The sequence below is a fragment of the Malania oleifera genome, chromosome 12 (genome assembly GCF_029873635.1).
Source record: "Malania oleifera isolate guangnan ecotype guangnan chromosome 12, ASM2987363v1, whole genome shotgun sequence".
Classification (NCBI taxonomy): domain Eukaryota; kingdom Viridiplantae; phylum Streptophyta; class Magnoliopsida; order Santalales; family Ximeniaceae; genus Malania; species Malania oleifera.
The window spans coordinates 17,953,843-18,025,931 of NC_080428.1; the positions used below are offsets into that span (position 1 = coordinate 17,953,843).

Below are 72,089 nucleotides of genomic sequence, written 5' to 3' on the forward strand. Positions count from 1 at the left end.
TTCGGTCGACCGAGCTATAAATGAACTAACTGGTTCAGTCAACTGGACTGAAGTCAAATTGTTGACGCAGGCCGAATTCGGTCAATTGGGGCAAAATAAATTACCTTGTCCGATCGACTGAAAGTGCACAATATGTGCATATCGGTCCTTTTCAATTGTGCAATCACCCTATTCAAATGACCAAATATATATATATATATGCATGTGTGAGTGTCCTAGGGTCATTTCTAGGCCTTTTTCAACACACCAAAAATCTCTGGTGTTGGTCGACCGGTGTTCCCTAAGGTTCATCTATAGTCTTGAGCTTATCGATCCTACCATGCAGGTAAGGCATTAATTATTACACACCATATTCTCCTAATTACTATTATAGACCCAAATAATGATTAAATTACAATACAACATAAACAGGGTCTTTAGGTCTTCACTTCATGTGTCGTGTGCGTGCACCATATGATACATTCGATCGGTCCTGCACACAAACTCATCAAACAATTAAATACCGTATTTGTCATAATCAAAACAGGGTATGACCCATAGGGTCAACAAATGCCAAATGCCACAGGTCCAACAATGGTACTTAGTACACTGATTCAAAGTTTATATGTTTTGTGAGCAGCATAGGATTAAGAGACACTTCATAGTACGGAAGACACCACAACAAAATGATGTAGTGAAAAGGATAAACATAACAATATCTGAAATAACTTGGTGCCTCAGGTTGAATACAATTCTTGCAAAGAACTTATGGGCAGAAGCAGTGAATATGGCATATTTCTTTATTAAAAAGTCACCTAGTGTAGCACTAGATGAGAAAGTAGCAGAGGAGGTATGGACAGGCAGTGTGGTAAACTACTCTGGTTTGAGAGTGTTTGGATGTCCAACCTACGTGCGTGTTTCTAGTAAGGAGAGATTAAAGCTTGATGCAAAGTCTAGACAGTGTATTTTTCTAGGGTATTAAAAAGGGTTGAAAGGCTTCAAGCTCTGGGATCCAAAGGCAAAAACGGTGGTGATTAGTAGATATGTGATTTTTGATAAAAAAAAAAATCATGTTGCAACGTACTCAGGAAGAAGAAAAACAGGTTCCAATTACAGCAGCAATAAGCATGTGGTGCAGGTGGAGCTAGAGACCCATGGTAGAGAAGACAATGTTCAGAATGTAGGAAGTTCTAGCTCAGGAGATCAGCAACATCACAGTATATCTATAGACAGGCCCAGATGCACTTTAAGGCCACCCACTAGGTATGGTTTTGAAGATTTGGTTTCTTATGCACTCATTACTAGTAGCAGGGATCCTACTACTTTTCAAGAGGCAATTCACAACCAAGAGAAGAGTATATGGATGGGTGTTATGGTAGAGGAGATGGAGTCTTTGTATAAGAACCAGTTATGGGAGTTGTTGGCACTTCTAGAGGGGAAGAGAGCGATAAGATGAAAATGGGTGTATAAGAAGAAAGAAACAATATAAGAAAAAAGGGAGAAAAGTTCAAGGCTTGTCTTGCAGCAAAGAGTTACTCACAAAGGAAAGGGGTTGACTATGATGAGATCTTCTCCCCTATGGTTAGACACACTTCTATCAGAGCAATGTTGGGTTTGGTAGCATAATTTGATATGCAGTTGGAGCATATGGATGTAAAGATAACTTTTCTTCATGGTGATTTGGAGGAGCTGATTTACATGGTACACCCAAAAGGGTTCAGTCAGCCTAGACAAGAACACTTGGTTTGTAAATTGAGGAAATCACTTTATGGGCTGAAGTGGTCTCTGTGGCAATGGTACAAGCGAATTGACTCTTATATGATCCGGATTGGCTACATAAGATGTGAATATAATTGTTGTGTTTATGTGAAGAGCCTTGATGATGATTCATTTATGTTTTTTGTTACTCTATATGGATGATATGTTGATTGTTGCGAAGAGTATGAGTGAGGTGAACAAGTTGAAGACGTTGCTGAGCAAAGAATTTGACATAAAGGATTTGGATGCGGCTAAGAAGATTCTTGGGATAGAGATTTGCAAGGACATAGCTTCCAGAAGATTATGGTTATCTCAACATAGCTATGTTGAGAGGGTGTTGGAGAGATTCAGCATGGAAAATGCAAAACCAATGAGTACACCTTTGGCGAATCATTTTAGATTGTCTACCACTCAGTGCCCGAAGATAGATGGTGAAGTTCAAGACATGTCAAGAGTTCCGTATGTCAATGCATTGGGATGCTTGATGTATGCTATGGTTTTTACAAAACCAGATTTGGCATAAGTTGTTAGTGTGGTAAGTTTCTATCAAATCTGGAATGACAACATTGAGATGCAGTCAAGTGGATTTTTGGATACTTGAGGGCTACAGACTATGGCATCATGTTTGTCAAACAATAGGGTGATCCTTTAGTTGTGAGATATGTGGATATACACTATGCAAGGGACTTGGATGACAGAAGGTCTACCACAAGTTATGTATTCACTCTTGTGATTGGGGGGGGTTATTTGTTGGAAGTTCATGGTTCAGTTTCTAGTTGCAATATCTACTACTGAATCAAAGTATATAGCAGTGGTTGAGGCCGCCAAAGAAGCTTTGTGGCTTACAAGGTTGGTCAAGTAGTTGGGTATTCAACAAGGTAGAGTTAAGTTGCATTGTGATAGTCAGAGTACCATTTATTTAGCAAAGAACTAGGTGTATCATGCAAGGACCAAGCACAAAGATGTGAGGTTTCATAGGATCAGGTAATTGGTTTCTTCTAGTGAACTATTGCTTGAAAAAGTTCATACTTTTGAGAATGCGGCAGACATGTTGACAAAGCTTGTTACCACAGATAAGTTCAAGCACCGCTTGGACTTGATTAACGTCTCCATATGCTAGATGGGAGGCATCCCAACCTATTATCCCAGTTGGAGTATCAGGTTATGTTTTCTTTTTTCTCCTAATGGGTGAATATTTGTCAAGGTAGAGATTATTGTAATATGTGACTCATATTGAGTGGAACATGAAGCAGGTTTGATGTTGTTGTTCCACTTCGCTCCACTTCCGACATAAACCTTTTGGACCTGTAATTTATTGTTTTGTTGGCTGGGACGATTAATGGGTTGGGAACGATATGATACAAGGGTATTGAAGAAATTTTTCTAATACCCTCTATGTGGCTAGGCTCAATATAAATACATATGATATAACTCTTCTTTCTATATAATGAAATTCAACCACCAGTTGCTCCTGTGGATATAGGCGTACTATCAAACCGCGTTAAATCCGCATATTTTTGTTATTTTATCCATCTTTTTATTTTTCATATTATTCATCATAATTGCCGCACATTTCACAACAGTTATACACCCTAACAAGATACCTTTACGAGGAGATGGTAATGGCCCCATGATATAGTATTAGAACCAACCTGATTCAATTTAACTCACGCCAAGCACCCAAGTGGGTAGGCAAGGTGGCATTGGCAATGAGAGTGTCGCTAGAGTGGGTAGGGGAGAATGTCACGCCAAGCACCTAAGAGGGTAGGCAAGGTGACACGCCAAGCACCCAAGAGGGATAGGTAAAGTGTCTCGCCGAACGCCAAAAGGTAGGCAGGGTGCTTCTAACCTATATCGAAAACGGTTGGAAAATCTTAAGAACTTACAAACATGAGCGCAACACACATTAACAAGGTACCCTTTTGAGGGAGAAGGTAATGGCCGTGATAGAGACTAAATCAAACTCAACTCCATGCACTAATTTTATGACTTACAAAATGAAAAGACATCATGGTATTCAACAATCTGCAACTGCATGCATAACCTACTCATTGGGAACGAACTTTCCCAGTAAAACAGGAAAGTAAGCATGTCTAGCAAAATCCATAGCAACACATTAAGGTAAGCTAAATGCCATATAGATATTTAACATTGGTTAGGTTAGTGAATTAATATACGGATTTAAAAACTTCCAAAAGAAAAATGTGTTTTAAATTAGAAAGCAAATGGTAGCACCAAAAATTATATTCATCCATAATATAATTTAAATCCAAAAAAGAATATATATTTTTTTCAAAATTCACCATAATAGTGATTGGGTACTTGGGGTTTGAATTTTTATAAATTTTTTTAAACTTGAAAAATAAAATAGGAAGACAATGATGAATTCAATTCAAGTTGTGAAGGCGACATTATAATATGCTAAAGATACTTTTAAAAAAAAAAAAAAAACAATAAATTTTAAATTTTAATTTTAATTTAATATGCGTTTGAACAATAGTTTTTTCTCCCCATTCTCTAATTCCACTCTTCTCAAAAGAGGATGACAGCATGACGGAATACACGGACTGTGGGACTGCAAAAAACCACACCTTCCCCTAAAAACAAATCTCAACCAACTCGGTTGCTAATAGTTTGATACAAGGACTTGAGCTGTGTGTTCCATTTCTCCACGGCGGCATACTTTTTCATTCCCTTTGACCTGCATATGGATATCCCAAGATCAGAATAATAGTAACGGCAAAATAATACAGTGACCCTCCAAGAAAAAGAGAAAGAAAGAGATTACGAAAATGAGGTCATGTTTTTGGTTGAAGGCATGGGGCAAAAATGTCTACAGAGAGAAAAATCATAAATGAGATCATGTTTTTTTGGGTGAAGGCATAGGAGCAAAAAGTCAAATAATAATGTTTATGAAACACTATTCACTGGTTAGGTCAGTGGCATTCTTTTAATGTTCAGGGGAGGACTGCCTTTTTGGCAAAACTCGAGAAGGCTAGTGTATTTGGCCCTGATAATAAAATATGTGCTAAATAAAAAGGACCATGATTCAATAACAATAGAAGGTTCAAAAAATGGAAAGTCACCTGTCACCACGCTCTAACAGCCGGTTCACCTGGTCAATGTGCCCTTGTATTCGATTATCCAATATTAATGACACCAACAGCTTCTCAACATCTTCCTCCGGCACATTCAGCTCCTACATCCCATAAATATCAAAACATGGTGGATCTAAATCATTCCACAATTTTCATAATATGAATAAAGTATTCATTGATAAAAGAAAAAATTTCAATAAAGTGCACCAAGGGGATGGGACTCAAGTAAAAACAAGGAAAGAGATGAAAAAATAAATAAATAACACACACAAACAGAAGTGTATCAATTGTCAGACAAAATATCCAAAAAACCAAAAACAGCATGTAAATCTAAAGCATAGCAGCCATGAACAGCTAGTTAGAGAACTAAATCATCTATCTTCAAGAATTGTGAAAGATGTATTTGTTTCTTCAAAAACTCTTCAATTCCTCTTCTTCCGCGATACAAAAAAATAATAATAAAAAAGGCAAGGGATTAATGATGAAGTTGTTTTCCTGTTAGTTCCTGACCAAATGCCTTTCCAAGCCCAAATCTCCATCTCAATAGTCACTGCAATATACCATGATTTATCCAACCAGCAGCACCTAGCCAAGTCCCAAAGGTTTTAGTCCACCGGCATTGCAGCAAAATGTGATCCACAGATTCAGCATCTTCTGCACATAGAAAACATCTGTTTACCAGAATTTTTCCTCCTCTTCTGCAAATTATCCACTACCAAAATTTGGCAGAGAGTTGCTGGTTAGACAAAGAAAGGCAACTTTAGTCAGGGCCACAGTTTTCCAGATAGCCTTCCAGGGGAATTAAACCTGCATTATCAGTGTTTAAATAGTCCAACTCACTAGAGGAGGAACACCTTCCCATAGCCATTCTTGCAGCACGTCCACTTGGGCTTATCATTGTTAAATGGAGCTGCAACATTTCTGTACAGCAACCAAAAAAGGCCTCACTTACCATCTCAATGTATATACTAATAAGAAGCCTTGATGCAGATAAGTAAGCCTGCACAAATCAGAAGAGAAAGCTTTTGCTCTTTCCATTTTTGAAGTGGATTTAAGCAGAAAAAGTCTCCCGCCCTGTCCTAATCCATTTCCATAGACCAACTCCAAAGTGCTCTCTAGCCTCAAAAATCCACCGTCTGCGCTTCAACAATCATTTTCCTCCAAAAGCGCTCCCTTCCCAACACCCAGAGCCATTTCCAAGGAGAGCTTTGTTTTTTGACATTTTGGGCAGAAAAGAAACTTTATTAAGAGAGGAAAGAATATGTAAGGTGGATAAAAAATCCTCAAAAACAAGACAGGAAAACAAAAGAAAGGATAAAACAAATATAAACAAGAAAAAGCAAACAACGTGAGGGGCTTAAGATTCAGGTCTCAAGGCTCCTGAATTGGCTATTTACAAAGCCCCTAAACTAAATGATACTTAAAGTCCTTGTACTTCCCACAAAGGAGTATCTTTTGTAGATCTTCCAACCTTTTGGCCACAGAGCATGGGTTGGGAAGGACATATAGTACAACAGAGTGCTTGAGAGTAGACTCTTAACAAAGGAGAGTAAGATATTTACATTTTCAACCAGCTAACTCTGTTTTTTTTTTTTTTTTTTTTTTTCAAACCTTTCAACAATGGGCTCCCAAAAACTTGAGCTTTGAAGTTGGCCCCAAAAAAGAGCCCTAGGTAGCTCATTGGAAAGATCCCCAATTGCAAGACAATATGTCAGCCAAGTCAAGCTGTTGCTACTAAGGTCGGATGAAGACACCTTTGGAGTTATTCATGCAAGGAAAGAGTCTCTTAAGAGAGATCTAAAAGATCTTGATCACATGGAGGTGATTGAGGGGATCTCTTACGAGGATAAAAAAAGGATGGAACTCAGAAAAGAGTTGCCCAGAACTATTCATATGGACGAAATTGCTTGGAGGCAAGAATCAAGAGCACTTTGGCTCAAGGATGGAACTGTGAGAGATTTACTATGAAATCATTGAGATTGATGTAAAACCATGGAGGTTTTTAAAGGGAAGGAGATACCAAGGAAGGCTTTTGCAAATTCTACAAGAACCTTTATCAGGAACAGAATACTTGGACACCACAGGTTGAGGTATTACCTTGAACCAGATTGATAGCACTTCATCCAGGTGGATTCAAAATCCCTATGACGAAAACTGAAACTTTGGCTGCTTTGAAGGACTGCAATGGTGATAAAACTCCAGGCCCAAAGGGCTTCACTCTGGATTTCTTCCAAGCTAACTGGAGGTTTTAAATAGTTACTTGTCTCTTAAATGAGAGAAAAAATAGCAATTCAAGAGAAATGTTATAAAGGAATTCATTCCAAACTCCAAAGCGTTTGAATGGCCACCTAAAAATAAACAACCAAAATAAGTCTCACTAGCTGAGGTTGGCTACACGAATCTTTTACCTTCATTCAGCAGCATCTAGGACAATATCCTCTGACAAATGGATGGATGCCAAATCTTTAATATCTCATTTCAAGTTCTTTTAGTTCTACCCCTTCCCACTCTAATGCCACTAACATTAACTCACTCACTCCTCACTGGATTATTTGGCTGACCATCTCAACTGCCACTCCCTTATCTTCTATAAGTGTTATTCCTAACTTACCAAGAATGCGATCATTCCTAAATTTTTCTCTTAAGACTTACATCACTCAAACACCTTGGCATTCTCACTTGAGCAACTTTTACTTTTTGGATACGTTGTTTTTCAGATGTCCAACATTCTGATCTCTTATAGTCATCCAACAGAACTTCACTTTCAATTTCAACCTATTTTAACTGTGTATACATCTTCAATATCTCCTTCACCTTGCATAAAAAATCCAAGGCATCAAAATCTATAGTATTAAATTCTAGATCATCAAATTTAATCTTTTATCCAACATTCCTCCCATCATGACTAAAAACACATTTCGTACACTACCTTATCTCTAGTTATATTAAGACCTCCATATTTTCAAAAGCTTCTCTCCATAATTCTAACTTCAATTCTACTTCACCTCTAGTTTCATCAATCAAGACAACATCATCTACAAACATACACCATAGAATCTCACTTTCGATACTCCTAGAACACACCACAATTTTTCCCTATGTACACTAGCATAGGCTTTCTCTAGGTAAATAAAACCAAGTGCAAATACCCCTTCTTCTTCCACCTAAAAAATAAAAGGAGCAAATTAAATTGAGCAAGCAGCAAGAATATTACAGGTGTATTAGCATAAACTAGATTGCCAACAAATGCAATTCATACAATACCAGAGCATGAAACGATCACAAGCGTTTTTATCATTCAGTAATAACTTCAACCAGAGTTGTGTGTTTGAGGGGTGGGAAGGAGTGAGTAAGAAAAAGGACTAAAAGGGAGCATCTAAGAAGGAGATATCTCAGTTGCAAAGGTTAAAAACATGGGAGCACCCAAAAAGGCATTGTTTCTCTCTATGTATAGGCAAGAAAACATAGTTTCTCCACATTTGGTGAAAACATGCATCACTTTTTCATCTTTTAAAAGGTAGCATAGACAATTGAACCACTAGGAGACTAGAATGCTTAAACAGAAGTAATCAGGTCAGGAAGGAATATAAAAAACATCAATCAGTAATTACGTACCTTTGATATGAACGGAATCCTGATCCTCGTATATGGCTTGATAAGCTTGAGCAACACTTGTGTTCTTATGTTCTTTAATAGATCTTCAATATAATTTCTGATGAATGGATCATCCATAATTGTTCTTCTATTACTCTATCCAAAACCATTTACCAACATATACGCAAAATGAGAAAACACTATAAAAATAAAAAAGCATAACAAAAAAATCAGAGTAAACACAAACCCTCACCTTAAGAATTTTCTCAAACTCCAGTATCTCATTTCGCTGATATGCTGCTATCAAATTCGTCATCGCCAATATTTCAGGGTCATTCTTGTATCTGCAGAACAGCAATTATAATAGCCACAAGGAAAAGCAAACACACCAACTTCCCTTCCTCTACAACCTGTCGCTCTCCCCAACCCCTTCTTTTCCTAATTCATATATATAGAAAAGGGGGCACACATAAATCAAAAAAAAACAGAAGAATCAAAACAGTCAAACTGGATATACAAATCACATAGCTGACGTACGGCTTTGCTTCCTGCCCATCAAATGGATTAACTTCAGACTCCATTAGCATGTTGGCAAGAACCAAGTATCTGTCATGTGCGCAACAAGAAAGAGAGTGTCAATAAAGCGAGGCAGAAATGGAGCAAATGTTTTTAAAAAATAAAAAATAAATAGAAGAAAAGAAAAAAACTTAAGGTCAAAAATAACTGGAATATTATTACTATACTTGCAAAAACATATTCATATAAGTCATGTATTTGATTTCAAAAAATGACAGAGAGATGCACATTGCATGTTTTCATATTCTCATACATAGAGATTTACTATTTGACATCAATAATTTTAAAAAAAAATGCTTCCAACATACTTCAAGCATTGAATACGCCGTTGATTTCCTGCTTCATCATAGTTCTTAAAAGCTTCAAAAAAGTCTGTAGCTGCTTCAGCCCATTGACGCTCAGCCATATGCATTTTCCCCCCACATTCATGAATTATACCCATGATCCGTGGATGTGGTATAGCCGATTTGATTGTAAGTGCTTTTTGGTATAGTTGCTGAATTTATCCATGAAAAAATATTTCAGTCTATTAAGCACGCAAACAAGCAGGAATAATATATATACAATTGTATTTACTCAAGAAAGATTTAGCTAAACTCAGAAGAACATCCCAAACACAATTGGCAAGCAACCAATCAGTCAGATAAACCATGATATGCCCAAAGTCTCATCAAGCATGTAACTACTCATACAAGCACTGCAACAACTGAAATGTTGTCCTGCTTGAGATCTAGTAGCAGTTTCTTAGCATTGATAAATTGCTGATTTTATTCATTCAGATTTTCTTCAATGCAAATGTTATTCATATTTAGCAGGGATGAGCTATAAATTTTTCTCGCAAATTTTTGGGCTTAGGTTACAGGGGCTTTACATGAGATTTTCAATAGGATTATATCTTTTGCAACAAGTAATAACTTCTATTTTATTAAGTATAGAGCATACTTCTATTTGAGTCATCTCAAGGTCTGTAAACATCTATCTATTATTTAGATTCACTAGAGTGTAAGCTCAAAGAAATTTCCAACAATCTTGCAGGATTGTGTGATAAGTCAAAACTCAGTCTTCAACTGACACATCATCCCAGTCTTTACCTGCGTCACCATTACCATCTTTTCCTTTTTCTCTTTTCAGAAGGGCCACCCTCTCTACCAAACCAAATATCCTCAATCAAAAAGCTCCTACCTCCACTTTTAGGTACTTTGTCCATGCAATCTTCTGAAAAAGAATTTCAAAACTAAATCCCATATGGAATCGCCCTGCCACAACCCCTTCCCGGATTCAATAACCTTTGTTTGCCTGACAAATTTCTTGGCAGAAACAGATGTTCACCCACTAACCTTCACCAGCCATTCACTGCCCCCCACCCCACGCTTCACAATCCTCCTCAACTAGCTCATGTCCCTATTGTTGGGTAAACAGAGTAGCTCTTGAGCGCTCCTCAGAATTCACCCACTTGCAGCCTTCTTGTTTTCATCATGCAACCAATTTCTTTAATCTGTTGGACCAGAGCTAAAGCTAAAATTTGGTTGTCCCAGCATACTACTTTTGCCAACCAACTCTCATTCTTGACTTGCCAAATGCACATCCTTATTGCTTGGTCCATGTCTTGTTTCTTAACCCATCCCTTGTTCTTGATTCTTGGACACAGAATGAGACTTTAAATCTTGAATAGATGATGAACATTGGGCCTTTCAATTTCCAGAACAGGCTGGCTGCGCTGGAGAGGACTTAAAACAAGCCTGATTTAATTTGGCCACACCTAAGCCCACACTAGATAAGAGATGACCACAAATATGAAACAAAATTAATAATTCCCAACCTAATCCATTCCAAGCCCACAAATATGAAACAAAATTAATAATTCCCATCTTAATCCATTCCAAGCCCACAACATCAGGTCCATGCCTCAATACACATCAACATCCTTCAGTTCACAAACCCTAGCAAACCTGACTCATCATTGTTCCAGACACCCTCCCTTGACCAAAAACCACCATCAAATATCCATAATTACTGTATCACCAACCTGTCTATATTAGCTTCTAGCTTTGTCGCCCCACTCATCCTGCCTTCCAATTGTGCAGATCTTGTTGTCACCTTAAAACCAACCCAGATCATTGATCAGCCCACTGGCTTACCGGTCGGACCAGTGAGTCAAAAGATGGTCAAACCAATGATATTATAGTAGTATATATATGTGTACGCTTTCATGTTTTTGTGTGTGTAAACAATGATAATTATTGGAAGTCAAACAAATATTAAATAGGGATTTCGCTCAATTAAAATTCTGTAGAGGTAAATGCTTAAGATTTGATTAATTCATAAATATTGAATTAAGAGTAAGAGAGATTAAAAATTGATTAACTCTATATATACATGCATTCAATGCATGTGTGTAAATATGTGTATATAGGGATGTGAAACAAATTGATTATATCTACTATTTTTTGTTGATCAAATAATCAAGTTACGTCTGGCACATTAGAAAAGCACCTCTCCCCCCAGAAAGTCCAGGGTTCAACACCAACTGCCAGAAGAAATGCAAGCTTTTCATATTAATGAGAGCCCATCTCGAGCCCATTTGGCTCACCCAATCCAGCTTGTGGATTACAGATTTCCTGACATCACTCAGATGAAACAAAGACTGGTTCCGGTCCAAATTGGTTAAAACCATGCCTTCAAGCCCCCAATCAATTTTTTAACATATAAAAAAAAAATAATAATAATAATAATAATAATAATAAAAATAATAAATAAAAAACCTTACCATCTCTCCACGTTCAAACTCGAACCAATGTTTAAAAAATTTATCTCTTCAATTAAATTTGATAGCTTTGCGCCAAGTTTCCAAAAATCAATAGATCTTCTCTACAGTAAAATGGGAGACAAGCATTCACACGCCTATCTTGCAGTTGACAAATACTAATCCACTGATTAAAATTTGGCCCTTCTCCAGCAGATGAACAAATCCCGCTTCATTCACCAATCTTCTCCATGTGCCAAATGAAAAATCTTGCTTTCAACCTATGAAGACCTGAGATTTTCATTTGCCATCCTCCACAATCTCTAAAAACTAAATTCATCAAGAAGAGCCACAAAGACCACATTCCCTCTCTCCCCACAGCAAACCCTTTTACCAGGCCCCTATCCACCGCCCTATCCATCATTCTACTCAACACATTAGCCACAAAGACAAACAAAAAGGGAAAAGTGGGTACTAAAGTGAGGACTCTAATACTCCTCGAGGTACTAAACCAAGACTTAGGTTCGTCATTCACTATGACTAAAAAAACACATTAGACATACAACCTCTCATCCACCAATCCCATCTCTGACCAAGCCCCTTCCTCACAAAGATTTTATCCAGTAAGCTCCAGCCAACTCTGACGTAAGCTTTCTCAAAAACCAATTTAAAAGTGAAACCCTTCTTTCTCCTCCAAATATCCTCTCACCACCTCATTAACCACCAAAATGGCATCCACTCTTTTACTACCCTCATAGTAGTCAAAGGTGCGCCTAGGCGCGAGGCGCACTGAGAAGATGAGGCTTTTGCCTCACAGGAGTTGAGTTGAGGTGAGGCAACCTTTAAGAGGCGCACCAAGGTGCAAGGTGCACCTCACAGATGTTCAGTTTATACTTTGCTCTTTTCTTCTCTTTTAATCTCAACCATCTGTATTTTTTTTCCTTTATTTTTTGTGTTTTTTATGGAATTGCTGCCACTTTTTCCTGACCTATATGCTCAGCTGCTCTCAGACATTTTTCTTCTTTTCTTCTTCTTCCGACCTGCTATGCTGCTCTCAGTCAGAGCAGTGAACCTCCAATTTTTAATTTTTTTTCTTTTGCTGTCCTTTGTCTTTTTTTTTTTTGAAATTTCTGATTCTTTTCCTGAAATTTCTGCTCTACTGCTCCTCAGTTTTCTTCTTCTTCACCTTCTTCTTCTTCTTCTTCTTCTTCACTGTTCTGCTGCTCTGTGCACCTCATTAATGTTCCTTTTTTCCCCCTTCTCTTCACAGTTTTTTCCCCTGGAAGCATTTTCTTTTCTCAGCATTTATACTTCTGTGATCTGGAATTTCCAGCATTTCAGTCAGTACAGCACTGCTGCTGCTTTTGCTGTTCTATTTTTTATTTTATTTTTTTTTACTTTCCCTGCCCCTTGATGCTGCTTCTATTTTGTGGAATGTATGGCATGAACATCGAATATTATTGAAAGTTTGTGTCATGGTATTCATATTTATGGTTTAGTATTGAATATTTTGATATTTTAAAATTCAAATATTATTCATGATGTGTTTGCAATCAAGAATCCTTTATGTAGGGTATTTTACAGGCAATTTTAATAAATATGAGCCTCACCTCCATGAGGCGCCCACCTTCACCTCATGCCTCGCACCTAGGTTCCAAGCACCCTTTACGCCTTTGACTACTATGACGACCCCCCACAAACGCACTTTGAGCACTAGAAATGGTCTTATCAAGCAAAACACTCATCCTATTAGCAAATACTTTTGTGATAACCTTATACACACTAGAAACTAGACAACTAGATTTGAAATCTGCAATCTTGCTAAGCATACTCTTCTTTAGCACCAAAGTAATGAATATGGAGTCATATCTCTTGCTCAAAATCTCATTCCTGTAGAATTCATTGAAGACTTTAAACAAACAGCCCCTTATAACACCCCAACTATCTTGAAAAAAGGACATATTAAAGCCATCTGGCCTCAGATCCTTATCCATCTCCATCACAAATAACAACACCCCTCACTTCTCCTCAAAAGGTCCTCCAACCAATACATATGATCTCAAAAATGGGATTCCACTCTAATCCTCAATCATCAGTCTACTGACATCCTCATCAAAATACAAGTTACAATAGAACCTGGTGACCATAAAACCAATCCAACTAGGATCAAATCCTTCCCACATCCAATTCCTTAATTAAGTTCTTTCTCATTTTCCCACACACCAACCTATGGAAGAAGCTAGAATTACAATCACCTTCTTTAACCCATTCAAACTTAGTCCTTTGTTTCCAGCTTCTCAGTTCCTTAAATATCACCTCTTCCAACTCATTCTTCAAAGAGACCCTTTTCGGCCCCTCATTCTCCGAGAGATTAACATCCTCAACCTTTATATCCAACAGATCAAACTCACGTAAAATGCTGGATTTTCTAATCCTAACATCCCCAAACACCTCCCAATTCCATTCTTTCAACTTCTCCTTCAGTCACTTCAAATTCCTCATAAACCTAAAGCCTTCCCACCTCCTCTCCACTTCCTTTTCCCAAGAGCTCCTCACCAACAGCTGAAAAGTATCATATGATCCAACCACATAGTTTCAAACCTAAAAGGAGTAGGGCCCCAGGAAGCCTTACTTGATTCCATCATAATAGAAAAGTGATCATAAGTAAGCCTACGGCAAATATGTATGAGAGAGATTAGAAAATTCATCCTCCCACTAACTATAGAACAAAAATCTATCAAGCTTACTAGTGACCACCCTAGCCCCTCCCACAAACCAAGTAAAGGTAGCACCTCCCAATAGGAGATCTCTCCAACCACACTCCCTAATAAGAGAGTCAGTGCTGCATACTAGCTATTACCCTCCCACCCCCTTTTTCTCCCCCAAAAACCTAACTGAATTAAAGTCACCAACATGGATATCAAAATTGAGATTTAGATTGTAGGATCATATGTGTATAGACTCAGGATCAAGTAGAATCGCAAGTAGAATCATAGAATAGTTATCCTATTTGGGACGCCATCAATTCTACATAGCAAATTGCACAACCCTTTTTCATTCCTAGGATTTAAATGTGGGGCCCAAATGCATTTTCCTTGGCTTGATAGTTTAGTGTTGTAGCTTTGTTGGCCCATTTGGTCCAAATCCTTTACAATGAGGGCAAAACATAGCACTTGGATTTTTGTTCACTTTAATCTGTATACATCCCAAAGACGGCAGCTTGCAGAGAATTCTCATCTCTCTTAACCAAGGTCTTAAATTTTGATTTTGACTCAAAGTTCGAAGCTCCAAAAGTACATAAATTTTGACAAAAATTTCTATTTCGATGTCAATTTTGATTTCAATTTGAAAAAAATAATAATAATAATAATGGAAATCAATAGTAAAGCATGGAATTCTTTTATGAAACTTAAGAGATGGTTAATAGACATAATAATATAAGTTCTAAGACTAATATATTACAAGTTAAATACATCTATGTTGTGTATGAGGAAAAGTTGTAATACAATATGTGTATCAAACATATTTGTAAGATAATGTGCATTAAACATATTCAGTTAATATAAATGAAATTCATAAATCATTTAAATATTATTTATTATACAAATAATGATAATTTAGACATGAATGGTTGGATAAAATGTTGTTGTAAGTTTATTTTTTCATATAACTTCAAAAGCCCTCATAATAATCTTTTTGCTTGAATAAAAAAATTAAAATAACTTAAGCGAGAAATTTCACTTCGCTCCTAAATCTCTCATTTGCATTCTCTAAGGAAATGTCATCCTATAGTTAAAAGTTCGACAAGTTCCGCTAAAATTTCAAGATTTGGATAAATTTCAGATGATTCGTGAAACTTCGACAAAAATTATGTAAGATGGAAATGAACCACCATTTCAATTTCAAGGGTTATAGAAACTGTAAATTTTGACAATTTTGTGGAAATTTAATACCATGCTCTCAACAGCACAAAAGGAAAAATGTCCATCTCGCAATAACTCTCAACAACAGCAGTAATTTTATGTTTTAGTTTTTGTTTGATTAGCTATTATTCTTGTTCAATCAGCGCTGGTCTTCTTGGGTCCATTTCTTACAGAGTTCTTGTTCAATCAACTTGGAGTCCTTGGGTTCTTCTTGTTTCTGATCAGTTCTGCTCTTCTGGAGTTCAATCAGCTTGTGAAGTTCTAGTTCCTTGATGCAATCTTGCAAATGCAGACAGCCCTGGTGTCGGACCTTTGACAACCGAAGAGCTAGCACGAGTCTAATTCTCTCCTAATTTCGACAAACAACAGTTCTGACTTCTAGCTTACTGATTCTCTGATTCTTTTCTAGTCTTTCCTTCTTCTTATTCTTCTTATGGTCAGAGACTCATAATTCTGATTTTTTATACTTCGGTGAGTGACAACTCTCGTAGTCTAATTACAGTAGCAGTCTGGTAGAAAAGCAAAAGAGGCTTTTTAGTAGCTTACATTCTTAAAATGTGATTTAAACTTCTAATACTTACAAACCAAGTTTTTAGTCTTAAGAATTGTCATAGGGATTCCATTTATATAATTTTTTTAATATTCATTTTATATTGCAAGTAGAATCTTACAATCCTTAATCCGTTCCTACAATTCAATCATGCAGACCCCTCCAACAATCCTATGTAGGATCCTGATTCTGACAACGTTGGTCACCACCCACAATCCACATTGGTGAACAACAGCCAAAAACATAATAAAGTTCATCCCAAAAAAAACTTCTAAGAGTTGGCCTACAAAGAACATGCCCAAAAGAGATCCACCACTAACCTCTCCCCCTCACTTCAACCAAAACAAAAATGGTAAAAAAAACCCCAACAAACTATCCACTTTGGAGATGGAACAAGTGTACCATATAACAAGAATACCACCTGACACATGGCATGGAGTGAATCTGCCCTTGGAGTTCTTGATCTGCTCTGCCATGGGGAGAAATTCAACCTCCAAGGCTGGAAATGCTATTTCAGCATCTCAATTGAATAAGGAAAGGTTTGCTGCCCTTGATTTCATCGCAAATAATGGTGGTAACCGTTCCTTTAGGCAGGAAAAAATATTCAACAGAATCGTAAGGAGGTTGGGAGACTCTCCGCAATCGCCAACCAATTTTCACCTTTGAAGGAGAAGGAAACTTCCTCCGATGATTCAGAAGATGAAGAAAGAGTCACTGAGATTGTAAAACCAGTTTGCATTTCTCAAATCATCTCAAATGCTAAGGAAATTTCAGATCTGAAATTGCAGAAGGAAAATTCAGATATGAATTTGCAGAAGGCTACGGGAGTGGGTAATACTGCTTCCTGTAGCAAATCGAAGATGGAGGAGGTAGATTCCGAGTCTCACAGTGAAGAAGCTAATTCTGAATATGAAACTGAAAATGAATCTGATGGAGATTGTGAACAGATCCCAGGGGATTCGTCCTCTGATGATCTGGATGGAAATGATGAAGAACAAATAGAAGAATCTGAAGGGGATCAACCTGATGGGAAGGAAAATTCCTTAGGTGTCGTTGCTGTTTCAGTTGGGTCTGGTGCGTGTGCTTCAGGTGTGCATGCACCAGGTGTTCGACAAAATGTCACTAAGGAACTGGGATTCAAAGTTCACTCTAGTAAAAAGGTTTGGGCTCCAGTCATTCATCCAAATGCTGCAAAGGGTGTAGCAAGTTCAGAAATTCAGAAGCAAGCTTCTGCTACGCAGGGTACAGAAGTCTCTTCCGATGGCTCAGATTGTGATGATGAAGCTCAGGCTTGCCAAAATCTTGAAAAACAGAATGCTATGGGCTTGAAAGAAAACCGCAATGATGCTTATCGAGATAGTGTGGTGGGTAAAGGCATTGCCAGTAAGGCGTTGGTTGGTAACAGTGGTGAGGCTGCTGCTGTTAGCACTATCAACACTAACAGAGTCACCTGTGACACCAAATGCTCGACAGAATGACACAATGGGTGTTACAATTGGCACAAATGGTGCTAATGCGCCAAGTGTTTGTCAGAATGCCACAAAAGGAGGGGAGAAAGAGTTCTTCATGAAAGGGGACAAGAAGGTGTCGTGGGCTGAGTTGTTTGCTAAGAACAGACACCAAGAAAATTGTGGTGCTCTCCCAGTCTTTGATTTGGGTGGTGAAGAGGCACTTATAGAAGATAAGGACTTGGCTGATCCTGAAGTGAAGTGGAAGTTTTGTTTAGCAGGTTACTTTGCAGACAAATTTCTAGGTAAAGTTGCTCTCAATGTGATTTTTGAATCTTGGTATGTTAAGGCTGAGATTTTTCATCATAAGAGTGGTTGGATTATTTTCAAGTTTTGCAAAGAGGAGGACAAGTTTCATGTGTGCAAGGTGGTCCTTATCTTGCATTTGGACGACCTTTGTTTCTTAAAAGGTTGCCTAACATGTTTCAATTTAATAATGAGCAATTGAGCATTATGCCTGTTTGGATTCAATTGAAAAATCTTACCCTAGAATTCTGGACATTGAATGCTCTTGGGAAGATTTGTTCTGTTTTGGGACAACCAGTGCATGCAGATAAACTGACCACCAACAGGGAAAGTATTTCCTTTGCCAGGGCGCTGGTAGAGATTGATGTTGCTAAAGAACTAAAGAGTAGTGTGAGAGTCCATCTGCCTCATGGTCGGTCTTTTAGTCAGGAGGTGTCTTATGAGAATGTGCCTAAATTCTGTAAGTTCTGTGACATGCTTGGTCATGCAGAGGTGAACTGCAAAAATAAAAAGGAACAAGATCAGAAGAAAGGTAAAAAGAAGAAAGGTCCTGCCACCAATGAGGGGTCATTGAATGTTTGCTTGGACTCTTGTAAGACCATGACATCCATGTGAAGATGGTGGAAGATGGTGGTAAGATTAAAAGCTCTTGTGGTAGTTCAAACACTACAGGGTTCAAAGAAACAGTAAAGACTAATGCTACCTCTGCCATACAAGGGGTGAGTGAATTTGGAAAGAATAAGGATAAAGATAAAGTCTCTCTTGCTGATACGGAAAATCATGGAGTTAGAGATCTTAGCAAATTTCCCCTCTCTTTGCATGGTAAGGATGTAGCTGAAAAGAGTAAGGATAAAGGAAAAGCTCCCCTTGTGACTACGGTTAGTGGCAAAAATCAAGGGGATGATATGGTACAAGGATGGTGTGTTCATCCTGTGAAAAGTAAGAATAGGAATATGGGGTCTAGGCCTCCTTGATGTCTGTTGGTCCTGTGTTCCCTTTGTTCTCTGGGTATGCCCAGATTTGATTGTACTTGTTACTAGGTTTTTCCTAGTTTTGATGCTGCTTGCTTAAGCCTTTGTGCCCTGGGTATGCCCAGGTTTTGATTGTACTTGTTCTAGGTTTTTTCCTAGTTTTGATGATTTTCGTCTTGATTGGAGCTTTGGCCTCCTTGCTTGGGGTATCCCCGGAGTTACTCTGTACATATCCCTTTGATCAATATAATTTACCATTTAAAAAAAAGAATACCCCGTGACGAACCCTAAGAAGGTAAGAAAGCCCAATCCCTATAACAGTCATCACAAATGCTCCTAACAAACCCCGATCTGCAAGTTGCAACGTTGCTTTGTCAAAACCTCCCTAATCAAACTCCTCTTCCTAATATACCCTAAACCTCTCATGTTCCAGCTAATAATCTTCATAACTTAACACATTTACGACCCTTACCAACACCCTTACCACCCCCATAATTAATAGAAGAGGCTCGGTTTTTTTATTATTTCTGAACTTTCTTATTTTTCTCCAAACTTTCTTCTTTTTCTCTCATACATTCTAGGGCTCAAACCCACTCTCACCTCATTAACTTTGAAATCTACTAATTTTAAAATCAGGTCATCTAGGAGTTTTCACAGGTCTTTATAGTCTCTCTCACCTCCTCCCAAGTTAAACCCAAAGGCGTCTCACCTAGAATAACCCTCTCTTTGGCATAGAATATCAAAAGAACGAACAGACTGAACAGGAAAGCGAAGAATATCTTTTCTAGATCTAAAGGAACATGGATCCTCCATTTGATTATTTGTCTCATCATTATTATCCCTCCCAACAAAATATGGAATGGCCAAGATGTCCACCATGTTGTCAATATGCTCAGGGTCATAGGACAAAAGCCCCTCACCAATTAAAGCTATCGTCCGGCCAGAGCTGTGATTGAGATCATCTTTACCTACTTGTGCAGTTTCAGAGCTCAAATGTGCATTCTTTAAGGGAAAAACATTCTGCCCCAATTCCTCATCTTCAGTTTCAGAATCCCCGCCATAAGGCTGCAGCAAGCCACCCTCTCCTTCAAAGTCAAACTTAGCTCTCAATTGGTCAACCAATAGGCCCCTCTCAAAATTACATAGGCTACTCAAATCATCTTCCAATTCAGAGAATGAACCAGCCTCTGATACTCCCTCTGCCATAGCCCTCTGTTTCTCCCTAAAATCAGAACATTAAAAAGAGAAAGGGTTACTAATGGGAAAGTTATTTTCATCTACTCTGTTGCAAAGAAGCTCTGTGGTGTAATTTCGTTCTTCCTTCCGCTTGAGCAGAACTGCTTCCTGCTCATCAGCTACCTCTACATTCTGCACAGAAAACCCATTAGTCCCCACCTTACCTTGTCATCAACACAGCCAACCCATCTTGATTGAAAAGGCCCATCACTAATTTCTGAGGCGTCACATCCAGGCCATGTATTTTTTTTTCCAGCAGGGCCTAGTGTATTCTCCCAGAATGGGCTTGATTTCTAATCTTTTGATACCAATTTATGGAGTATCCTTCTTAACCCATTCTGAGAAAGCCTCTTTCTATCTGGCCCATTATCAAGTTTAAATTTTGAAACCTCCTTGCCTATATACAAGGAATCCGCACCCAGAAAAGGAAGCTAATCTCTGTAATATCAATCTCTTCCAAACCTTGTCCCTTTTCACCTTGGACCAATAGATTAGGAAGCTCCACACTCTGCACCCTGCAGATTTGGGTTTTTTATTTCAACACTAACTTTTCATGCTCAATCGATAGTCCCAACATCACTGTGAGGAGACATCTCCAACCCGCTCTCTGGTTGCCTTCAAGAATTCATAAATATTTCTTGTGTTTACCTCCAAAACCCTTCTATATACACAGGTATCTGCCCCTCTCATTCGAGCGCAAGCTCATGCTGACCCTTCTAAACACAGATCCCCCTTGCCCAACTTGTCAAGCTATCGTCTTCTGTCACTGAGCACTCCCAACAACCTCAAAACCCACGAGTTCCTCATCTTCAGTAAGGTAAAAGAAACAAATCTCCCTATGAATTCCGAAAAGGAATATGTAGAGGAGTCAATAGGATACACATTGAAGACCTTGCGATCAACCCTAACTGTGGAGTGCATCCCCATCTTGTTTTCATAGCAAAGGTTTTGGATTGACGGAAGCTGATAACAGAACCTTGTTTGACAATCTCTGATGACATGCTCATGGTCACAACGAAGAGACTGAAGAGAGGAGCAGTTGTAGAAGACCATCAAAGGAGCAACTGATACTTTTTTGGTGTCAGAACACTGTTTGAGCAGTGTTGGTGCAGCTTCGCAGTCGGAGCAGTGTCGCCTCTAATCATCGCCGCAGCCATTCCACTAACATGGAATAACTTGATCCTTAAAAAAGTACAATTCTTCTTCCATAGAACCCAAAGGAAAAGAAACCAAACACATTATTGATAAACTGTGTGGTTAACAGAAGACCACTCATAATAATCATTCAAACTAAGAATTTCAAATGAAGTATTACTAAACTAGTGAGAGGGATGCAGAAAATTAGGAGTTTGGAATTGCAATCAGTAAGCGCCCAAAAATTTTGGAGCATGTGAGCCTACATACTGAGCTTGAAATGCATATTCAACCAAATTTACAGAGAACAAGAAAGCAAGAATGTCTTGAATTTGGGACTCACTATGAAAGTTGCTTCCAACCACACTCAACAAGACCATTAATTCAGTGCACATAAGGCCACAACAAAGTGAAACCATCAGTCCGTATTCTGCAGCATTACACTTGAAAGTGCAGTTATCTCATGGCAACAAATCCAAGCCCTACTTGTCACATGCATGGAGGTTACATTTCTAGGTCATTTTTATTTTATTTATAGGGTTTCATTTTTAAAAATCTTATTACCCAATGTCATTTTTGATGATGGAATTTTCCTCATGAATGAATTTGTACCTTCAAAAATAATAAATCATTTATAATTTATAATTCTACAGGATGTCCAACAGACTCTTCATCAGACTATGAGAATGGAACAGTCAAAATGGATTGCTGCTAACTAATCAACTATATTAACAGCGGAATTAAGGAGCAAGTATTCCCCCACCCCCCGACCTTGAGTTTTTTGTTGTTCTTGGTTTCAGTGTACATCTGAATCTCTATGGCGTAAACCTCCAACAGCTGGGTTCCTTTCTTCTGATCATCTGTGCCGTCTTCCCTTCGGCAGGATTTGTGGAGTTCCTTCAAAATCTATAATTGTTCAAACAATCATTATACTACCTTATGACGTCATAAAACAGTCATCATCTTCCCAAAAAATACCTTACTCATCCGCCCATATTCACCCATGTCAAACCAAATCTTGCAGAGCTTTAGATTTGTTTTAAACCACAATCTCTGCATAACAAGAAAGGAACATGATATAAAATTAATATCCAGGGCAAAGAATAGTAAGAAAAGGTTAATCCAGCATAACATCGAACCTCATTTTTTGCTTCCTCAAGGGCCTTAAGAGTGGTCTGATAGAACTCTTGCAGAAGCCCAAAATTCTGGCTAGCCGACCCAGAAACAAAATCCATGATGTTATTTATACATTTTTCACTATAATTTCGTGTCACCGCTGATTTGATATATGTCAACATCACCCTGTAGGCTTCCATCATCTCTCTATAACGTCCTAACCGATAATAAAGCTTAACAGTTTGTTTCAGAGCTTTAAATCCCCTGATGAAACAATTACAAAAAACTCTGGTGAACCAATATGCAATGATTTATAATCTTAACAAATTCTAGTTTCTCACGTAAACCTGATTATGCCTGTAACAAACAAATAAACAACCCAGACCACAAGGCTTCCCGCTTTGCAAGTGTAGAGGGAGGGTCGCCACAGTGTACACGGCCTTACCCTTGCTTTTATGCAAAGAGACTGTTTGCCTTGACTCGAAACCATGACCAATTGGTCACAAAAGAGTAACCTTACCGTTGATTCCAAGGCCCCCCCTCCAAACAAATAAACAAGTGGACCGAAAACAAAGGCACTTTTCAATTAAAATTAACACAACAAAGCTCATAATCATATCAGATTATAACTTGAAATTCTAAAATGCAAATACAACAAAAAATGGCAGCAAAACAACAAATATAAGTGCACACTGTAACTTCAAGGAAACAATTTCACCAGTGCACAGCATGCAGGAGGCACTCAAACCATACATACAGAGAACTAGTGGGCTGTGATCCCAGAATGACTCGACGATTTAATGAGTCCAAGAAATCCTTTTCCCCTTAGATTTCTAACTTAATTACTTTTGTTACTTTCATTAAACGACTTCTATTTTCATCTCACAGGCAACAAATGGAAAGGACTTAACAAAATCGTAGGTGCCCAATTGCAAGCCACTATAAAAAGGGCATTAGAATCAACAAGACACCAAACTTCGTAGCTGAAGGTTTTTGTAATAAGATGTATATGGAACTTCATCGGTGAAAGTTAATTCAGAAGTTTACATAATTCCAACTTTTAGGTTCCCTTTCCCACGACTTCTGCTGCTGCTTTTCATTAGCATGTCATGGGTATAAAAATTATCTGGTCATTTCTCCCTTCAATTAGCAAAACTAGTTTTTACTGTTAAAAGTAAACAAAACTTTAAAAATCAAAACATTAATTCAAAAAATATAAAGGTCACTTGTCATGGCATTTTATTAAAATTCAGTAGATCTGGATGTACAATTCTATTTTAAACTTCAGTAGATCTAGAATAGAATAAACTCATCAGAATTCAGTGGAATTCAGCACATCTACAACCAAAATCCAAAAATTAACTGAAGGGTAAACAAATTCAATATTTTAGAGAAAAATAAGGCCAATCAAATCTGTTAAAGACACATTTACAATGCCTTTCAGAAGGGAAGAAATCCTAATGCTTGTTAAAAAGATGTCATGAATGCCACAAAAAACCAGCACTGGTCCCATAAAATATCAGAAGACCACTGAAACTGCAGAAAAGATAACATGAGAAAGCCGAACACAAAACCTTTTGAAGTTCTTATAAGTCTAAATCATTTTCATGTCCTAATTTCACAGAAAATTTCACAATAGAAGATGCTTACCACTCTGCCTTCTCGGGTTCCATGCGAACAACCTCAGCAAAACCCTCAAGTGCACCTTCTGGATCGGTTTCAACCATACCTACAGTAAAAGAAACCAATATTATGAATAAATAATGAGTTTATTAGCCCTTTGAGGACGAACATTTTTGCTCCCAACCAGATTCTCTTCAATTCCACACAAACAGGTGCCACATATGTTACACAGCATATATTGAAGTAATCTTAACTTTCCAAAATAACTTGATCCCACAAAATCCACAATAATTTGAAAGTTATGAATTAGGATGAAAGGTAATGATTAATAAAGCTCGGTGGCATGATCAAACATAACTGAAACTAAAAGTACAACAATTTATTGCATGAACTGAAAAAAAATTCCTGAGAGATGGGTGACATTTCAATAAGACAAAGCAGTTTACTATGAACCAAACAGGCACAAAGACAACCCAAAGACAGGTGATTTTCAACAAGGTTCAATAAAGGCACAAAGGTTTTATCCAGACATCAGACATCATCAACACTCTTCAGAACATCAAAAGGAATACCTGTGTTTAAAAGCCACATCACAAGACAAATCGTTTTAACCCTCAGAATGCAAGGCCTTTGTGAATTAGGCCTTGCTTATGCTCACCTTCCAAGAAGAGTACTACAAACACATTTCAAAACTATGCAATATAGAAACTAAGGCAAAAGGATTAGCATTATCAGTTTGCATCAAAGCGTCGACTGCACAAGCAAGTGAACAAATAATCCAACAAATATATATACATGCCCATCTAATCTAAATAAACATCATAACAAAAGCAATTCATTAATGAGAAAAGGACAAAAGTACAATATTTAGAGAACAAGACATCCTACAATAAAAAACTGAAGACTATTACAAATGGGCAGCCCTCAAATCCCTTTACAAATCAGACAAAGAAGCCCCCCGAAATACCAAACACCAAAATGAAGCTAGGAAAACACTATATTCCATGAAAAATAGTAATATGTTATCTTATCATTAAAAATTATCACATTTCTCCCAATACAAAATGTCCAAAAATAGCATGTAAAACACATACCCACAAAATTGGACTTTCTTGCATCTTCCGAAACCACAAAACTTCGTCAACACAAAAACATCGACTCCTTGTGGGATCAACTACACCTCACCAAACAAGGTAAAAAAGTGTTATTTGCAGCTGTCTAGCCACCCAACAACATAGAAAGGTCTTTATTTGTCTTGTTAGTCTTAACAGATCATTCAAGTTTCTGAGCTAATAGTCTTATAGGCTCTCCCAATCTACCATAAGTCAATCATATTAATCCTTTTTGAAACTCAAAGTCCAAGTAAATGCCCTTGATCTTAAAAGGAACTGTAGCCTTCCAAATAACATCATTGAAATTGAAGATTTCAATAATCAGAGAAAAAGAAATCTAGAAGGGGAGAACCATAATTATTCCCTGACCAAATATGTGAATGAAACCTCAATTAAGGTACAAATCAATATAATGATAAGAAGAAAAATATTAACGCAATCTGCCTCCAAGAGACAAAGTAGGTAGAGGAGAAAATTAGAAAATTTGGAAAATCAGGATTTAAAAAACTAGGGGATAGGATCATAAAAATCAACATAGTTACAGGCCAAGAGATAATGAATGCCATTAGTGCATATGCTCCCCAACTAGGCTTAACAGAAAACCATAAAAGACAATTTTTGGAAGCTATGGATGATATTATACAAGGGATACCAGAGCCTGAAACACATTCACAGTAGCTGATTTGAATGGCCATATAGGAAAGCACAATAAAGAATATGAGAGGATACATAGAGACCATGGGTATGGAGATAAAAAAATAAGTCTGAGGATATAATTTTAGATTTTTCCATCTCATACAATATTGTTATAATGAATACCTGCTTTAAGAAAATATAAGAACACTTAATAACCTTCAAGAGTGGACAAAATAAAAATCAAACATATTTTTTTCTTAACTAGGAAGGGAAATCGTTTATCTTGTAAGGATTGTAAAGTTATCCTAGGCAAAAGCTCGCATACACAACATACGGCGCCAGTATTAGATGTTTGCACAAAAAAAATGAAAGAGAAAGAACAGCATAAGTCAATGCAAAAAGATTAAGTGGTGTAGTTGGAAGAGAAAATATAGTAAAAATTTGAAGATTAAATTATCAAAAAGAGGGTAAGTGGACTAGAGGGGATATGTTAGATGTGAAGTTCGTGAACACTATGCAGAATAGAATGGCTAGCAGTGTTAAAAAGATAACAAAAGAGATTTTAGGTGAATTAAAATGATGATCCTCAGGCAGCAAAGAAATCTGGCTGTGGGATCAAGATGTCCAAAAAGCCGTAAAGACAAAGAATTTGTTATAAACATGGAAAATTTGTAGAAATACGGAAAATTTCAAAAGAGTATAAAGACGCAGAAAAGGCCATTAGTGAAGCTAAACATAGAGCTTATGATAATTTATACGTTTGATTAGATACAAAAGAAGGAGAAAGAGACATATAAATTGTTTAGAGCTAGGGAAAGAAAGTGCAAGGGTCTGGGTAATGTAAAATGTATAAAATATGAGAATAATGTCTTGATTAAATAGGAAAACATAAAAGAGACGTAGTGAAAATACTTAATAATTAATTTAATGAAATTCAAGTTGAAATTTTAAACCAAGAAGTGACAAATGAAGAAAAAAACTAAAAATCCAAAATTTATATGCAAAATTAGAGTCACTTAATTTAAGATGCCTTTTAAAAAGTTAGTAGGATATAGGACCAACTAACATCCCAATTGATGCTTGGAAATATCTAGAAATATAGGAAGTATATGGTTAACTAATCTATTCAACTACATTATAAAAACCAAGAAAATGTCAGAGGAATGGAGGAATGGAGGAAAAGCACATTAATACCTATATATAAAAACAAAGATGATATTCAACATTGTAATAATTGTTAGCCTTAGTGGCTACATAATCATATTTGATGTATTTTGATGATATTTAACCTAATTGTAGTTCCAAGTTTAACCTATCTTTGCAGATCAAGTTAGTACAGGTGCAAGTGACAAATACATGAAGGTACTTGATCAAAAGCAAAGATCGGATCGAGTGGACATTCGAGTAGAAAAGATCAAAGCAGATAATCACTCGGATGAACTCAAGCACATCCAACAAAGTCATAAAGTAATAGGGAGTGTTTGAGGTAGGAACTACCATAACTCTTGCGGTATTGTTTCACGCAAGATCATTGAGCAAAAGTTGAGCAAATGCATTTCATATTAGGTTATAAAGTATACAGGATATCACCAAACTCTTAGAACAAAACTTAATGAGTTTTCAAAGAACAAAACAAAGAGTTTTACATAAATATTCTATACTTACTACGTTTTCATAAGGGACAAGTTAAATCATCCTAGTGTTGTAAATCTTTTATATACTTGATCCCGGTTGGGTTAAAACCATTTTTATGCACCTAAGTAAACAAGAAAATCAAGTTTATAAAGAAACAGGGCAAACCGTCCACGATTTGGCCCAAGTGCATCGACGATTTCAGGCAGAGAGCTAGAATAGATTTTTGCCTAAGAAAACCGTCGATGGTTTGGGAAAAACCATTGACAGTTTGTTTGCATCGAGATTCTACACCCAATGGCTATAAATGACTAGTTTTCAAAGTAAACAATTAATTTATTAGCCCAACGGCCATAAAACGGCTAGTAGCTCATTTTGCCTATAAATACAAGTCCAAAGGCTTGTTTAAAGATTGATCTTAGTAATCATATATTAATGTCAAGCACACTTCAATTAGTTCGTCATCTTTGTGCTCAACTTCTCTCTTACTCTTCAATCTTAATGTGATACATTACCTTGATAGAGTTGTGTGAGGATTTTGATTGTATCAATTATCAGCTCATTCAAGGAGCATTTGTTTTGTAAATCATTTTCATCATCTTGTTATATTAAGGTTCTTGGTGAACCTTGCTGGAAGGCTCTGTGTGAGCGTGAAGGGATTTGTTCTCGTCGTGTAAAGGCTTCTCCGCCGGTGAAGGAGATTGTTTAGGAGATTGTGGAAACCTTGAGTGTGACTCAAGGCGTGGACGTAGGCAAGGGACCGAACCACATTAACATCAGTGTTAAGCTTTTCCTCCCTTCTCTTTAATTTATATCTTGTGCATGATTTACTTTGTATTTATTGTGATATAATCATTTGCGTCTTACCAAGATTTTATATTTTGTAGAGAAAAGCAAAAATACGCGAAAGAGTCTATTCACCCCCCCCCCCCCCCTTTAGACTCGACTCTAGGGTCAACAATAACTATCGTGGAATTAAGCATGAGTCATACAATGAAAGTGTGGAAAGGTGTAATTGAACAAAAAACAAGGAAAGAAACAAGGGTCTCGGAGAATCAATTTAGTTTTATGCCTAGGAGATCAACAATATAGGCAATTTATTTCTAAGAAGGTTATCGGAAATTTTGGGGAAAAGAAGAAAGACTTGCATATGGTTTTTATTGACTTTGAGAAGGCATATGATAAAATACCTAGGGAAGTGCTTCAGTGTGTTTTAGAAAAGAAGGGAATATGCAGTACTCTAGTAGATACATTGATGTCATCAAGGATATGTATGATACAATGGCAACTAGTATTAGGACAACATATGGAGAGTCTAGAGAATTTCCAATCACAAGAGATGTACATCAAGGTTCTACTTTGAGCCCTTATCCATTTGCTTTAGTGATTGAAGAACTCACTAGGAATATCAAAACCGAGGACCCATGGTGTATGTTGCTCGCAAATGATATTGTTCTAATTGATGAAAGTAAGAGCGGGGTAGAATCTTAATTGCAACTTTGGAGAACAACTTCAGAATCTAGAGTTTTTAGCACAAGTAGAAACATTATTGAATATATAAAATGTAATTCCAGCCATATTAAGGAGGAATATTGGAGATAAGATTAAACTTGATAATCAAAAAATCAACAACACTAATAGATTTCGATATCTTTGATCAATTACCCAAGCGTAAGGAGAAATTAATGACTATGTAATAAATAGAGTTAAAGCAAGTTGGGTAGAATAGAAGACTACTTTAGGCGTTGCTATGCTATCATAGGATACAACTAAAACTAAAAGGAAAGTTCTATAGGACAATGAAAAGACCAGCCATGGTATATGGATCAAATGCTAGGCAACAAAGAACCAACATATTCAAAAAGTTAAAGTTGTTGCGTGAATGCTAAGGTGGATGAGTGGTAAAACATTAAGAATAAATTAAGAAATGAACATATTCACAAGAAGTTAGAAATAGCACCAGTAGAAGATAAGGGAGCGGCAGCTTAGATGATTTGGGCATTTGAAACAAAGGTCAAATAGTGTGCCAATGAGGAGGAGCGCGCTAGTTATTGTTAATGGTACTAGTAGAGGTAGAGGTAGAGGTAGACCTAAACTAATTAGGAATGAGTTTGTGAAGAAAGATCTAGCAACTCTTTAATTCAGTTGAGCAAAATGCCCTTAACGGCATGAATTTACGGAAAAGGACTTAGATAGCCGACCCCGCTTAGTGGGACTTAAGGCTTCTTCTTATCATTGTTGTTGTTGAATCCAAAACTTTCAACAAATTAGCAAGCTCATCAACTTGTCTTTCATTTAGATTTTGAAAAACTAAAATCCCAGAAAGAGGAGATCCTGCAAAGAATAAAAGTAATCAGATCTTTATAAATGGAAGAAAGTGAATAAAAGCAAGGCACCAAGGCTTCCAAAAAACATCACCCACCTATAGAACTTCCCAAAACCAAATATTATTATCACCAACTTTAAGACAAGCATGACAAAAAGTGCAACATGAGAAACAAACTTTTAATGATTATAATTAGAAGACAATTTTGTTCAGAATATCATTGGGGTTTTTGGTGCAGGTGAAGGGCCTTCTAGACATCTTTTGTCAAAAGAGCTTGTGAAAATTAAAGAAAAACTACATAATTCGTGGGCTATTGGTGGTGACTTCAACATGATCCTTTATCCTCATGCAAGGACTAGGAGATCTTTTGAATCTATTTGCATACAGGAGAGTTTTATGATTTTGTCAATGCTTATGCTCTTGTTGACCTCCCCCTTTTATTGGCAGTCCTATCACATGGTCAAACTCAAGAGAGATTCCCTCACACTCAAGGACTGATGGATTCCTAATCTCTCTAATTGGGAGGAACACCTCATGAGGCTTTCCCTTTGCTTCATCGCCCTATCTCAGATCACTTTCCAATTCTTATTGACAAAGGGGGAATCAAGTGGGGGCCAACCCCCTTCTGCTTTGTGAACATGTAGTTTAAACACAAAGGATTTGATGAACAGGTCAAGAACTAGTGGCCCGAGCTATAAATAGAAGGAGAGGCCAGTTTTATGGTTGTCTCAAAGCTGAAATTGCAAAAAGAAAAATCGAAGTGGTGGAACAAAAATGTTTTTGCAATATCACTCTAAGGAAAAAGGAGTTTCATGACAACATTAAGGAGTTGGATGCCTAGATGAAAAGGAAAAACGGGAGGGACTAAATGTGGAGAATGGGTCTACAAGCTTGATCTAGAGAAAAATCTAGCCCAAGTCATCGCCTTAAGAGGAAATTGCTTGAAGGCAAAAATCTAGCGCTCTTTGATTGAAGAAGGGGAATAGAAATACTAGTTTCTTCCATCGAGCAACAAATGTGCACTGCAAATCCAATATGATAACTAGAGTATAAGTAGCGAGTGAGATGTTGGTGGATCAAAGGGAAATCAAAAGAGGCATTTGCAATTACTTCAAAGCCTTGTATACCGAACTAGAGTCACCCAAACCAACAATTGATGGCATTAAGTTAAGAAGCCTAAGATGTTCCACAACTAAATGGCTTGAGAAGCCTTTTGAGGAAGAGGAAATTGTATGAGAAAGCTTCTAGTCCTAATGGCTTTAACATGGCTTTCTTATGAAGGAACTGGGACCTTCTCAAGCAAGATATTGTTGGGGTTTTGGAAGATTTTCATAGAAACAGCAATTTTGTGTCTAGTATCAACTCAATCTTAATCTCCTTGATTCCTAAGAAACCGGAGGCTTGTAGCATCAAAGACTTTTTTTCGCCCAATCATCTTGGTTGGCAATTTACACAAAATCCTTTCCAAGGTCCTTGCAGCTAGGCTCAAACATGCAATTTCAAAAAGTTGTTGGAAAGCATCACGATGCCTTCATTCAAGTAGGTAAATCATGGATGTTGCATTGAATACCAATGAAGTTGCGGATGCCTACATTAAGGTTGGGGAAAGATGAGAGGTATGCAAGTTGGATATGGAGAAGTCTTTTGACCATGTAAACTGGAATTTTCTATTGTACACTCTTGGAAGAATCGGTTTTGGAGAATCTTGGTGCAGATGGATCTATCAAGGTATCACTACCCCATCTTTCTTGGCACTGGTAAATGGCTACCCTATTGATTTCTTCAGTTCATCTCACGGTCTGAGACAAGGTGAACCCTTTCTCCCTTCTGTTTATCATGGTCATGGAAACTTTGGGTCTTATGATAACTAATGCAAGTGAAAGCAGTCTTCTCAAGGGACTTAGCACCGAAGGGAACAATGACTCTATGGAAACCACCCATCCTCTTTTTGCAAATGACACTAATCATTTTTTGCAAGGGTGAGCCTAAGCGAATTCTTTTTTCTTTTTTTTTTCTTTTTTTTACTAGGCCAGCTTGAGTAAATTCTTAATCTTAGATGCATTCTCCTTGGTTTTGAAGTGGTTTCAAAGCTTAAAAGTAAATTCAAACAAAAGTAAAATCATTTCGATGGGGACTTGCAATTGTGGACCTTTGCTTGCAAGTCTCCTTGGTTATAAGTTTGGCGCATTTTCTATTACCTATCTTGGCCTCATGTTAGGAGCCAAGTTTAAGAATAAGGATGTTTGGGACTCACTGTTGGCAGGTTTGAAAAGGAACTTGCTAGATGGAAAAGGAACATTTTATCTAAAGGCAATGGACTCACTCTCATTAAAAAGTACTTTGTTCAATCTCCTAGTTTACTTCATGCATTTTTTCCCTATCCCCAGTATAGTTGCCAAGAGGTTGAAGGGTATCCAAAGAGGAATCCTTTGTGGGGAACATGGCCAAAATTTTCAAATATTATTATCAAAAGGGCTGCCTAGGCCTCAAATCCCTTATTATCTTTAATAAGAACCTTCTACAAAAATGGATTTGGAGATTCATGAAAAAGAGAAGTCATTTCTAGAGGGATGTCATTGCTATCAAGTATGGTCTCCATCATAATGGTTGGACCTCAAAAAAACCGAAGGAAGCTCATGGTTCAAATGTTTGGAAATATATCAAAGGATGGGAGAAATTCTTCTCTCTTATTTACTTTCATAAAGGGAATGGAGTGGATGTGGTGTTCTCACATGAGATTTAGTGTGGTAAATCCCAGCGCAGCTCCTCTTTCCCCACCATCTTCAAGCTAGCTTGTGACGAAGATGCCTCATTAGCCTACACATGAAGTTCGCTAATGAGGGGATAGTTTGGATATTCCCTTGAATAAGAATTCTTTCAATTGGGAGCTTGATACTCTTGCAGATTTTTTCAGCAGTCTCCATAAGAATCAAATTCAGGCCACTTCCGCTGAGCCCAAATGGGTTTTGAGCAAGGATGGAAACTTCACAGTCAGCTCATTCTACAAACACCTTAGCTCCCTGATTGAGAGCATCACCTACTTCTCTTGAAAACTTATTCTGAAGACAAAAATCCCTACTAAGGTTGCTTTTTCACATGGAGAGCAACTCTTGGGAGGATCCTTACCATGGACTATCTTTAGAAATAAAATAAAATACGGGATTTTCTCTTGTCAATAAATGCTTTTTATGCCTGTAAATGATAGATCATGTTTTCCTGCATTGTTCATGACCCAAGAAATTGTGGAGCTCCCCATGGTCAAAAAGAAGTGGATCACTGCAGCTATGATGGAAGGTGACCTATTGGATTGGAAAGCAATCAAATCAAATAAGGAAGAAATCTCTCTCTCTCATTCCCCTTTCTATTTTTTGGCCATATGGAGAGAGGAACAAAAGAGCCTTTCAAAGGAACTATTTCTCCCATTTAGGCTATCGTGGACCATTGGATTGCTATGATCTATGGCTAGCATTCTGGACTGGTTGGGAGGGACACCTTTGTAATCCTTGATTTTCTTGATAAAGGGATGTCTATCTCTTATTTGTTTCCTTTGTAGATGGGTGGCATTCCCTTGATGCCTCTTTAATAAAACTTCCTCTTTGGAGAGAAGAAGAAGAAGAAGAAGGAAAAAAAAACCACTTCCTCTACTATACTTTTTATAACCACGTACAATAGGAAGATAACATCTAAGGGGATCCTCAATAATCATTCCCCCACTAGAGAGATGTTTTTAGACACCAATGTCCAAATCCCAATCACCTTCAAAGTTGGGTGTCCTTATCACTTCTAAACTAACAGCCTAACAATATGAACCCTCTTAGTATCACACATAAAATACCACAAAAAAATGTCAAATAGTAATCTCCCAAGACAAAAATAAATAAATAAATGGAGATATTGGAAAGATTAGTACTAAAATTTCATTTTTCGCTTTCCCAATCCCTAAATTTTCAATTTGAACAATCTAACTTTAACTTTGTACTTTGAGTACCAATAGTTTAGAGACAAAATTTACAAACTAATTCACCCTCAAAAAATTGTTATTGCCCAATAGAAGAATATTGGCATGGTAGCAACACCATACCACTCCATGTTTATACTTATATACATTTGTTTCATAAATTTATCAAATAAGCTTCCCCATAAATTAGAATTAACCAAAGCCCAATAGCAAGCTTGGGTGAATAAGTATATTCAAGCTAGGTTTAAGCTTGGCTTGACCTCCATAGGTTTATTACAAATTTAACCATTAAGCTTGAGCACAATAAAACTCGGCCCACATGGGTCAAACTTAATTGAAACTTTAATTTAAAAGCTTGAACAAGTAGGTTCAACTTAAGCTCAGCTCAAGCTCAGTTAAAAATTTAATGAACAAGCGTGAACATGACAGAGTGGAATATATAACCGTAAAATTGTGTTTGGAAGGATGAATTTGAGGCCTTGAATTTGGATTTTTGTGGAAATGGAAGGCATACCTTGATGGAGAACCACCAACAGGGAATTTTAGATGTTTATAATGTAGCTAGAATTTTTATTTTAGTTTGGGAAATTTCTGGTTTTTTAGAATTTATTTTACGGTTATTTTGTATATTTTAAGTACTTTAGGCTATTTTCTAATTTTTTTAATAGGGGCTTTTTTATAATTATTTGTGTTAGTTGTAGCATCGAGTGTATAAGTAGTGTGATTGTGTATTGTATGGAACAGTTAGCAGTCACCAGATTTGAATCAGATTTCCCAAATGATCCCCCCCCCCCCTCCTTTCTTCTTCTCTTCACTTTCTGTTCTGTTTTTCTCTATTCTCTCTGCAGTCCAGCAGCCTACTTTTTGCTTCTCTTCTTCTCCTTTTCTGCTTCTCTTCTTCTATCCAATTCACTCCCATGATTCTCTCTTTCTTTGTGTCTTACATCAACTTGGTATCAGAGCAAATTTGATTCAACCACAACTTCTTCTGTCCTTCATCCATAACTGCTATCATCTCCTTCAAATAATCATCCAAAATTCAAGCCTCTACCACCAAAATAACTGCAATTAACTTCCAATTTCTGCCCATATTGCTTCAAACAATAGAATTTTTCAACAATTTAAGCACAGAAATCAAGAATATTTGGAGGCTTGCAGCACTGTTCATTATGTGCAACTTTCCAAAAAAATTACTGTCGTGCCCCTCAATTTTGAATTCCCTTTTACAGGCATCATCACAACATGTCCTTCACCATCAGTAAAGAACCTTCCGAAAGGCCTTCCCATGCAGTTTCACTTTCATCCAACCAGGGATGTAGCCCCATGCACTACCAGGACTTCTACAAGCCGACTGCCCTTCAAAACTCCACATTTCCTGGAATTATTTTGACATACCACCACTACCAATAGGATCGCTACCCCTTGATCTGTTGTAATCCAGAAGACCCTCGCTGGAGGAACCTCAATGGCAGTACATGCACCCCATGCACCAACAACGCACATGGGAGAAACTGCCAGTCTCTTCTGCGTTTTCCAGAATTGCAATAAATTGAATTTAGCCCCAATATTCTGGATTTTTTAATGATACTTTGACTTCTCTCCAAGATATATAAGATCTTAAACACTGTCAATGCAAATTTCTGAGTTTCTAAGCCCTGCCAGCATTCAGACTGAAACCCAGCTGCTGTATTTTGAGATTTACTATGACAAATAGTTTTCCTGTTGCAAGATTTTGATGTTGCCTACAGAAATCCAACTTTGATTGTTTGATACATATTTTTGGAAGGTCAAATTCAGTGGAGCATCTACGAGCATCTAATGACCTTTGGTAAGGTTGCAAAAACTTGCACTACTTGGACTTCATAGAAATTGATTTAATGTCACTTACCTGATTGGAACTTGTTTAAGCCTGCATTGACCCATATATGCTCTTTGGTTTAAAGAAAGAAAATGATGATTTAATTCCACATATCTAGTTCCCACTTAGTTAGCAATTTTCAACAATTAGTGGACCAACTATGCAGTCTTATGCAACTTTCTTCTAGTGTGTCCGTAGAGAGGAACCCAAATGTCTGGGGATGAAATCAGAAAGCATATGATTTTGCAAATTTGAAAACGTCCTGCTACGCTTTGTGAGACTTACCACATGGCTGTGGAAGTTGAGAGATTTCTCCAGCTACCAACCTATAACACCAATTCTAATCTTAAATAGCTCCATCAGTGTAAATCTGTTTCTCACGGACACGACATAGTCCTAGGCTCACCCAAGATGTTCAAAAGAATACTTAAATTGTTGATGATAAACAATCAAATATGAGAGGTGCCCATTCAATTTGTTGGAGCATCAAGACTACATAAAATTTGCATATTATTTATTAGTGCACAATTTTTTGATTCTTTAATGGATGAGTCATGAATCCTACTATCAAGACAAGGCCTTAAGACTTGACTTCAATGACACCCTAAACACTGCTGGTGTCTCTCGACCACAAATGGACCTTGATTTGCCACCAAACTTGGTTGTTAAGACTTGCAATGAACTTCAAGATGAGTTCCAACCACTATGGAAAACATGCTTGTCAATGACCTTCCTCTACAGCCTCAATTTTCCATAATACCATTTCTAACCCAAGGAATGAGGAACAAATGGTTGCTCCAAAGTCTACTGAAAATCCCCTTGAGATTATTTCTCCTCCATCCAGTAAGTTTGTGCCTCCATCCCTCACATCTTCTCCCTCCACATCATTTTTAACCAAATCTAGTGAAACAGTATCCATCATTCTAGAATATGGACCCACTGCATATTTGCTTGAGTTGCCAACGGATTTGGAATTTTTTGTAATAAAAGAAATTGCATTAAGAAAGAAGAATAAGTGAATACAACCTAGGAGAAGACAAGCCATCCTCATAACAACAACAACAATAATAATACTAACATTAAAAAAATAAAAAGAGGACTATAATTTGCTGGCATTTCTTTAACTTCCTTTTACCACCATCTAGACAAACTTTGTTTCGGCTGGGATAAGACAACCAAACAATCTTGTCCAACAATAACTCTATGAACAATAACCTCTTCCACAGGAATAGGCAAAATTTCTTCTGTACATTGCTGCACTTTGCCCAATCCATCATCTTCAAAAATAAGAATTCCCTCAAAACCTTTCATAGGAAGCGGTGGCACATGTGAATATTGTTCCAGCCGGCTGGTTATTTGGCTTTGGACCTTTTTCAATCACATTCTTCCAAGTCCAGCAACCATTAGCACCTACAGGTTTCTTCACAATCAAATTCTGGCATTCGCAGCCTACATTGCATCTATCACCACCAACTACAAAACTTCAATATATCTTCACCAACTTTCCCCATTCAAGCCCCTAGTGTAAGAAAATGGAGATTTTACCAAGCTTCTTATGCCAAATGAACCACTCTAATCTTGAGAAGACCATGGACAAGCAATTGCAAACCCATCGTGCAGCCAATATCATGATCCTAGTCCACTTGCTCATATATTGGGATTTCTCGACCAATTGATTATAACCCCTCCTCAATTTTTCCAAACACAGATAGTAAGTCTTGCTTTCAATCCAGATGGAGTCGATGAGAGTTCTCCATCTCAAACTTTGTTAACATCCATAGAAAAGAAAAGAAAAGAAAAGAAAAACCAAGCGATAGCGCAAGAGGGAGAGGAAGAATGTGAGCCAGAAAAAGAGAGAGACAGAAACAGAGAATGAGAGAGCCGGAGTGAGACAGCAATGGAGGCATGGCTTCTCAATTATCAATAATTTTTCTTATTCCTTGCCAATAAATTTAATAACTAAATTGTTTCCTAGTTTGGAGGACTTTTTACTTTATCATATGACATTGCAGCCTTCTAAGCTACTTCGGAGAATCATTTGAATACTCTCCAGTGGTGATTGACGATGCAGTGCAGTTCATGCCACCTCTTGATTTGCCTCCATGTTCAACTACATCTTACTTATGGAGTTAAAGCTACTATGACATTTCAGAACTCGAGGTCAAGTTTTCTCTAACAAGGGAGCTTGTTGGGGGAACCAACAATGCAGATCCTTAGATGTTACTTTAGCATGAGAAAATTTTTTATTATTCTAAAAATTTAGTTAGTTTAGGGTCATTTGTGTATTTTAAGTACTTCGGGGTTATTTTGTAATTTTCTATGTTAGTTGAGGTTATTTTGTAACTATTTGTGTTAGTTGCTGTATTTGGTGTATAAGTAGTGTGATTATGTATTGTATGGAACAGTAAACAGTTATCAGATTTGAATCATGTTTCCTGACTGGTTTTCCCTCTCTCCCATACAGTTCTCCTTCTGCTTCTTCTTCCTCTTCCTCTTCCTCTCATCTTCTTCCCTTCTCTTCCTGTTATCTTCTGTTCTGCTCTTCTACGTTCTCTTTGCTGTCCAGCAGCCTATTTTCTCTGTTCTTCTCCTTCTCTTCTTCTCTTCTTCTTTCTAGTTCTCTCCAATAATTCTATCTCAGTATCTAAATTTCTATTGCTGTCCAACATCACACTCCATACAATTTTGTATTGTATTTTATCCAAATGAACACAAATCCAAATCGAAGGACCAAAATTCATCCTCCCAAACATGGGAAAAGATTAGGTTTCGCCAAGTTTCACCAAATCATAAAATGGAAACCAATAATTACTCACTTTGGTTTCTCTTTCTTATAGGGTTTACCAATACCAAAAAAAGCTTACAAGCCTAAATCTGAGCTCAGCCATCAATTTCTCTATGGATGACACAAAAAGGCACATTACACTTTATATTTGTAATTCTCTAAAAATGTTGCACTAGCAGGCAAGAACACTATCTGATCAAAAATTCCATCACAAGCATGGATGCACATCAAGAAATCCAAGTTTTGGCTACTTAGGGTTTTATCAATAACAATGACAACAAACCAAGCTTTAAGTCCTAGTCTCCTAGAGTCGGCCACATGAATCCTTTTCCACCAATTTAAATGATTGTGGGCAATTTCCTCCAACAATTTGAGGGTTGTTAAATCCTTACTATCTCATTCCAAGTTATTTTACGTTCACCTCTTCCCCTTCTATTGCCACTAATAGTAACTAGCTCACTCCTTCTTTCTAATGAAACGAAGTGGATATTTCAGACAACTCCATAAAACTACCATACCAACACAAAATTCAAAACCATAAAACATCAATCATAGAAGTTCTCATATCTCATTATGAACAACAAAACCGATGCACATCTTAGAACAATAAATATGTCTAACATGTGAAAATCAATTATGAATGAAAAAGCTTACAATGTCAAAATGCAGTTAAGAAGAGGCAGTTAAAGTACCTTTCGAATTATAATATTGATTCTCAATGTCAACATCCTGCTCCTCTGGCTCCTCGTCTGAGTATTCAAATCCATAATCTTCCATGTCCGCATCTGCAAATGTGAAGGAAATTTTCCAAAATCATTTATCATCAAGAAAGGCTAGCAAATTGAGAAATAAAAGAGAGGAGAGAGGAGTCATAAAAAAATGACACCAGCAAATTGTATAAAAAACTTAATATACAATTTTGTTTGGTAAACATCTTAATTGGTGTTGAATTTCCTCTTCCCAGTTCCCATAGTAGATTTGGTAAGAGGTCTATTCAAAGGCTCTATTGGATAACTAAGCCCCTAAAAAATGTACGATCCACTCCCCTTTATCACCCAAACCCTATCTCACACATATTCAATGCTTAGTCACCAAATGACTGAGATAATTTAGCAATCAGATTTGAAGACTGTTTCAATTATATTAGTTCACAAATTCACATTTTCATTCAATATTCAAAACCTATTGGTTAATTTTATAAATTGCCCCATGAATGTTCCATGGATTAAACTATATGCCTAATTTTCTTCATAACAAATTATTCACACAAACATTTCATTGTTCTATGGGGCTTCGTTGGGATAGGGTGCAGTATTTGGCTTCTCTTTGGGCTTATAGCACAGGCTGTTTTAAGGGCTGTTGTTTTCAGGATGTCAACCAAGACTGGGTGGCTTTATTAAGTTGGTGTTTTTTTTTGCTTTACTCTGTTTTCATGAGTGAGGACTTCTTGTTCCCTTTTAATGTATTTGTTTCTCCTTGCTAGTTTCAATAAAGCTACTTTTCCTATCAAAAAGTGTATTCCACTGTACGTGACTAATGAATCTAGGGGAGGAAATTTCTAGGCAATATAAATAACACCCATCTCATGTTTGGTTGCTGAGATAATGTAGGAAAATAAAACAAATATCTGTTTTCTAATCTTATATTTTTCATTATTTGAGGCTATTCCAATGACTGGGCTTTAGTTCCTCATACTTAAAGCATGTTCAAATAAAAAGTCATTAGAAGTACAATCCATGCCCTTCCTCGGTATTCTTGGTAACCAAACAAATGGACGCCTCTTTCATTTCTTTTTTGGAAGGTAGTCAATGAGAGTTCAGATTAGCGGGGAAGCAACGCATGGACAAACTAACCAATATCGAACATGCTTCCCCTACATGAATTATAATTTTAGAGCTACCTTCTTTATGCTGCATTTGGTTAGTGGGAAATCATAGGAAAAGAAACCAAACCATAAAAAATCAAATCTGTTTACCACCAACCAACAGAACAATAAGAAAATATTCTCATCATTTCAGAAAACCTAAGCCAAGTTTTATCAGCTATCCAAGCATAGTCCGAACCGCAGCGAACTCCAACAATCAGGAAAAAACCCAAAAAAAATCACGTACAATTTATAATAAAGAAAAAATATCTTCTAGGAGCGCTTCTTTTATCAAAAATCAAGAGAATAAACCCACAAAACCAAGAAATTGAATTCGTGAAAGAACCGAGAAAGTAAGGAGAAAGCTAACGTGAGAAAAACAGAAACTGATACAGACCTGAACCCATGATTGGGAGATGATATAGGAGAGCACAGTCAACAATTCAGGGTTTGATTTAGGGTCTCGCCACTGACATCTGGGGATTGGCCCGCAGAGAGAACCCTTCCGCCTCAAGAGTGTGAAGGAAAGAAGTGGAAAACTGCCGAGATGCGTTTCTTTTTTTTTCTGTTCTTTTGCACGCTGCGCTATGTTTTAACTGGGCCGGGTGATGATTAGTTTTATGTCATTTTCGTTTGATATTATTTTCATTTTATGCTTTTCTTTGTATATAATGAAAAAATAAATTCTGAAGATATATATATATATATATATAATTGCTATTTTTTTTTTGCTTCTTTTATCAATTCTTAGTTATTTGCAAAAAATTAATATGATATTAATGTCAAAACAAAAATTAAAAATCATAACCAATAACTTATTTGATTATTATTTCTAAATTTAAAAATAATTTAAAACTTGATTGACTAAAGACTCATTTTTGCCTTTAAATCAAATGACAATTTAAAAAATATAATTAAAACAATGAATGTATAGACAAATTAAAAATATTATAATAAAAATTAAAAATAATTATAATTATTTCACTTAATCATTATATTTTACAGTTCACTTTAGACCAATAACTTTATTTTATATGGCAATTGAAAATTAATTATAAAATTATAAGAAATTTAATTATTGTTTAAAAATTTTGAGCTTATGGATATTTTTAATTTAATTGTGTTTAAACTTTATATGGTCATTTTACTTTCATTTCAATTGAAAATAATTTATGAAATTAATTCTAGATATTAAAACATTTTACAACAAGTTAACAAAACAAACTAAAACCATATAACATGGTTTTTATTTTTTTTTAAAACAACTAAAATAGAAACAAAAAATAGAAAATGAACAATGCAAATGAATGAGTTCTCATAGCCTTTTAATCACTTTACAGAAATGAAAACATAAAATTAAAATGATAACAAACAAATGTTGAAAACCAAATTTTGAAGTTTTCATTAAATTCATATAACCATTTTATTCAATTTTAATTTTTAAATATGTATAAAATGAATGATTTAATCTATAAAAAAAACTAATTTTGAATTTTAAAATTTTATAACAATAAATTACCAAAACAATTAAAAACCATAAAATATGAGTTTTAGTTCTTGATATCCATTTTTTATCAAGCCTTTGCCTTAATTTTGAGGCAATTAGTGTTTGTCCTTGTTTTATGAGTTTTCTTGATAAGATTGAGATTTATTAGGATTCCCCAAAGGATAAGGTGGCAAATCTCCCTACCTCTAAGGGTACTCTTGGGAACTATTTTCTATTGCTAAGCCCTAGCCCTTTATTTTTTTTTTAATAATAAAGAGGCTAGGGAGAGAGGGAGCATGCTCACACAAGGAGAGGGAGAGTGTCTACATTGGAAAGGAGAGGGTGTCTCTCTTGCCTTTGGGTGCTTCTTGTGCTCTTGTAGAATTAAGTTTGGAGCTCTCTTATTTTTCAAATCAAGATAAGTTTTTACTTCTCACATGTTATTTGGAATCAAAGTTGGCTTTGCTTATTATGCTTTGTGGGAAATCGAAGTTTGGTATTCTTTAGCTTTTATCTAGAATAATCTTCTTCGCAAGGTATGAACCTAATCCATGTTGTGTTTTAACTTGTTATGAATAGTCTTAGAAGTAAGATTTAGGATAGGGTAAATATGGAGTATGGCTTTCAATTTAATAAATGGTGTACAATAGATCAGGTTGTGTATATTGTGTTCTATATTTTATTAGTTAAGCTGCATGGATTTAGTAGCCATTGGAGATATTACAAGGTATAAAAGTTTCAAACTATGATTTCATTTTATCCTTGATAGAGATTGGAATCTTACTTGAGTGAATGGATTAATGATTTTGGTGAATGAGTATTAGGTGCTTAAAAATTGTTGTTGTTGTTGTTTTTTTTAAGGACTTAGACTTGCATGTTAGTGTTTTATGAATAAAATGATGTTTATTTCATAAATGTTCTTTTTTTTTATTACATTGGAACTCTAGCCACCAACGAACCCTTCGAACCCCCTAGTGCGGCACCAAACTTACAAATCAATGTCCTTCGCCTCCAGGTCTCGCTAATCAAAGTAAAGTCCGGATATGAACACAGCTTCCGTGCATCAGTTGGACGTTCAACCAACCCGACTCCCGAGACACATCTCCATTACCATCTATCGTCCTCACTGGCTCATAAAGAACTCTCACCATCTATGATCCCTGCTGGCCCACAGAGCGAACTCTTATCATCCACGGTCTCCGCTGGCTCATAGAGTAAACTCTCACCATCCACAGGTACCACTGGCTCTGTAAGTGTATCTACCTAGAATTGAACCACCAACGCTCCTTCTTACGTGCTAATGTCTTTCCACCACGCCATGCCCGTGGGGGCCATAAATGTTCATTTTCTTTGGTTTCTTGGTTGATTTTTATTAGAGAAATATCTACACTTTCCATTTTTCAATTATTGTATAATTATTATAGAGCAGATATTTAGGAGTAATTTAGGATCTTATTCCTTGACTCATGTATATATATACACCCTTGTAATGTTGAATAATAAGATAGAAAAATGACTTTCTCCAAATTTAACATGGTATCAGAGACGCCAATCTTCATTGTGGCTATTCGTTGCTAGGTCGTTCGTCGTTCAGCGTCAACAGCCATCATATGTGTTCGTCGTCGTCGTCTCTCTCTTAGTTCTCTCGTCAACAGCAATCTTGTCATTTCCGAAGTTGCAAATCTCTCGTCTTTCTCTGTTTTTCGACAGTAGTCTTCTCTTGCTTGTCTCAAGTCCCTCGTAGGTCTCTCAGTTCATCTCGCAGCTCTCTATTTTTTTTTTCGGGCATCTCTCTCTCATCTGTTCTCAGTTCCAGTTGTTTGCACCGACGATCTCTTCTTAGTTCAGCGTTTTGTCTTCGTTCGGCATTCTTCATCCTCTGCAAACGTTGTCATTCCCTGCAGATGTTGTTCAACATTCGAACCTCATCGTTGTCGTTCAGTCGGAACTCCTAGTCCCTACACTGAAGTCGTCATCATGTTCGTTCCTCCCTGCACTGACGTCGTCATCGTGCTTCTACGAATACTGCTTCTCTGCAATTCATCTCCAGCTATCTCCCGTGGTCTCTCTCCTTTCCGGCATCGCTGCTCATCTGGTTCTATCTTCTGTTGTAGGTCTCTCTCGTCGTCCCAGCTTCATCTTCTCCAGCGTCTGTCTCTCTCAGCTAGTTTTCTCCAATATCGCCAATGCTCACAGCAGTTTCTCCAAAGCTCTGTTATCCTCTTCGGCATGCTCTCTGTCTCTCCAATGACTTCTGGGTAGTCTCCGGCAGACTTGCCTTACTCGGCCCCATTTCAGTGCATCGTTCAATCTTCAGCGTCATCTCAGTAGGTTCTTGATTTTTTGGCGACATTTTTTTGATGCTGCCTCTCTTTTCTTCTGATTGTCGTCTTCGTAGTGTTTGTCATCTCTATCTTCTCTAGCATGTCTTGAACGTCATATCTCAGTCGTCTTCATTCTCCAGCATCGTATCTGTTCTTCGGCATTCTTAGATTAAGCAATCGTTGAATTTGCCTTTCAGTTCTTACGATGAGATTATCAAATCATAGGTTTATATTATTTTTGGCAATCGTAGAGGTCGAATCTGACCTGATTCGACGATTTGATTCATTTGAACTGATCTGACATTATGTCCAACATCTGGTTCTTCAATGGTTGCAAATACTGTCACAAGTTCTTCAACTTCTTCTGAGATTGTTGTCCCTGGTCTCACCAGCGAACAATACCGTCAACTCTTTGATCTTTTATCACCCTCGAATACCAACTCTGCCAATTTTGCTGGTAACCTTGCTTCTTGTCATTATGCTTCCTTTTTTATACTGAATGGATTGTTGATTTAGGTGCCTCCAAACATATGGCTTCCAATTTGTCGTCTTGATAATATTCAACTTTTTAATCAGCTATGCCCCATTAAGTTTCCAAATGGTGACATTGTTCCTATAACTCATACTGGCATTATGCATTTTTCTCCTAATTTCTCCCTTTCTAATGTTCTTTATATGCCTTCATTTAAATTTAATTTATTGTTCATCAGCAAACTTACCACTGATCTCAATTGTGTTGCTATATTTTTTCCTACCTTTTGTGTTTTTCAAGGCCTATCAATGAGGAGGCTGATTGGAACGGGTGAAGTACGTGATGGACTTTACCACTATAAACCTCCCTTTGCCTCAGTTTTCCACTCTTAGCGTGTTTCTGACACTACTCTTTAACATCAACGTCTTGATCACCCTTCTATTTCATGTATTTCGAAAACTTTAAATATTTATTGTTCTCATTTGCCTTACGATGTTTGTGATAGAGCAAAACACACTCGTTTACCTTTTTCTTTGAACACAAATAAGAGCACATTTTGTTTTAATATTGCAGGACCATTTTTGGAAATTGAAATTGAAATTAAAAACATACGTAAAGTCATGCACGTGACCGTGAGCCATGCACGTATTTGTTTGAGGTCGCATGATCAAACTCATATCCACATCGAAGTGTGCGTGTTTGAGGATAATTTTTGGAAGCCGAGCCTTGTCCGTGAAGATGTGGAATGGTCATGACGTGTGGACAAGTGAGACACCATGTATGCATTGGGCTTCAACTGTGGGTTGGCAATACAATCCAGTAGCTGGGTTTCATGATAAAAAAAGGGTGAAGTAAAAAGGAGGGGACGGTTATTGGATGTGACCCAGCCATGCACTATCAAAGGCATGCGGTTGGGCTTCCGTGCGTGCGTAAGTGGGCTGGGCTGCCGTGTGTGTATGTTGAGAACCAGAAGTGAAAAAAAAAAAAGGGAAGGCCAGGCCATGATGTGACCCGGCCTTGCAAGAGAATGAGAGGGGGAGGTAGGCTTTTGTAGGGTTTTTTTTTTTTTTGGTTTTTGCAGGAGGCTACGGGCAGCAGGGGGACCCAAGTACTGCTGCTGCTATTGCCTGCTACTATGGCCTGCTCTCTCTCTCACTCCCTCTCTAGTTTAGTTTGTTTTATGAATAATATTTTTTTTCTTTCCTCTCTGTTGAAGTATTGATAGAAGTTTTTTTTTTTTTTGCAACAGTAAGTTCTTTTTATCTCTTTTCTCTCCTCTTTATTCTCTCGTCTCTTACATAAATTGTTTAAGTAATTAATATTGGGTTTTTGTTTTAATTAAAATCTTGAAAGTTTAAATCTTGTGTGGTTGTCATTGAAGTTTAAGTTTTTATTTAATATTATCTTTGGAATGAATTTTGGGTTGAGTTATGTTTCATTGGTAAGCTTGGTTTGCTCTTTTTAAAATCTAAAGTTCACTTTTGTGTGAGTGGATTATTGGATTTAGTTAGTCTTTGTTTAAGTCCTTACTGGGTTACTCCTTAATTGAGTTAGTGTTTGATTGAGGTTTTTAGGGGTGAATGCTTTAGTTAAGTGGTAAAGTTTCCGTCTTTGGTCTTTTGTCCAAAATTTCAAATGCAAGGTCTCTTTTACGGTTTGAACATTTATCATAGGATTTAATTACTTCTTGTTATTTTATGCATGTTAGGTTTATAGTTTAGTTTTTATGTCCTTTCAATTGCATCACAAAAATCTCAAAAATCCAATAACCCAAATCTGAACTGTGTTTAGTAAAAAAATATTTTTTTTATTTTCTTTGGGATTTACATGAAATTTGGAATTAAACTGCATTCTGTGAGGAGACGTTCTAGCCCTTGGGCTAATTATAACACAACTGAACTCCTATACTTGGAATAGCCTTTGCGCTACTCATTTTTAGAGTGAGTCAAGTTTTTGGTGCCGTTACCGGGGAATGCCATATTTAGTTTCAAATTAGTGTTTTTCCCTTTTATTTTTCTTTTTTTCATAAAAAAAAGTTTTAAAAATAAAATAAAATATGGCTACACTTGCACCACACAATCTTAGGGATTTTTTGCAGCCTACATGCACCACTGCACCATCTTACACTGCTTTACCTAATAATGCACTTACTTTCATGATTCAACGTGGGAGAACGTCATTGATACCTCAAGTTTATTGGACGAAATCCGAGTGTCCTTATCAGCATTTGACTGAGTTTGAGTTGAATTGCAATACCTTTTTTGCTAGTGCTAGAACTAATGAATTTACTAGACTTCGTTTATTTACTTCTTCTTTGAAGCATAGAGCAAAGATGTGGTTTAATTCTTTGAAACCTTACTCTATCTCTAATTGGGCTGACATGGAACGTGTATTTCTACATATGTTTTGTCCCTCGCAAAGAATTCAATTTTTGTAGGAACAAATCATTCAATTTATGCAGAAGGGTGACGAGACTTTTCAAGCTTGTTGGGTGAGGTTCAAGGATTTGATAAATATTTTTCCACATCACAGGTTTGCATCATGGAGGTTAGTCAGTTGTTTCTATACAACTCTTACTCCTGATTGCAAACAATTTGTCAAGACTATGTGCAATGGAGAACTCTTTAGCAAGGAACCGGATCAGACACTATCATTCTTTGATTACTTAGCTAAAAGTGCCCAACAATGGAACACACAATACGATCAAGCACCAATGGCAGTACAACCTCTTAGTGCAATCAGTGGTGGAGGTAAATATGAGCCAACATATTATCCTGACGCTCCTTCACATCAGTATCCGCCACAACAGATCTATCAGAGCTACGCACTTCCAGGATTTCAATCTAATGAAGCTCCACCGACAACAACTTTTGAGGATAGCATGACACAAATGGCTAATACACTTCAGGAATTTATGCAAATTAATACTCATACTATGAATGAATTGCAGGACACCATTAATGAGATGAGCACACAGTTGAATATCTTAGAAAAAGGGGAATTTCTAGTAGAATCTCAGCCTAATCTTCAAGAATACTAGCACCAACAGCAACAAATACATAATGTTTCTCTTGACACAGCGGCGGTCGTTATTACTTCGGGAAGTGGAAAAGAAGTTTCCTAACTTGAGATACTCATCGACAGACAAACATTTGTCCCAACACCTGAAGATACAACGGAGACAGATGAAGCCAAAGAAAAATGAGAGGAAGCGAGCTCAAAATTTAAGAAGTTAGTTAATGTGGTGACCGAGACTAGTAAGGAATACCAACCTATGGTACAATTTCCTCAAAAATTGACAGTCGTGGAACTGTCATTGCCTACTGGAGTAAATCTCAAGGAGTGCAATGTTAAAGCAAATCCCCGTAGTGGTAAGGTGATTGGTACACCTGAAAAAGAAGTTGAGCAAAATGGTAAGAGTTTAAATTTCAAGGAACTAGGTAAAAAATTTAATGTTGATGCTTCTGAAGAACCAAAGGTAACTGCTCTGACAACTTTGCCTCAGAGACCAGTTCTTAAAGAAGTGAATTTTCTGGAAAATATATTGAATAAAGATCCTTTTTTGTTAAAACAAGGAAGGCATTCTGTACATGTTTTGTCTAGTATCTTAGAACGTATTGATTCATTTGAGGCTAACTTTTGTGCAGGTAATAAGACTAATTCATTGTGGTGACTCAAATTTGGAGACTCGGCGGTTCAATTTATAGACCTGCACCTACCAAATGAAATTTCGCCAAAGCCTCCGCCAGACAAACTATGTTGTTTTTCTTTCCTTTCATTTCATTTTCGTTTACCTTGTTTTATTTTTAGTTAATTTTTCGGTACATTTTTCCTTAGTTTCAGCTTTTCTTTTCCCTTACTTCTGCACCTAAGTACGCTCTACTTCCCTCATTATCATCTCTTTTGTCTCCCCTATGCTTTCACATTGAGGACAATGTTTCACTTTAGTTGGGGGAGATGAGAAAATACATTAAAAAAAGAAAATAAAAAAAATTGGATATGGATGATTAGGCCATGATTAACACTGACTTGTACCCTTCACATACTTGCATATAACCTAGGAGTTACACACTTAGGTTATTTATGTGAAGTTTCTCTTTATATGGCTAATCTAGGAATTGTAACTCTATCTAGGTTAACTAGTAGTTGATTCGTGTTAATCTAACTATATAAACTCTTGTATTTACATGGTATCTCATGAGACTAAAAATACACGTTCACATGACTTGTAGCACTTAGGGTTCCTTGTGAGCACTGAGAGAGCGCCCGTGGCAATTTTGACACCTCGTGAGGTACTGTTGAACTATTTATCGTTCTTTTGAATTCTTGACGTCAGCTCAAAGTTCATGAAACTCAACTTTTCCTTTTTTTTTTTTGGATATTCTTTATACACTAGTCTTGATTTTTGACTTACTAGCCTAGAAGTGACATTCAGTGGGGAGATAGAAACCTAGGTATTATAGCCTACTCAAGATGTGAAGGCTGAGTCACCCCTAGAAATAGACTTAGTTCATAAACTACTGTTCGAGCTTAATTCACATGGGTGGTATGAAGACAACAAAAGAAGTGTAATGATTGTCCTAATTAACCATGAAAAGAAACTAATTGAAGAATGAGCAGAAAAAAAAAAAGAAAAAAGAAATAGAATTGCACTAGAATGGGGTGAAAGATTAATACCTGCTCCACACAACTACAACAAAAAGTCAGGAACATGACACATGTTCTCCACATATGAAGACTCCTTAATCGCTTAATGCCTCAGAAATATTTACGTCTGGTTTGTGAATAAGTTGATCTAGGGTGGTCTTGGTTGGATATGGCGAGTAGGTGAGAAGATGTTAGAATGAAGGACCTGACACCTCACAAATAGGCTAGATCCTTTTCATACTAGTCCATTCTATACATTTAGTGTTTGTTCCTTACAATATGTGAGATGTTTGATCATGACACTCCTTCTCACATATGACGAGTAAACCCATCCTTTTTGAGTGTTTTTTAGGGTATACCAGTTAGTGCAAGTCAAAACGACCGTTCTGTAGGTGTCCATTGGTATCCTAGATGTAACGAGTCATATACATTACACATGCCTCGAGATTTTTCCTATTTATACTCGAATTTATATGGCTACATTAACTCTGAATTCTATTGCTAGTTAACTTTATATGAGTATACTGTTTTTAATGGCTATATAATGATGAAACATGCATGAGTGACTTGCTTCGGAGTTGCATGAATTGTGTATGAATGAACTTGTGTGTAATCTGATGATATTCTTGTATGTGAAATGGTAGATTTGTGTTGCTTGTGCATTCATCTAATATTCGCTGAAATTGGTATAGTACTGCCCTGCATTGCATTCACATCATTTGTTAGAGACTAGCAAAATGTTAGTTGGGGGGTGTGATTACGCATCAAAGTTGCCTAATTAGGCATTTAAAATTGTGCATTTAAGACTATAATTCTAATTAAATGCCCAATTATGCCTAAAATTTTTAACGTCGAGCTCATTTGATAATCTTGAGATAAATATCCTATTTTTGTCGTAAATTTACGACCATTCGTGTTTTAATATTGCAGGACAATTTTTGAAAATTGAAATTGAAATTAAAAACATACGTAAAGCCATGTGCATGACTGTGAGGCATGCACATATTTGTTTGACACCATGTGATCGAACTTGTATCTGCATCAAAGTGTATGTGTTTGAGGATAATTTTCGGAAGCCAAGCCATGTCCGTGAAGACGTGGAATGGTCGTGATGTGTGGACAAGTGAGACACCATGCATGTGTTGGGCTTCAACCGTGGGCTGGCAATACAATATGGTAGCTGGGTTTCATGATAAAAAAGGGTAAAGTAAAAGGGAGGGGCCAGTTATTGGATGTGACCTGACCATGCACTGTCAAGGACATGTGGCTCGGCTTCTGTGCGTGCGTGAGTGGGCTGGGCTGCCGTGTGTGTGCGTTGAGAACTAGAAGTGAAAAAAAAGAAAAAGAAAAAAGGGAAGGCCAGGCCATGATATGAACTGACCATGCAAGAGAAGGAGAGGGGGTTGTGCCTTACCGTGTGAAGTGTAGGAGCTGGGAGGCTTTTTAGGAGGCTGTAGGGGGGTAGGATTTTGTAAGATTTTTTCTTTCTTTTTTTGGTTTTTGTAGGAGGTTACAAGCAGCAGGGGGGACCCGAGTGCTGCTACTGCTGCCTGCTACTACGGCCTGCTATTTCTCTCTCTCTCTCTCTCTCTCTCTCTCTCTCTCTCTCTCTCTCTCTCTATAGTTTTGTTTGTTTTATGAATAATATTTTTTTTATTTCCTCTCTTTTGAAGTATTAGTAGAAGTTGTTTTTTTTTTGCAACAATAAGTTCTTTTTATCTCTCTTCTCCCCTCTTTATTCTCTCTTGTCTTTTACATAAATTGCTTAAGTAACTAGTATTGGGTTTGTATTTTAATTAAAATCTTGAAAGTTTAAATCTTGTTCGGTTGTCAATAAAGTTTGATTTTTTATTTAATATTACCTTTGGAATGAATTTTGGGTTGAGTTATGTTTCATTTGTAAGCTCAGTTTGCTCTTTTTAAAATCTCAAGTTTGTTTTTGTGTGAGTGGATTTTTGGATTTAGTTAGTCTTTATTTAAGTCATTACTGGGTTACTCCTTAATTGAGTTAGTGTTTGATTGAGGTTTTTAGGGGTGAATGCTTTAGTTAAGTGGTAAAGTTTTTGTCTTTGGTCTTTTGTTCGAAATTTCAAACGCAGGGTCTTTTTTCCCATTTGAACATTTAGCATAGGATTTAATTACTTCTTGTTATTTTATGCGTGTTAGGTTTATAGTTTAGTTTTTGTGTCCTTTCAATTGCATCACAAAAATCTCAAAAATCCAAGAACCCGAATTTAAACTGTGTTTAGTAAAAAATTCTTTTCTTATTTTCTGTGGTATTTACATAAAGTTTGGAATTAAACTGCATTTCCTAAGGAGACGATCTGGCCCTTGAGCTAATTATTAAATGATTGAACTTCTATACTTGGGATAACCTTCGCATTGCTCATTTTTAGAGTGAGTCAATAATCCTCTTCTTTTGTAAGGGACTTTGAGAGTGTGATTTGAAGTGAAGGACCTTTCACTTGATCTATAGAGGTTCATTATTCAAAGAGACCAGATTCATAATCCTTTACTTTATTCATTTCCGTTCATTTTGTTGATTTTGGCATGTTGAAGCATGTTTTTGCATCTATGAATGCTATGATTTATACTTCATGATTTTTTCTCTACTTTCCTATGTCAAGAATGCATATTAGAAGTAGTAGAACATGTTCTATTATGATTGCATAAGAAAAAGTGTGTTAAAATGTCAAAATTGCACATTTGTATAGAGGTTCATTTTTAAGTAGTTGACCGCTTGCAATGGTGGGTCGACTGGCCCTTTCCGTTTTGAAAATGTATTTGTTGGCTACAGGTAGTCGACTAGGCCCTGCAAGTGGTTGATGGCCAAACCCCAAGAGTGCTCATTTTTTAACTCTCTCTTGATTTCCTTTGGGATGTCAAGCTTTTTGGTGTTTCTACACATGGTAGAACACTTTTGATTAAGATTAATTTATCTTTTATTAGAGTTTACACGGTTTCTCTATAAATAAAAAAAATCAATTTTTTCATCAAAATAAATGGATTTGCATGAGTTTTTGTGAAAACTTTCATAGTTTTTTTTTTTGTTGCAAAATTTTCAAGTCATTTGGAGTAATACATCCATTAAGAAGCATTTGGATGTTCTCTAATCTCTTTCAAATCCCCTCAAGTTGGGTTTGTGGTTCTCCCTCCAAAAATCCACAATTTTCAAATGATTTTATGGTTTTTCTTTAACATAAACTAAACATGTCTTTTAGAAGATTTAACTTTTTAATGAACCATTCATGATATGACTGTTAAATAGATTAAAAAGCCTCTTTTCTGAATGATACCACGAGAGATTTCAAGTTGGGTTTTATGGTTTTCCTCTCAAAGAAACAAAATCTTACAAATTCAAATGTTTTTTTTTTATAAAATAACCCAAAAAATGTTTTTACCCTTGAATTTAAAATATGTTTTGGGAACTACAAATAACTTGATTCCTTGACAGTCTTCTTTGTAGATGCAGTCACACCAAACCAAAAACCTAAATTCCTTGTAAACTAAGGTATAGTCCCAAAAAGGGGGGGTGAATTGGGTTTATAAAATTCTTTCTAAGTCTTTTTACAAAATCACAACATTTTGTATACTTAGTAAACACACAAGAATGTTTTGATTTTAAATACTTAATTAAACCAACCACAATCTACACTCAATATCAACACAAGCCAAATACCTTTAACAATAACAATGAATCAACCAATCACACGATACTTAACCAATTGTAAGAGCTACAAGACTTCCTTCATTTAGCATTTTCAAAAACTCAGTTTAGAGTTTTAAATAAAGCCCTGTATGAATGAATATAGGTGCACTTCTTTTAACCAAAATTTCCACAAATGATTAATCAACGTACTCCCTTTAAAGTTTCCGCAAAAGATTAGTCAACATACTCTCTTAAATTAAAAGTTTGCTCTGTCTCAAACTTTCTGCTACCTACACTTAGAAACACAACCACACAATTTATATATCCTGAAAAGTTAAAGAGTAAGGATAAAGAGTGTGACCGATTTTTTTACGGGGTTCAGCTTATACCTAGCCTATGTCCTCGGCTTAGGCAAGACCACCTAAGGATTCCACTAGAACGTTCCTTTGTAGGCGGAACAAATCGTTTATAAACCCTCCTTTAGGGTGGAGCCCCCTCTCCAAGCAATATCCCACGCTCAGTTACAACGATCCAATAAACTTGAACCGTCAAAGAAACAAGGAAACAAGAAAGATTTCTTTTGTACAAACGATGCTCTCAGATAGAGCTGGTTAGTACAAATATTGCTAAGCTAATATACTTCAAAACAAATATCAAAGAGAAATTGAATTGAAGCTCAAGAATATATCGCTAGAATTCTTGTTTTGATATGAATCAATAATTCAGAGGTTTGAGCTCAGAGAAGAGTGATCAGAGACTTAGTATATCTTAGTAATTCTCAGTATGATTGTGTAAGCTAGAGATCATTGAGAGAGAAAGAGCAATATGACTTGAAAGTAGATTTTTCAATTCTTGGTACAGATTTGATTCAAGAAATCATGTATTTGTAGGCTTAAAAAATGTTTAATTCGTGTTGCCCAAGTTACTTGGAGTGTTTCCCAAGTTTATACAAAGTTTGGGGCACAAGCAATATAAATTTGAATTTTAAAAAGTTTTAAATTTATAGTCGTTAACAGTGGTTAGGCGCCTAAGGCTTTGGGGTCAGTCGCGTGAGCCTTCCGAACACAGTGTAATTTTTTAACTTAAACAAGGTCAGGCGCCTGAGGTTTCGGGAGTCAGGTCCCTGGACCTACACTGCCTATTCAGAATTTGTTCAAAAAAATCTTCAGGCACCTAAGGTCAAAAGTTCAGTCGCCTGAACAATTATAATATCTATTTTTTTTAGTTTAGTTTCAAAACCTCTTAGCCATCTTGCTTTGTTACTTTAAAAAGCTTTTTCCGAGGTTTTCAAAATAAGGTCTCTAAGTACATATCAACCCCTAATGAGCTTCAAAGCATTTCAAAATGATATTTATAATGAAGCACTTACATAAGTCATCCTAAAGACTTAAACACTTTAAGCTTGAAGTTTCATATATGTCTTTGCTTTGAATCCTCTTAGACTTGAGCTTGAGTCTTCTTTAAGCTTCCACATGTTTTGAACATTTTGGTCCTCTTGAGCTTTCTTTTGATCACTATGTTGATGGAGTATGACTTTATGGTACTTGTGATCTTAAACTTTCATTTCTTTGACCCTTTTGACATTTGTTATACAAGGTTTCCAAAAATATCATCACTTAAACAAAAACATGTTAAATTAACCTTTATTTGTTATCATTAAAATAAGATTCGAAAGTCATGTTAAGCGAACATTCCTTCTTCTTTTCTTCATTGCATATGTGTTTATATATATGTTCTATAATTCAATTTGATTAGGCATTAAAGTAATAGAGATTTTATGAGGTTAAATACTCTACACAAGTCCTACAAAAGCCTTTTCAAAAGGGGTAAGGGTTGATTACTTTCTGAAATGAACAATAAAAAAGGAAAAAATGCAAAAGGCAGTCGACTGGCCTCTATAGGTGGTCGACTGCCTAGTTTTCAAAATTAACTTCATTTTTACAAACTTTCAAATGTTTGTTTTTAGAAAATTATTTCAAAATGAGATGTATACACATACACACATAAGGTAAACATGGTAATCATTCAAAGGAATGGGTGATTTAGGATGCTAATGTTTGGAATTCTAATTAAAGTGAATTTAAAGTGTTACCTTTCCCATTCACAAATGTACTCCTGAACCTATTATCTTTAAAAATGTTTTCCTTTATTTTGCCTTCTAAAAAATTAAGATAAAGTGGTTACTTTGTTTTTGAAGATAAAAAGGACAAGTTAGATGAACCAATGGTTTGATACTCTACACTTGTTTGATTTTAAAACGGTCACCAAATGTTGGCACTTAAATGGGACCTCAAAACCCAATGTCGACAATTTATGCTAAAACCTAAATCCAACTCATAAGGTAGTCATGCAATAGAATCATCCTTTAGGATAAATATCTAACAAGATGCATATTTCTCTACTTACATGAAAACCTAAGCAATCCAAGGTAAATCACTAACTTTATTGTTTATTTTGTTTGATTTCATTTATATGTGGGCCTAGTTGGCCCCACTTCCTTTGTGTTGTAACTATTTCCAAAATCAAATAATCTATCCTACGAGGAGGGCAAGACCATTAATTTCTGTATTTTTTATGTTATTAATTTTTACTTGTGTTGCATTTTTTTTTTTCAACCTAAGTTCACAAAGAGATACAAATGACTAGTGCTAATGGAGATATTAGTGGCCATGGAAATGTCATAGTCCGGGATATGTCAAAGAAGCTCCAAGCAGAGGAGGGCAACTACTTACCTTCTAGTTCCATCAATACCTTACCCATGAAAGCCAAAATTGATGGGCATTATAAAAATGTTAAAGAGGTGCTCGAATTTTCAGATAACTACCTTAGAAATAAGCAATAGTTCATACAAACTTATGATCAGGTTAGAAGTTTGTAGTAGATTACAACCTAGTGGATGACTATTAGGGCATTGGTCCAATTTTGGATCCATCATACCGTTGTTTTCACCTTTGGTTATAGGGACATGACACTAAGGGTACTAATGTTTACCTCGCCAGAGGTCTACTTCCTAAATTTCAAGAATAACTTTGTCAAATGGCTATGCCAAGTGTTGGAGGTCCCATATGAAGTTTTATAGAAGGAGAAGACGACCAAGGAACCACTCAAGGGTGGCATTGGAATTTCATGAAATGATGCCTCCAAGAACACTGAAAGGACCAAGACCCTACGTATCGGATGCAAGCATTGGCCTTTGCCACCTATAAGCTAGTCTTATATCCATCATCCATTCATGTCATAGACAAGGCAATAGTGGCTACATTTTATCCTTTGGAATTTGCAAAGGTCAACCCTATACCAACAGTCTTGGCCAAAACTTTCCTCACCTTTAATTTTTTTAGACGATAAGGGAAGGGTACTCTCTAGTGTTGCACGTAGCTTTTCTATGTCTGGATGATTAGTCATGTGTGCTTGGAAACTAATAAACTTACCATTTCCTATATGGGGAACCACCATACTCTTACAAAGTTCAAAAGTATTCGCATGGCCCACTAGAAAATTGAAGGAATGGGAGGACTTGCTATTAAGCTTGGAGGATTGGAAGCCCAAATAGAAAGCTAAGTAGATGCCTATAATACGATCTTTACTTAACTATATCGCCCATGGGTTCTTTGATTAGCCTCAAAGGGGTGATTGCATATTCACTAGAATTGGTTTTGCAAAATCTAGGATAAACACAATATGTCCCTCAAACCAAGGATTTAGAGGAGTTTAAGTTTTACTGTCATAAGGAGGCGGCATGAGCCTAGTTAGTGGAGGTGACATGAGCCTAGTTAAAGGAGGCTTGAATCATTTGGAAAATCAAAGCAACCTCAGAACAATATGCATTGTGGTAACAGAGGAGATCCAAGGCCTATCGTCCTCCTCGTTTACATATTCTTCCTTTAGTTCCTCTAACACCGAATACTACTACTCAAAACGGAAAGTGTGGAGAGGGGCAGGATGACTTGAAGGAATAATTGGAATAACTCTTCCACAACAACATCCAGTTAGCCAAGTGAGCCAAAATAGGGGAAACTTTAAGGTTGGCTGAAGGCTAGATGTATAAGGAAAATACATAATTATTAGTAGAAATATGCCAACTATGCATCAGTTTTGAAAGGAAGGAAAATGAGCTTCAAAAGGAAAGGGGATTCACCACTTTCTTAATGTAAGAAATATGAACTACAATTAAAATTAAGGCCTTGGAGAAGTAAAATTATGATTCTTGCTTAATAAAGGGAGAGAGTCAGTAGATGAAGCACTAGTTAGAAAAGATTAATGAGCATGATGCATATTGACGAGAAAAAACATTAAGGTAGAAGCAATGTTGGAATGTGTCATGAAAGGAGCGACAAACACTGCCTAAGAAATTACACAAGAGGCTAAAAATTTTTGGCAACCAGAGGTATTAGGTCTTAGAAATCAACATCTCCAATCCTTCCTTAAGGAATGCTACAAAATAATGTATAGTATTATGAATTATCTGGCACAATGTATTTTATCTTTCTAACTAATAGTTGAGTAATCGAGTTTCTTACAATGGAAAAGTTCGCTACTTTCAATATTAAAATTTAAACTGACTATGACTAACCATGGGCAAAACACTACAATCTCCAAGGGACTTTAGTCTTAGCTTGGATTGTTACAACATAAGATATCACACACCAATGCATCTTAGATGAACAAGGGTAACACGAATCCCCATGGGATTTGTTTTCGTTAAGATCCATTATTTGTCTAAATTTTCATTTATTCTAGTTTCCTTACCTTTTATTTTGTTATACTATACAAACATTATTTCATCGCAATTTCATGCTTAAAGAAAAACCCAATCATTGGCCAAGATCCTATCCTAACTTGATCATAGGCCAAAGAGATGGGCGTTCAAGAACAATAGAAAGGAGAAAGTTCCATTGATAAGAGGATTGAAGTCCTAGGGAAATCTATAGCTAAAATGATAACACTAGTGAAAGGAAAGGTCATACCTAACCATGCTCCCTAGCCTCCACTAGAAAACCAATTCAACGATCAACCATTCAATTTCTTGCACCATAGGCACCAACCCCAAAATAACGGATAATGGATGAATTTTCAGTGAATGACAAGATGACTTACTTTAAGGAGCAACAATATAAGGACCATTCAAGGCATATAGGGTTATGAGGGTAGTGACTTTGAGGAATTGTGGTTGTTTACCAATCTAAATATGCCAGCCAAGTTCAAGCGGCCTAATTTTGACAAGTACAATGGAACTAGATGTCCAAAAACCCACTCACACACACACACACACACCGATATATATATATATATATATATATATATATATATAATATGATGGTGCATGTAAAGAATCACAACCTATTGATACACATGTTCCATGAAAGTTTTATTGGGCCAGCTTTGCTTGGTATGCCTCGCTAGGCAAAAGTATGGTGCAAAGATGGAAAGATTTGCTTGTTACTTTTTTGATACAATACAAGTTCTATGCACATATTGCACCCACCCAGTCACATTTGTAAGACACGGAGAAGAAGAAGACTGAGATATTCTACGAATATACACAACATTGGAGAAAGATGGCGGCATAGATCCAGTGCCCCAATTGATAAACAAAGACATGGTGGAGCTTTTCATTAGCACTTACCAAGGAATATATTACGACAAGTTATTGAGCCCCAATCTAAATGATTTCATAAAAGTTGTACCTATGGGAGAGAAAGTAGAAATAGGGTTGAAGACGGGAAAAGTAGTAGATTGTGTGCCTTTACTCACAGGTGAATCACAATATAATCTACATATAAGAAGGCTCCATTTGTGTGGAAAAAGAAAAAAAAAGAAAAAAAAGAAGAAGAGGAAGTCAGTGTATTGAATAGGTGGAGGTAGAGACAAAACTTGAAAGTAGACCTAATTCCAACAAACCTCACCTCTCTAGGCATAAGTCAAATGTACACCCCCATCCTATGGATCACTAGTCTATCAAGTTCAACCTAGGAATCCCAATCTTAGAATGGCCAACCAATTCAATTTGTATTTTGCCCCACTAGGTCACCTTACCTTAGCCAAACTAAGTGCTCCATTCCTAAGTTAAAACAACCCCACACTTAAGCCCAAAATAGATTTCAAAGCTTTACCTCTCCCAATGTCCAAGATCTTCAAGCAATTACATGCCTAAGAAAAAATCACCCCAATACCAATAAAACCCAAACCCCCACCCAAGTGGCACAATCCCAAAGTGTCGTGTAGACTTCACATGGGCTCCCAAATACATGCCATAAATAGGTGTTGATAGTCATTTTTTACCTCCCAAAGTAAAATAATTTTTGAATATATAACAAGTGGAATCAAATGAAAAATGAAGAAGAAAAAGTGCTAAAGGCAATCGATCGGTCCCTTTGGGCGATCGATCGGCCTTCCTTCTAAAGTAATCGTTGGCACCATCTTGTAGGCATTCGATTGGTCTGCGCCAAATTTGAATTTTTAAGTTGTTCTTATGCAATTGGTTGGAGGTTTTGGGCATGCCACATACCCATTTGATGTCGAGTGTCGACTACCGGTCATGGTAGTTGATGGTTGGTAGTTATTGGTGTTTAACTTTTGAATAGAAGAAGAAAAAGAAGAGAAGTGTGGATCTAAAGAAAAGAAGAGCAAGAAGGAGAAGAAGAACAAAAAGAAAAAAGGAGGGCTTGGCTTTCAACTACTACACCTAATCCCTAAATCCAACTCATCTAAGGTATGACAACACTCCCTTTTGAGTTAATTTGCAAGTTACTTATTATGCTATTGTGTTGGCTCGGGTAGGGCATGATTTGGGCAATTTATATTCAAGAAAATAGGGGGAGGGGTGGTGTTCAAGTTAAGAACAACAACAACATCATACATAATGCTCTGCTATGTTTTTTTTCCTATGGTGTGTGTGAGTTTGGGTAATGAACATCAGCAATAGCAGCTATGGTGCTACTAATGTATTTTCTTTTCTTCTATTTGTTGTGTTTGCATGGGTAGGAGATTAGCAATAGTTGACATGTGTTATATGTTTTATTTTCTTGATTAATATGCATAAATATAATAGTAGCAGTAGTGTATAAAGGGGCTATTATGATCTATTTTCTACTATGTGCATAATTTTAAGAGAGGAAGCAACAACTGCATTTGCTGCTAAAGCAGTCTAGTGTTATTCCTTTTGTTGCATATATAAGAGCATGGATAAGCAACACCTTTGGCGGCTATAGCACTATCCATTAGATTTCTTTTTTTGCTGTGTGTAAACTTGGGGGAGGAACAACGGCAATGGCGACTGCGTGGCTATCTTGGCTAGGATTTTTATTTTTCTGTGTAGGCGTGTGTTACTATGTTAGGTTTGGGTAGGCAGTAGCATGAGTAAAGGAGGCTACCAGGGTGGAAACCCTAGTTCTATGGTGGAGAAGAGGAGGTTTTAGGCCATTCTTAGGGTTGGGAGTTTACTGTAATTCCTATAGCGATAGTTAGAAGGGTAGTAGCCCGTAGGTGGGCATGGAGAAAAGGTAGGGCTTAGGGTTTCAATTAAGGTCCCCAATATGTATAAGGCTTCATATTGGGAAGGTTGTGCTTGAATGATGTGGTTAGGTTGAGGTTTTATATATATAGATTTCTTTCTTTCATTCCTTTAGGGCTTGTTTTTTTTTTTTTGGGCATGCTTAATCCCCCATGTTGTGCATGCTACCTTTATTGTTAACATTTTTTTTTTTTTAGTATTTTAGTGTGTATAGCATTATTTAATAGGGTATTAATATGTATCATTATTATCATCATTATTATGATTTTGGTTTATATCTTATGTTGTGTCATTCTTGGTATCATATATTTGTATTAACTTAATTATTAATTTATTATGTTTATTAAATATTTTCTTGATTTTTATCCCTATGATTTCAAAGAAAAGGGAATGAGCTTTCGGGCTTCACGTACCCCAGTTCTGAGGGAATATATATTATATATATTTTTGTGTGTATTTTAAAAAAATTCACTAAAAGGGAGTAATTTTAGAGATCTATTAAATTAAATTTGGGATAATTTCATAATTAATTAGGTACCATTCATAAGAACCGGCGCGTAGGGGGTGCTCATACCTTCCTCTCACGTAACCGAACTCCCGATCCCAACTTTGGTAACACAAACCGATTCTACCCTTAATTGGGTAGTAATCAAGTGTTCTAACCATACTAAAAGGTTAGTGGCGACTCCATTCCTGTTTTTCCCAAAAATTTAAACCATAATTTTTATTTCTCCACCACAGGGCACACACGCTCCGGGACGTCGTGACAATACCTATTGTTGCATTTATATTTCATTATTATAATTATTCATATTATTCGTACTCGTACTATTCAATTTTTTTCCACGATTTATTTCCCTGGGTAAGTATGGTATTAGAGCCAAATTTTAAGGATATCAGGATTAGTTATTCTAAACTAGAGATTCTAAGGTTAGGTAGTAAATCCCGTTTTGATGATTTTGGAGGACGATAAGTCCAAAATAACCTACGAAATTGCAGAATAAAATAACTAGTTCTAGGTGTTTTTATAGCTAGTGTCTCAGGTACTAGTAGTGCGCAAGGAAGTGAAACTAGTAAAACAATTATTAGTCATGAGTCATGTTGGGATGATAAAGAGTTAGCAAATTGAAAACTACCCGAATTCAACAAGGAAACAATATACAAAAAGGGAAAATTGTTGGATTTTAAGTCAAAAATTGGCCAAAAAACAAAGGAGATCACCGTTAAGTTCGAAGATAAGACATATTCTAAAAATCTTCTAACAAAAAAGACTCAAAAAAATTATACTAAACTAGGATTTAATGACCTACATATCGGTTGTGTTCAAACAGGACTCAAACCATTGGTAAAAAACGGATTTAACATTTCTCTCCTCCTTGTATTAAGAGATGATTGAATTCCAAAATACAAACAATCTATAATTGAATCAATATATGACTTTCAATCAGCCCAACCTTCCATTGTAGAATAGGATCTTACTCCATGCCTAAAAGAATGACTCCTGAATTTGAACAATCTCACCCATCAAGCTCCTCTTCCAAATCTGAACAAATAAAAGGAATAAGAATAGAAAATCAAGTAGCTCAGCCGGTCTTTAAAGAACAAAATTTCTCATCTCCGACTAAATCTCAAATGTATGAAATAAATGTTATTGAACAAAATACTTTTATAATTGATAGGAAAAAGGTTAAACAAGGATTTCTACTCAAAAAGAAACGAAACACTAAGAAAACAATTTTTTCAAAAATACTCTACAAAAAAGATTGAAAAATACAAGCGTGAATAGTGTGATGAAATGAATAATATGAAAGAAAATCTTAGATTCTTTGAATGATTTTATAATAGGAGAAAAAAAATTGTGGTGCTATTGATCAAGGAAGAAAGAGTTTTAAAATGTCTTTGATGAATCCAAAGAATCAACAATAGCAGTGTCCCTCAAGTTCCCCAAGCTCAGCCACTTTTTTAATGCCGGAATCAATCTTTGGGAAAAATAAAAAGGATAAAGGGAAAAAAATTAAAACAACATGGCCCAAAAGAAAAGTCGAAGAAGAAGTATAATTTTCCTGACCCTTCATATCTGAAAGGATGCTTTAATGATAATAATGACACCCCTAATGAAATAATTGAAAAGTTAGCCAAAGTAAAAATTGAAGTAAAGCCAAATTAATAACTTAATTTCTTGTTTTATGTGATTTATTTATATTTGGAGGTCTTGTATTGTAGCTCTTTTAGGTTTTTTAAATTTCTTTAAGACTTCTTCATTAAAATTTGGAACTTGTGCTAATATTGGGATATTATCAAACTTATTAAACCTTTCAACATTATCTTGTTTCTTTAGATGTTTGAGTTTTTTTAGGAATGTGTCCTTTTGATAAGGATTATCAATATTGTTTACCATTTCTAAGAATAATTTATATAATTCTTTTTCTAAACATTAACTTCTTTATTACATAAAGAAGTTTGATTCAGATATGAAAGGTTTACTAAGTGTATATCAAAGATCTACAGCTCAAAGAAAATAATATCTCCACAAGTATTTTTCAATAGCAAAGACTAGGAGATGATAATGATTAGCCTTCCAAAAATATTGTTCAAATATGCACAATAATATCTCAACAAATATTTGCAAGATGAAGTATAGGAGATATTTGATATCAGTTCAACAAAATGATTTAGAAATATGGGCAAAGATGAGCTCTTGAGTCTTGCAATGTGGATGCAAAAGACTCACAAGCTGAAGTTAGATTTTCCCAAAAATATTAATCAAAGAGAAATAATATGGGAAAATCACCAAGCCGACTCTCAAGAAAGTTTTACAAAAGAATATAAAAATATGAGAGTACGAGCTAACCAATGATATACGAAAATATACGCATAAATAAAAATCAAACTCCTTTCGACTTGCAATTGATTTGCAAGTATGGAGTATAAGGAAATAATACTCTCTTCTTCAAAATGATTTTCGTAAGAAAGAATATGAGAGAGTATGAATTATGCTCTTCAAAATATGGAATATTTCCACTAAGCGTTGGTAAGCCAGTGAAAATCCGATGGTCAGCCCACCAAGCCAGGAGAGCATATAGGGTGGTTCTGGTGGTGTTCCCGATTAGTTGAGAGTAAAACTGCCAGACTAGAAAAATTTAGAAAGAAGATGGATAAATTGGTTCGAGATATTATGAATACAGGAAAGTTATTAAAAGAAGTTTAGTATAAACAAGATGAATCATCAAACAAAAGCTCAGATAAGAAAGAATTACAAATCTCTCTGGGAAAAACTAAAAGAAGACTAGCAAATTGGAATGATAAAGATATACCAAATAAAGATTCAAATAAAATTTGGAAAATGTCCAGAACAGAAAGTCAAATCCTCAAGCAAAAGGGATCAATAAAAAATAATGAAGAATATTTTGTCAAAGTTATAAACAAATCAATCTCTTTAGTTACAAATAAAGCAAGACAGCAAAAGAGAATTTTAGATATAGAAGATCTAGAGTCCCTTAGGTCAAAATATTATAGACTTCATATTGGGATGGTTCAAGTAGGACTATTCCCTTTCATAAGAGCAGGATTAAACAAACCAGTCTGTGTCATTCTTCGTGATGCCAAGTGCAACGCCCCGAACCCATAAACCCGGGTCTGGTGTGTTATACTTAATAAAATCCTGATAATCCATAATCCATAATATACACAGCGAAAAACATAAACATAATTTCTATATAGTTTACTAATTCTAACTATAATCCATAATAAATCATCTATCACCTGCATTTCCATAATTCTACATAACTCCCAAAATATCATTAAAATGTTTATATCCTTTTATTTCTTTTATCTTTCAAAAATACTATAAAAACCGCAAGCTCTCTAAGCTCAATCTCAAGGAGGTCCTAAAAAAAAATACATTTATATTCGGGTGAAACACATCTCAGTAAGGGAAGAAATAATATATTAAAACAGTGTATGACTAACATGAGGTATATATAACATATTATTCATCATTTGCAAATCATTAACATAATTTCCTGAAACCATTTTCTAATCCTAATCAAACACATGCAAAATATTTAACCCATGAGATTACCCGAGGATAGGGGTGATTACCCGCCTATACAAGTAGCACCCCTCTGCTCTGATACCTAGGCAACTCAAAGGTCACAGCAGAAGCATAGCAGGACACTCACCTTACTCAGTAAGCCCTCAAGTATAAAATTGATCTCGTACTCACATAGTTCAAACAAAAGTTTACCGGCGAACGCTCCCAAGAAAAGGGAAATCTACCCACCCATACAAGTAGGTTCTCTCTACCCTGGTACGTTATGCAGCTACTGCCACATCTGAAGCTACTAGTGCACTTGCCTTTCTCAGCAAGCCCTCAGGCGAAGAGTACGCCCCACCCAAATCATAGCACATTCTACGTACATAAGTATTTCCAATATCATAATACATTATTCTTTCTGTCATTATTTAACCATTCATATATGTTCATGTTTTCATCTTTTACTTTTCAGTTCATTTCACTTTACGTGGCTCTTTCCCATTTTACATTGTTCACATTTCACACTTCATTTTCCATTTTCATTTCATTTAATTTCATACCCAGCATCTTTCAACTGTTTTACTCAACATCTTTTAGCTGTTACACATTTACCTAACATCTTTCAGCTGTCTTATGCAGTATCTTTCAGCTATTTTACCCAATATTTTTCAGCTGTTTACATGGTTGCATTAACACACATAAGCAACGTAGTCCATATCATGTTTTATTCACAATGCATTACTTACTTAACCTGCATCTCATACATTTAATATATATTTGCACAGAATCTCATGCCACACAGTTTAGTAATAAAATTCATACATTGCTTGTAAAATACGCCAACCAACATTTAATGTTTATATACTAAAAATACCTTTCATTCCTTACATAATTATCTTGAAAATATTTTTCACTTTCATCAGTTCATTTTCACATATACATATCTAATAAATAGCCCTAAACTCGAAAAATATAATTTAAATGGTTGACATTTTAAACTCATACCGAAACATATACACGTATATATAACACAATTTATTTTCTATTAAATTCATAAAAATTTTGATTTAATATATATTTTTCTCCTTACTTAGTTTCTTGAACTAGGACAACAGGGACCCTGAAAAATACCTACGGCGCTCACCCGGACCCTGAATCAAAAATCCTAATTCCATTAAATTAATCTTAAATAAAATATTATTTTAATATTTTGTAAACCTATAAATTCTAAATAAATAATATACTCTTAAATTTAGCCAAATTACCAAATTTCTCAAATCTCACTCTCGCTTTGGAGTGGGGCATAAAAAACCTCAATTGGAACTTTACTTATGTTAAAATGACGACAATCACGACTAGGACCCCATGGTGGTGCCTGATCGTCGATTTAATAGCAAATTTAACAAGAAATTGAGAAATTAGGGAAATTATACCTTTCCCCAGGAGTGGTGCCTACGCCGCTCCCATGACAAATATGCTCTAGTAGAAATGTCGATGGCGGAGTTAGGAACTCAACGACACCTTCCGTTTCCCGATCAGTCGAATATTCGTCAAGAAATGAGGGGAGAGAGAGAGATGAAGACGGAGAGTTGACGAGTGAGACAGAGAAAGAAGGAGAGAGTTCAGAGAGAGGCGCAGGAGAACATATGTTCTGAGTGCTTGCAATTTCAAATTGAAATTGGATTCTATCTTACATGTTAAGCTTATATATATCATTAAATATTATATACTTTTATATGTATATACATATATATCATTATTATAATTAGTTTTTTTTTTTTTTCCTTTGCTTACTTTAACTTAATTTCATATCATATATTTATATTTATATATATACTTTCAATAAATCAACTTTAACAATACTTAATTAATTAATTGATTAATAATAAATAATTTTAATTTAATTGATTAATAATTTTAATTTATTAATTAATAATTTTTTTTTTATTTTTTTTAACTTACTTAACTTAACTTTTATATATATATCTTTATTCCATTTTTTTACTATTTATTTATTTATTTAATTTAATAACATTTAATTAATTAATTAATAATTACCTTTTTTTTCTTACTATTTATTTTTATTTGTTTATTTAATACATTAATTTAATAATGTTTAACTAATTAATTGATTAATAATTTTAATTAATTAATTAATTTTTTTTTTTTGGGTTTTTACACCAAGCATCATGAATTCGATGACTCCTTATTAGGAATGTTACAATCAAATATTGTAAAAGGTCCAATATATTTTGAATGTTATCCAAACATAAGAGCAAATCTTCAAGATAAATCATTATACAAACTTTTAACTCTTGACATCCAAACTAAAGGTTATAATATGGATTCAAGAAGCTCAAACCTTAAAATGATTTACCGAGTTTATTATAAAGCTACAACTTCAACAGTTCTCCCAAATTCTCTTCAAACTAGTGAAAAAGGTGAAACCATCATGCTTCAAGCAAACTTTAATAGACAGTCACTTGTATCTTATTGTGTGTAATTCAGCTGATTGCTAATTCTATTTTCAGATTTTAATTAATTCCAAACAAACCACAATAACAGTCTGATTTTGTCCAAGCATCAACCACAATCACACCTAAATTTAAACCTGTTTATTTTGACGTGCGCGCGTGTGTGCTAAGCCTGATCAAGAAAAATATATGTTCACCAAATAATATTCAGCAAAACATAAACATGCCATAATCACAACCCACAAGAATACATTTACGTGGTTCGGCCCAAAAATTGGCCTACATCCACGGCAGAAACTCACTTCCAGAGACACTATATTAAATCGGCGGAAATAAATACAAGTACACACAAATTTACCCTTTCTTGTCTTACCGGTCTCCTCTGAAAATCAGCCCAAGAATAATCCAAGAAATCCCCCCTTCGCACCTACGAAGAACCCTAGGTTTCTCCCTATATTCCTCCCTGATTTCCCTAAAAGAAACCCCCCCCAAAAAACTAAATCTAAGCTTTTACCTTGCCTTACCCTTGTGCGAACCTCCGTTGGAGATACCCAACACCGCACCCACCTCCTGCCGTCTCCCTCTCCCGTGCCCTGCGGCTGAAGGATCTCTCTTGGAGGTGATGGCTTCCTCGAGTTGCAGGTCTCCTCTCTTGGCTGGGAGTGCTCTCGCGGCTGGCGAAGACTTGCGGGAATGGAAACCCTCCTGCGCTACCCCTCTTTTTCCTTTTCTCCAAGAAGCTGAAAAAAGACTGCAGCTATCCAAGTCCCCCACCCCTTGCTGTTATTCATTTCTAACTAATGAAAAAAATTACATTCATGCCCCCCCAAAAAAAAACCCAACAATAGCCATTGGATCAAAAATGAAACGGACGGTCCAGTTTTTTTCTTTGTTCAACGCTTGGCATTCCAACAATTCTCCACCTTGGTAAGCTTGTGATCCTTGCACCTCTTTAGCATCTCCTATGGCAGTTCCTGCAAAACAAATACTAACAGCTTCCAAGGTTAACCAAGTTCGAACAATGTTCAAAATTGGATTTAGATACTGGTTTAGTCATCATATCCGAAGGATTATCCTTCGTTGGAATTTTCCTTATTTCTATTTCTCCACTAGAAATAATATCTCTCACAAAATGCAGCCTAACATCTATATGTTTTGACCTATCATGATAAACATGATTCCTAGCCAAATGAATAGTGCTTTGATTGTCACAATAAATTGTAATGGTTCCACTATACATTCCTAACTCTAGGCAAAGTCCTTTTTATCCATATAGCCTCCTTAAAGGCTTCAGTCATGGCAATATATTCAAACTCCGTGGTAGACAAGGCTACCACCGACTACATGTGAGATTTCCAACTAATAGCACTTCCTAAAAAAGAAAAGGCCATACTAGACAAAGACTTCTTGGTATTTAGATTTCCAGCATAGTCAAAATCTACATATCCTTTTAACCCTATTTCACAATGCATATCCTTTTTACCAAATATTAATCCTTGCTGTTTTGTTCCAGACAAGTATTGAAAAATTTGTTTCAAAGCATGCCAATGTGGTTTTCCAGGTTTGCTCATAAATCTACTCACTTGACTTACAACATAAGATAGATCAGGTCTAGAACATACCAAAGCATACATTACACTACCAACGATACTAGCATAAGGTATTCTATTCATAAACAGTGACTCATCTTCAGTTTCAGGACACTATTTTATAGACAATTTAACATGTTGTGCAACAGGAATAGAAGTAGATTTAACATAACTCATTCCAAATCTTTTTAATACCTTTGAAATATAAGACTTTTGAGACAAGTAGAGAAGATTTTTATTCCTTTCTCTAGTTATTTTCATACCAAGTATTCTTTTAACAAGTCCTAAGTCTATCATTTCAAATTCAAATTTGAGCATGCACTTAACTTGATTTAACATATCCACGTCTTCACAAGCAACCAACATGTCATCAACATATAATTGCAAATATATATGACATTTATCATATGATTTAAAATAAACACAATCATCATAATTGCTTCTACAGAAATCATTTTGAATCATGTATGAATCAAATCGTTTATACCATTATCTAGGTGATTGTTTCAACCCATATAAAGATTTCTTTATTAAACATACATGATTTTTATTCATTTCCATATCAAAGCCCTCGGGAGGTTGCATATAAACTATTTCTTCTAAAGTACCATGCATGAAAGCAGTTTTAACATCAAGTTGTTCCAAATGTAAGTCATGTACAGTAACAAAAGATAATAGAATTCTAATTGAACTATGCCTCACAACAGGGGAAAATATTTCATTATAGTCTACCCCTTCCCTTTGTGTAAATCCCTTAGCCACTAACCTAGTTTTGTACCTAGGTGATTCAACTCGAGGGATTCCCTCTTTCCTCTTAAAGATCCACTAGGATCCTATGAGTTTCTATTTTTCCGTCTAAAATGAGGAATAACTTCCCAAAAGGGGGGGGGGGTGAATTGGGTTCTTTTTAAATTTTAATGATTTTTAAGACTTTCTGATTTTAATAACCCAGAAAACACAATCATATAATAACAATAACCACACTTAAGAAAACTGAAATTTCAAATTATAATTCAATCAATGGAATCAATCAATCAAAAATTATTTAGGCTTCCGTTGCTTTCCCTATAGCCTTTTATTATACACTTTACTTGATTAAGATTTCCGCAGATTAATTAATGTACTCCCCTTTTGGGTTTTCGCAAACAATTAATCAAAACGTACTTTCTGTTTATCAAGTACCTCTGTAACCGTCTCGATTTAGATCCTGCAACCTGCACTTAAAAATCATATAACAATAGCAAGTAAAGTATATAAAATAAAGCAGAGAGATAGAGACAAGAATTTTTACGAGGTTCAGCTTCAACACAGCCTATGTCCTCGCCTTTGGCAAAAACACCAAAGGATTCCACTATATCAGTTCCGTTACCTGGTGGAACAATATCAATTTACAACACACTCCTTCGATTAGGCTAGAACCCGCCTCTTCAAATATTAACCCTTTATTCGGCTCAATAATTCAACAACTCTGAATCGCTTAGGAAAGATAATAAGGAAATTTGTGTACAAAAGAGAACTCTCACAATAGAGTAAATTAGTACAATGATCAGCTCACTTTATACCTCAAAGTAATTCAAATATAAGAAATTTCAAGCTCAATACTTAGTATGAATTACCAAATAATTTTCCAAATAAAAAGAAAGATTCTGATTTGGAAACTTAGCTTCAAAATGTAAATCAATTTCAGATTAGAGATTTATCCTTGAAAGAATTTTAGATCCTTTTGAAAACAAAATTTTGAATACTTGAAGATAGATCGATCTAAAACCTTTGAAAACTTACTTTGATCTAAAAGCCTTTGAATATTTCTGAATCAGAAAATTTGTTGAAAATCACTAGATCTGGAAACTTTAGAAGATTACTCAATTTCAAAGCTCTTTTGAATATCTCATCAATGTTCTCTTTATGCTTTCTTCTCTTCATATAAAATGTTGAGATTAAGACTATTTATAGAGACTTTAGAAATCATCCATCACTCCCAAAGAATTCTAAAATTCATTTCCAAATATTTTGAAATAAATATATTCAAAAACATGGTTCAAAAAATCTTCTCGTTGAGAAATTTATTGCCAACGTTCAAGTGGCAGTCGCCTGCCACAACTTAGCAGTCGCCTGTCACAAAGCAACTCTCAACACATAATGCAGGTAGTCACCTGCCAGAACCAAGGCAGTCGCCTGGCTAGTTAGGCAGTCGCCTGTCTAGCTACTGACTTTGTGAGAAATCATTTTCTTAATGTGGTAGTCACCTGCCTTATTTTAGCCGTCGCCTGACCCTTCATTATTTCAGAAAATCTTTTCTTGTTAAGTTCTTTTTATTTATAAAAAATATTTTCTTTTAATTTTCTACAAGCTTCAAACCTTTTTATATTTAAGTTTAGCTTTCAAGTACTTACATTTTTAGAATGTCCTTAATATAACTCTTTTAGTCTTCAAATGTGTTCTTCCATCAGTTTTGTGGTTGCAATCTTTCCTTTGAGCTTTTCACAGTATAACTTTTGTTCTTCATGCTTTTTATAACCCATAAGCCTTTCTTTGTATTCTGCAAGGATTCTGTGTAATTCATAAACCTCCTTTTACCCTTGAGCTGTACTGTTTTCCTAAAAAAACTTTTACTTGAAACATATTAAACACATCATTTTATTTGTTATCATTAAAATAAGAATTGTAAGCCTCATTAGGCCAACACCATCACCCATGTCTCATTCTTGTTTAGAGACTTCATTTCTTCTTGCATTGTAAGAATCCATTTTTCAACCTTTTTACTATCCATGGCCTCTCTAAAAGTCCTAGGCTCCACCTCAATTTCTGTTTCAGCAACAGAAAGAGCAAAAGCTGTTATATCAGCTTCCCCATACCTTTGAGGAGGTCTTATGACCCTCCTCTCCCTATCCCGTGCTAGAAGGTAGGTTTTACTTAATTCAAAGGTTTCTTGTTCTGAGTTTCGTTCCTTGAAATCAGCAGCATCTGTTTCTAAATGGCTATGAGAAGTGGACGGTTGCTCCACCTCAAGCTGCAGGTCACTAGTATCAGAGTGCCTAACACTTTCATCTGAATTTTCTGGTTTCCCCCTCATTTTAGTTTCATAAAAAACTGCATCCCTGGTAATAATACATTTTTGTTTTCCAGGTTCTATAACCCAGAGCTTATAGCCTTTAACCCCCTCTGGGTATCCCACAAAAATGCTTTTTATAGCCCTATGCTCTAATTTATCAGTTCTAATGTAGGCATAGGCTATGCACCCAAAAAATTTTAAACCCTGATAATCAACAAGCTTACCCGACCAAATTTCTTGAGGGGTTTTAACACTTAGAGCTGTGGAAGGACACCTATTAATAAAGTATATAGCAGTGGTCACCGCCTCTGCCCAAAAAGTCTTAGGCAGACCTGAAGTGACTAACATGCATCTTACCCTTTCCAAAATAGTCATATTCATCCTTTCAGCTAATCCATTTTGTTGGGGAGTATCCCTAACAGTTCTATGTCTAGCTATGCCCTCAGCTTTACAAAATTCAGAAAATTCATTTGACAAGTATTCTAAACCATTGTCTGTTCTCAGTGTTTTAACTTTTCTGCCAACTTGATTTTCAACTAAGGTTTTCCATTACTTTTTGAAAGTATCACTTTTCTGTTTTAGAATATAAACCTAGACTTTCTTAGAAAAGTCATCTATAAT

At 36.0% G+C, this 72,089-nt stretch overlaps 1 protein-coding gene across 1 annotated transcript; it reads right to left on the reverse strand.

Annotated features, from left to right (window-relative positions):
* Window positions 1-4,191: 4,191 nt before the first annotated feature.
* LOC131144074 (COP9 signalosome complex subunit 2) lies at window positions 4,192-40,820 on the reverse strand. Its single transcript, XM_058092446.1, has 12 exons — window positions 40,624-40,820; window positions 39,055-39,147; window positions 24,083-24,161; window positions 22,456-22,696; window positions 22,295-22,369; window positions 22,088-22,222; window positions 9,314-9,501; window positions 8,967-9,035; window positions 8,683-8,773; window positions 8,451-8,585; window positions 4,824-4,936; window positions 4,192-4,438 (listed from the first exon to the last, which is right to left on the reverse strand). Exons 1-12 carry the CDS (start codon window positions 40,631-40,633, stop codon window positions 4,348-4,350), a joined length of 1,320 nt encoding a protein of 439 aa, XP_057948429.1. The 5' UTR covers window positions 40,634-40,820; the 3' UTR covers window positions 4,192-4,347.
* Between the last annotated feature and the right edge of the window lie 31,269 nt (window positions 40,821-72,089).

Bases quoted from the DNA above. Each gene is read 5' to 3' on its own strand.
- LOC131144074 (XM_058092446.1), bottom strand. The intron at 8,774-8,966 runs GTACGTCAGCTA...GCTGTTCTGCAG, and splicing joins GATGGGCAGGAAGCAAAGCC to ATACAAGAATGACCCTGAAA. The intron at 4,937-8,450 runs GTACGTAATTAC...TATGGGATGTAG, and splicing joins GGATTCCGTTCATATCAAAG to GAGCTGAATGTGCCGGAGGA.